Here is a 72,089-nt window from a genome sequence, read left to right as displayed (position 1 = left end):
CTAACTTATCTTTTTAGTGTGTTTCCCCCCCATAAATTTTACTTACTAGATTATCACTTATTACAATAACTTGCATTAGGTTACCCTGGCGCTGACCACTTTGGGTCCTGGACCCCTATGCAAGCCACTCCCAAGTCACGTACCTAGACAACCTCTCCTAAGCACAAAAATTCACAGTTGTGTCCCATACCACAACACTCATAAAGATCAAACTCGGTTCCTTAATAGGCAACCTGAAAACAAGATGGTTCTCCCACCCAAGTACACATAAATGCTCCACAAAGTAAACCTCATAAATATAATCTCAATTTGAATCACATAACACATCATGACAACTAGCCACATAATTGGTATAACAGAAATCCCACAAAACCTCTAGTGTACGTCCTAGACTGGTCAACACCTACTCGACACCAAAATGGACAGTATAAGCAAAACAGTATAGTTTCATAGTTTGCGTTTGATTTACAATAATACACAATAAGGTAAAAAGTAAAGTTTCAGTTTTGTGTTCAATGTATGTTTCAAGTGAATGAATTCTCAGTTTATTCCACCAACCAAATCTATAAAATTACCCCCATTTATTTGTCTGACTTAAATATGTAAAATTACCTTCATAATAAAAATCATTTTTCCTAAAAGACTAATCTGAGGATAATCGATTATTTATCTAAATTAAGAAAAAAAAAAAACAATTATTGAATTTAATAACCATCATGTCAATTTTATTAAATTCCACATAAATGATTATTTAACAATAGTAAATGAATTTACACATTGTTATATAATTGTTCTTAATTAAATTAAAAATAATAATTAGTTTAATTAATAATTGTTTTACTATAACTTATTCATTAATAATTTATTTAATTATTACTCATAATAATATAATCTTAAAATTTAATAATTGAAATTATATATATTTTAAATTTAATAATTTAAAAATTTAATACAATTAAAAATTTAATAAATAAATAAAAATTTAAAAAAAGCATATATCAAAACGTTTATAGCCCGCCGGCTTTTATAACATACTGGCCGCAACCCTTAGTAAAGTTGCGGCAGCTCTGCCGTAGACGGCTGCTAATGACAGAGGTACGGGGGGGTAGGGGTTGGGTAAAACCCGCCCCTCCCCAAATTTATTTTTAAATTATTTTTATACAATTTCTAAATTGTATCAAACGCCCCTCACACATCACTAACAATTATTATTATTATTTTTTTAAAATTGATATTAATTAAATTTAACTTATTAAATCTTTATTAATTATAAAATAAAATAAATTTCAAACATGTATAATTAAATATTTTATTTTAATTAATATATTTATTTTTAATTGTTTTCTTTTTTTTAAAAAATAAATTTTATAAATATAATCCGATAGTGAAGATATCATTAACCAAGTGAATTTTCAACTTAGAATTTTCTTCTCTTTCAAGTCCATTTCCGGATTAATTTCCGTACCTAAAATTTATTTTAAAAAAAAAAAAAACATTTATCTTTCAAATCTCAAGCCCGATTTCAATATCCAATAGATTCTTGCATTGTTTGATTTCTTATTCAATCTTATGCAATCCTCTAAAATAATTCAACGAAGTATCCATCTAAGCCATGTACAGATATTTCTCAAACAAGAACAATATTGCATACCCGAAAACAACACATGCAAAAGACACAGAGGAAACATAAACTTGAAGAGTGAAAAACTACTATACAATTAAACCACGAGATCCTACCTGGATCTGATGCTAAACAGTGGCAGCTAGATAAAGATTCCTACTGCAAGTGAAACCCTTCAAGCTACGAAAAACTTTCCTTCTTTTCCAAACCCTTTGATTTTCTTTTCAAACCTGTGTGTGTCCTGAAATCTGTGTGTCTGAAAAACTCTCTGAGACCTGTGTGTGCAATAATGACCCGAAACCTCTAATATAGAATCTAATTACCCTTTAGGGTTTATGTCACCACAACTTCTAAATTAGAATAATTTTATTTAATTAATTCATTCATGCACAATTAATTTTCTTTTTAAATAAAATATTCTTTTATTATTCCTTCATGCACTTTAAGTGAATTGTTAAATTACTTTATTTAACTTTCCACTTTACTTTACTTTAAATTAATTTGTTAACTTTAATCTCATGTGCACATTATTAAATTATCTTTATTCAAGTTCACATGTTTTTTTTATCTTTTAATTAATCTCTTATATTTTAAACTCATTCATGCGAACTTAAATCTTTTTCATAATTTAATATCTTTCTCCTTTTAATATATTTTTTAACGTTTAATTTGATAATATTTATTAACTTAAATAACAATAATATTTAGCATTTATTTAAAAATGAACTCTAAATATATTATTATTAAATTAAATACATATTATCACGTTCTAAATTTAATCTTAAAACTTTTATCTTCAATTTAATTTTTTATATTTAATTAATTTCTCAATTAATTAAATATTCAAAATATCATAATAATTTTCCATTAAATTAAATTATTAATTTAATCTATTAATTAGACTTAATTAATAGAAATTCATCGAAGACTCACAAAACAACATACACACAAAATACTCACGGGTTTAAAAAGGTTAGACAGTCTGTTATGAGTCCTCCTTGCAGGACAAGTATTTTAGGTTATGGCTAGGATTGGACCTGATCATTATCTTCCCATTCTCACCATTTGAGTATTTCTAATAGGGCATGCTCATCCTGGCAATTCAGGGAAGTCGATGCCCGGTACCTACATCCTGCATAAAAGACGAGCATGTACATGTATATAATATATCTAAACTAAACAGACAATGGCGGGGAGTGGTTCATCGTGTAGATCCCGACTAGCAGGTGACTACGACTCCCTCCCCTAACCACATCAAACACGTCAGACAGAAAGATAAAATAAACATGCGCACCATACACATGCAAGTATGGGGTAAGTATCGTAAAAATAACAAGTCTAATATCAAATGCGTACATATAATAATGCATCTCTATCAATACAACATAATCATCATTAAAGACATCATGTTAACATTTTTATGAAAGAAACCACATTTACTAACTAGGAATCATTAAAATATCATTAACAACACATGAATGAAATCAACTAAGCAATAATAACTGATACATTTGTAATCAAAGTCATGAAATAATATCATAATATTACAATTCTAGTATCTCTAAAGCTAATCGAAGCATAAAGTCAACCTAAAAGAATTTGATAATGATAACAGAAATGCGATCTAGGGGCAGGCACTACAGGTTAGAGAGAGGTTATTAGTTAGTGAAAGAATAAAAGTTTACGATTTGGGGGGGGGGGGGGGGGGAGAGAGAGAGAGAGAGAGAGAGGTTAAGAGAATGAGAGGTCAGGAGAGAGGGAGAGAATGAGAGTTTAGGGGTTCGTGAGAGAGAGGGTTAGAGAGAGAGAGAGAGAGAGAGTTTAGGGGTTAGTGAAAGAGAGGGGGGTTAGGGGCTAGTCAAAGAGAGATAGAGGTTAAAGGTAACATGTGTGTGTGTGTGTGTGTGTGTGTGTGTGTGTGAGAGAGAGAGAGAGAGAGAGAGAGAGAGAGAGAGATTAGGAATGGTGCAGGAGCACCTAGTCAAAGCTCCCTATTTTGACTTCTAGTTTTGATTTAAATGGCATGTACTGACTCTAGCCAAGTCAAGAGTGTGAATTTGGACCTTTTAAGGTCAAGGTTGAGTTGACTAGGTTCAATCCATTCTAGGAGGTTTTAGTTTGCTTGCTTAATGTTGCTTGTGTTAGGGGTTATGGGTCTTGGACCATAAAAGCATGAGGAAGGTATGGTTTTTAACCTATCCTATTCTCCAAGATGTTTTTACATTCCTTTGCATAGACTGGAGATCCTGCATACCATTTGGAGCAAAAGATGAGAAAGATGTCAATATTGACAGTTGTCACATAGGGAAAAGTGGTCAAAATCATGGGGATTGCTAAAGGATAAATCATGCCTAGACATCATAAATGGACCATGTTAGACCTACTTTGAAGGTTCCAAGTGATATATGTTTAAAATTGTAAAAGTTGTCAACAACTTTGAAAAGTTGTTTGACAACATTTGAGCAAGAAATGAACATGTCGTGGATTTAAGGTTGATAGTTGATATAATTGTCTGAAACCTACCATAAAATACACTCATTCCAAGGGTTGTGTACATTGCAAGAAGGAAGTTTTGTTATTGAAAGCCACAAATTTTGTTACAATTTTCTACAGTTTTTATGATTTTGGTTTTCATGATCACAATAATGGATTGAAGGTTGAATTTTGGCATTGGATTATTGAAGTTCATGCTTGTATAATACTTTTTGATTCAGCTTACTAGTTGGTACAAGTTCATTTGATTAACTTTTGAATTTTTTTTGTAATTAGATTGTGTTCCAATCTTGACTATTTTTACAAACATGGCTCCCCCATGAGTTCCTACCATGGATTCATCATGACCTTAAGGGAAATGGGAGTGGAGCCAATGTACATATTGTATATAGATGCTTGGGTCCTAGAAAGTTGCATAGCTATTTTTCATGTGAAGCCCTAGGCAAGTCACAATCACTGGGTTAGGCATTCATAGTACATACAAAAAGTTTTTGGAGGTTTGAATGTGATAGATACTTCAAAGCAAGAGGTGCAGAATGGAGAGGGGATAGTAGTGTTACTATTTGCAGCAAGAAGAAGTCTCAAATCAAGTTTTGCTAAGACTTTTATTAGACCCTAGTCAATATTGTCATTCATAATGTGAAACCCTTGATTATAGGCCTAAAAATTGCTTTCAAGTATATGGATAGCTTGGGGACCTAAGACCCACAAAATCTTCTAGTTTTTCCAAAAGGATACTTAAATCCATGATTGGATTTCCACCTTGTTAAGATAAATTTTGAGATATAGTCTAGAAACCCAAGTTGGAGGGCTAATTCAATCTTGTTTTGACAGTTTTTGGAGTAGATGTAAGGAACTTGAGGAGAACTTGTGGGACTTGTGTCCAGAAGCTTATGTGAAGTCTAATACCTCATGTATAAGTACCTCACTCCATGTAGTGGAAGAAATGCTCAAGAAAACCTAGGAAATGAAGTTGGCAAGTTGGGTTGAAGAGACATTTGGTGAACCCAAGAAGGAAAATCATTAGTGTATCTAGATAGTGGAGAGCTGGGGGATAGGAAAGAGATCCTCTAGATGTTAGGGCATCCATGTGGACCAAGTGCACTTGATTTCTTTTCTTCTTCTTTACTCTTAGTTTATGTTGTTTTGCCCTTGGCTTCTAAAGTTCTCCAAGAGTGTCCATTTGATTAGGAGTAAGATTGGAGAGATCCCAATATGGAATTATTATGTCTTCCGCTAGATCAACTTCTTCAATGGAAACTTCTGACTCTTTCCCTTTTTCCTTTGGAGGAGGTGAAGGAATGATTTCCTAACCTTTGCTCAAATCCCCAGTGCTCATTTGAGGCTTGACTTCAACTGTCATTGCACTTACTGTGGAATCACTTGCAACTAAAACAATATTGCTGATTGGAGAAACAACAAAAATAACAAAAATGCTTACATTTCCTTGTTGTGACTCGGTCTGAGTTGATGCTAAGAAGAGTGAAGCCTATTGCTCGGTAGATGGAGTAGTGGTAACACCACTCATCACTAAACTCAGTAAGATAACTCCAATAGCCAATTGAGTACTCATTTAAAAAATGTTCAACTTAATTGTCTATGACTTAGTTGCATTCTTCTTTGAGCTAGATGTCACTAAGGTTTTTCTTGGAGAGTTAGGGAGGGAGGCCATTACTTTTGCTGCAATCTTCTCAGGATCTAAATCTTGAATATCCTAAATCTCGGGTAGATCCTCACTGAGTGTTTGATCATCCTTGTCCTATTCATCATCCACTTGAACCACTTCCTCTGTGGCTTTTAAAACATGCAGTGCATAAATATTCTTCCATGCATTTGTATTTGATTGTACAATAGATTCAATATAATTTGACAAAATTAGGAATGCATTGAACTTGAGGGTTAATTTTTGTTCATGATTAATCAATGCTTCCTTTACTTATCTATTAGATAGATCTAGCATTACCTTCCTCAAGGTTTGTTCCCTGATATACTTGGAAACCATTACAACATTGTCCCAATGATGTGCAACTGCCTTAAGTAAAATATCTAGAACTTGACTACTTAACTCACTAGGAGGGTATTTCCATCTTGCCATTTTTGCTACTTAGGCTTCTTCTATCTAGTTTTTTTTTTTCTTTCTTATTTCTTGTTTCATATTTAAGTAACTTGAAATCTACCATACTTCCACCATCTTTAAGTCAACTCAGTCTTTCTTCAAAGGTTGGGGTAAAACTTTTGAAAGTTATCTACTACTCTTCTTCTTCATCTTTGTCTTAAAGTTTGAGCTTCTTCCTTGATTTGGTGGACCATATCCTAGTGAAAAAGGCAGGTGAGGACTTTGTAGCTTTCTTTATTATAGCTTTACCCTTCTTCTTTAGAGGTTCCCCTTCTGATTCTTCATCTTCAATATCATCAGCCTTACCTTTTGTGAGTAGAAGAGAGGAATCAGGTTCCACATACACCAATTTAATCTTTTCTACCTTCTTCACTTCCTCTTTTTATGGCTTGAGGAATCTTGATTTCAAGTAAAATCTTGGTTTTTCCCTCTTCATATGTTCCAAAATATGGTGCTTTAGGGTTTGCAAAATCATTGACAAGAGCCTTTATGATATCCTTAGTATCATCAATGTTTACCTCATAATCAAGAGGTCTTAACCATGCAACTCTAAACCTAACTACCTAAATGTACACATACCTTATCACAGTCCACAAGGAAACATATGTCTTATTCATATCCATCAACTAGTTGCTTTAGAGTTCTGAATTTGATTTGCATCCTTTCCTTGAATGTTTCAAAATATGCATCTATGATGCCCTCAAAATTGTCTCCCATTTCAGTTGTAAATTCATTGACCTAACATACACTGGGTTTGTCCTTCTTCCATACTACAGTGCCCTTGGAAGGAAAAAAATTCTGAACATAAAAGAATAAGCAAACTAAAGTGAACCAAACTTATACAGACTAGTCTTTGATGCCCAAATGCTTTCCATGTTCTTGCTCAATTGATTCATCTACAACTTGGTGAAGTTAAAAGAAAGATTGTTCTTCACTACCTTGAAGGCCAAGTCTACAACTTCACATGCAACACTATTTGGTCAGCTCGAATTGTATATCTTGTGTGTAATCACATGAATACCAAACTTTATTTCCATGTCCATGACATCATTCAGCTTCCTTCCTCTACCATCCCACTTGGTGAGAGTCTTCTTTACTAACTCAACCTGACCTAGGGTTTTGGTCATATTAGTTTTATCAAGCATGGGAAACCCAGTACCCCTATGAATCATCTTCTTTGTGATTTTGATGAGTTGATCAAGCCAGAATTGCATGTTGTGAATACAACTCATGATAAACATAATCCAACTAGTTTGAAAATTCCTCGGCATGTGCAATATATGGATCAAACCCTTCTCTTAGATAGGTGTTTGTGCTCAGGTTTTAGGTTTCCATCCATACATAAAGCTTCATATGCTTCATTCATCTCTAAAGTTCCCAAAGATCCGAATTGTACAATGATAAAACGATCTAATATCATGAATGAATAGTACTTTCACTAGAATCTACAAGTGTGCACTAATTGAGTCCAATTCTTCTGCAATCGCAAGATTGAGTTTGAATGTCAGAAATTCACGCTCAATGTTTCTCACCAACATCTCAAATCCCTTCTTAAATTTTTTTCTAAATGAGGTCGCCATAACACTTAGTGGTGGAAGGATAATCTTTGACAAATTTTCTCTAAATTGCTTAGGGGCTTAGGATTGCTCTGCTCTTTTTGCTCTGAAATTCACGATGAAAAATGAAAACCTTTGATTCTTCCTTTTAATCAAAATTTATCTTTAAGTCCTCATAAATACATCATATGATAGATAGATCGATGATAGCCTGTTTAATCGACAGGCATGAGATGCTTGGTTAGGTCTTCTACTCAACAAATGCCTTCTATCTTTAACTCGATAAGCACATGCTCGGTTAGGTCTCCGAACTCGGTAAGGTCATGCAACCCGACTTTTCTCAGTTCAAACTAACATTCAACTTGGTGATCCTAATGCATTTGAAATATTAATTTTGATATTTTTATTTGCTGCTTGGAACTAATATAAGATGTATTCTTTCAAATCATAGTTCCAATGATCTCCATGGATAATTGGTTTGAAATGGTTGAATCACCCAATTTATTGACTTGGGTGTCAACGCTCTCATAATTTTAACTTGCATTCTCTAGAGATTTCTTTACCCATTGCTGCTTCGTTTGACTTCTGATATTGTTAGCTTTTTCTTTCTTTTCATCTTCAATTGTAGCTCAATTCATATAGTTCTTTGCTAGATGACCAAGTTCTTTGCATACGAAACATCTCCTTGTAGGGTTCCTTTTCCTCATACGAGTTCTTATCTAATTTGGTCCAATATGACCATGCTCACCACATAAGTGACATCTGCACCATGCATTATAATCCCAACCAAAGATAGCTTTCAAAATTTGTTCTGTTGGGTTCCATTTCTTGGTTCTACATTTTGAAGATTTGTGCCCTTGTTTGTTGCAATTGAAACATTTTCCTACAAATTTGGTTTTCTCTATGCATTCACTTGCTCTATGACCTTGTTTATTACAACCGTAACACTTTTCACTGAATTTTGATTTATCATTGCTCCAACACTTGTTTGATGTATGTCCTGTCTTTCCATAATGACTACAAGTAGGTATTTTGTTCTTTTGAGCTCCTTGCTATGATGATTCACCTTCAACTGTATAGCCTAAGCTAGCTTTGCCTTTCTGTCTGAATTAAGTTCATGCTTTCTTGATATTTCATCATCCTTTCACTAGTTTTCCTTTATATGTTGAGATCACTCAACAAACTCGCATTTTCTATCCTCAAGTTGATAAGCTCTTGATTTGCACAATTAAATTGACTTGTCAAATCTGCTCGTTGAAGAGATAGGTGTTGGATTTCATTATTTTTTCTTCTATCCTTTCAGTTAGCAATCTTTTCTCTTCTTTTTCTTTGTCCTTTGGTTCTATGTCTTCATACATTCTAATTGACTAAATTTCTTGTTCTCTTTGATTAGCTTTCTAACTTCTTCATGTAGAGTGACATTATTTTCAAGTAAGTTTTTAATTGTTGCATAAACTTCATTTGAATTTTTGTCTTAGCAAATGTCTTCAATTCTTTCTTTAATGTAGAGATTGTCATTCATTTATATTGCTAGATCCTTCCTTCTTTTCAAAGATTAAGAGAGTTGCTCCTTCATTTTCTTTAATTGTTCCATGGCCATTTGTAGATCCAACTTTTCATTTTCAATGACTTTCTCTAGTCTATACACTTCCATTGCCTCTGATCTTTTCTCAAGATGCTAAACTTTTGATGTGAGAACCAAATGCTCTAATACCAATTGTTCGAAATGTATGGTGGGCTAGATGACTAAGGGGGGGCGGGGGGTGAATTAGGAACCAATAAAATTTTAACTTTAACACCAATCAATCCTTCATAAACTAATTTGATCTAATTGCATGCATGAAAAATGAAACCAACAAAACATTCATAACAATTGGCATAATATTTGGTCACCCAAAAACCTTCCAAATAGAAAGTAAAACAGGGGTGGGGATGATACCCACAAGCTTTATTACTACAGTATAAAGTTGGTATGTTAAGGCTTACAATTGACTATTTCTGGTGATCTTCCCTATTAGGAGCAATACAGACTGTTAGGTTCATCTTGTGAAAGGATTTATACAATATAATAAAGTATGTACTCGGTTATGAGATTCTGCATAAGACTATTAAGTCCACCTTGTTAGAGGATTTGATTGATGCACCTATTAGGATAAACCAATGGATGATCTCTTCTCTATAACTCGGTTTGCTGAATGAGATTAATTTGATGTATAAAGATCACCCTAATGTGATGGATGAGACTCTACTTTCCTTATACTGCTTGCAGCCTTCAAACTCTCATACTCTTCATATTTCATTCTCATTTGGATATGACAAGATACCTATCATATATATCCAAATAATTACCTTTTGGAGTCAGCTACAACATTAAATTAAACAATCTTCATTAAGTCAGCTCAATGTTGAAACTTAGGTTCAAAAGTCCACTCGGGTAATATTCAGATACTTGGCAACACAGTAAGCTCAACAAGCTTTGGCACTCAGTTGACACTGGTTCTTGGTCCACATTGATCACTCGAGAGTAGGCGCGAACTTGGTTAACATTGATGACTCAACAAACATTGTAGAGCTCAATTGATACTACAACTCGATCAATGCTACTTTCCCTCTGCTTGGTTAATACAACTAGCTTAGTTGACACTTTCTTTCTACTATACTTAGTTAATAGTTACTTTCTACTCTTTTGATACTGCGACAACTTGGTTTACATTGTGAAGCTCAATTTACACCATGAAGCTCGGTAATAATGTAACAACGCGATTTACATTGTGAAGCTCGGTAACAATGTAAGCAACCAAATGACTTAGTGTTTTGGCACTAATTGACAAATAGTTTGGCCATAAGATCAACAAGACTAACTTGAAACTACAATGTTGTCATCACAACATGATCCAAAAAAAAAAAAAATCATCACAATTTAAACAAAAAATGTTGATAAAAAAATCTCTAACACAGTCTATTTGAGAAACAATAAAAAAACAATTATCCAAAAAATTTCTCTTTCATGTTTTAGAATGTTTGTAGTTTTTGTATTTGATTGTGGAAGCATTTTTTCTTCAATATTTCTAGTGCATCATCCATCAAGTTTTAAGCCACACTAAATTATGCATTCATCAACATTTTAGATCATAATTTCAAATCACACTATGTGATTAGTAATGAAATAGAAAGTGTGATCGAAAATGATTAAATTAAAAGGGCTTGTTCCACCAAATCCTTTTAAAGCATATAAATATTTTTTATAATAACCAAAACAGTAATTATAACTCATTGAACAGGGTACCGACGATTTCAAGGAAAATTTTCCCTAACTCTATAGAGTAGAGAAGAGAAGATATTTTTACATTGAATATGTTTCCATATATGAGATGGAGGACCTAAATTTTGAAATCAATAGTTCTCAATTGATAAATGGTGTGAACAACCATTATAGATCTACTAGCCATAGGATGAAAAGGTTGTATTGAATAGTTAATAGCAATCACATTAGATGGTAAACAATTGATATGTCCCATTTTCCTTGCCACTTTACACATTTAGGTCAAGCTCATTCTTTCTAGAGACTATAAATGATGTGTAACAATGAGTTAGTTTTAATAGTCCATAAAACAACTTATCTGTCATTGGTCAATTCCTCTCCACGGCTTAATTTTTGATTGTTAACAAAAAGGGCCTCTTTGGTTGCGGGGATAGGAATTGACAATTAGGAATTGCTATTCTAGAATTGTTATTGTGGAATAGAAATTTGTTTTCTTTGTTTGGTTAGACAAAATAGAAATTGTAATTGAAAAACATCTGCAGAACAAAATTTGAATAGGAGATTATGCAAAATGATATGGTTGAATGAAAATTCAATAGTGGCTTTCTTGAGATTATCTACAAAGCAGCAGTAGTAGCTTCGCCTACACGTCCAACTTTAGAAGGATGCAAAAACGATGATCTATTAGTGAGTGAGAGCACATTTGCTATCAAAAGGACACAAAAATGACCAACTGAGGCAGTTGTTTGTCTAGCCAGAACAACAAGGGTCCACAATAGGCTATGATGGTACATTTTGCATCACATTCCCTATTGGAAAAATTGGCCTACTTGTGCATGTTTCAAAATTTTTACATATTTTCCCTCCAATTCAATACAAATATTGCACTCATTCATCCAACTCTCCTCCCCAACAATGCCCATGCAGTGGATGTTAGCGGAGACAATGCTCTAAAAATTACACAGAGCCAATAAATTGCTAGAACATAATAGTTATACATATGTGTGTGTGGGATCAAATATATACATAGTAAAGAATGAATTTCAGATTCAATGGTAAAAATAATGTGAGCATTTATGCATTGTATGTGAATGTATACTATGACTTCCAACTATATTTTTTCTCTCAGACAAGTTGGTTGAGCTGAGACGCTTGTAAAAATGTCTCTATTTTGAAAACATATAGACACCTTATTAGATGGTATGAATTTTTCATTATGCTATGTTATTACAGACCCAATGGTGGCAATGGCATTCACTGTTTTAACTTTCATGAGGATGAATTTGCTTCACCGAATTTCAAATTAGGATTAAGTAACCAAAAATCAAAATGTGAATAGGAATAGCTATTCTAATAACAGGGTTTTTTAAGGAATGGAGATATGCTCATTTTGAGGTCAAAATGGGAATACAGATTCCTATTCCCAATTCTGATTTGACACACCAAACAAAGAATACAAAACACATTCCTAATTTCCTATTCCTATTCTAGCAACCAAACGGGCCTAAAGGGGAATGAAGAAGTGATGATGAGAACTCGAAAAATACAAGTAACTAAAGATTAATTCAATTTAGATGAAGTAGTAGTTATGGTTATCCATTATACTTTGAGGGATGTCTATACCCTACTCCCCATCTCCATTTTTGCACGATGAGACCATGCTAGACAAGGTTGTAAATCTACCATTACACTTTCTATTTCATTTGCTTGAAGTTCTTAAAACATTTTCACCATATAGTTTTTTTTGTGCCAATGTTGAAATCACTCACTACATTATTTTTTTAAAGATATGCTCCTTTACTTTAGCCCCTTCCTCTGCTTAATATTCATAGAATATGAATTACATTTCATTTTAAAAGAAAATATGTGCTTAACTACTTGTTTTTATGCATTCCCTCGTAATTTATATAGGCTTCACAATTGATATTTTGTTTATTTTTTAAAGTATAATTTGGTTATACATTAAAAAATAAAAAATTTAAGTTAAGATTATTTTTATAAAATAGTTGAAACAAAAAATATTGTTTGAATTTTCCAATTTTTATTAAAACCTAAATATTTGATTTTTTTATATATCTTAATTATATTTGATAAAATTTAATAATTTAAAATTTGAATAATTAACAAGATTTTTTTAAAAATAAATCGTTGTTCATAATTTAATATAATTCAACTATGCAAATAATATTTAGTATTTTTAAATTTGAATACTTTGTTCCTTTTCACTCATTGCTTCCAATTTGAAAGAAATTCTTTAATTTGTTTATGTGTGCATGTCTTGGCCACAAAATTGAAATTGATAAATAGGGAAAGAAATATAGTAGTTTGTTCAATTCTTGGAATTTCTCCTTGAATACTCTCCACAATCTTTGTGACTCAGAAATTCCTTGAATTCTTTATTATTTCTCAAATTGTTGAATGCTCTTTTCACTTAGATTTAAGGAAGGATTGCCTATGATAGATTTACCAAACGTACAAACAAATTATATCTAATTTTTCAAATATTTTTGTTCAATAACCAAATAATTTTTCATACTTTCTTATCATTATCAATCCCCTTTCGTACAAAATAGACATTATTATAATCATAAGTTCTATTTAATTCTTATATTGTAACTTTACTTTTAGTTAAAGTCTAAATATATTTAAAAATTCTATAAACATATATAATTAAATTCACAAAGTTGTTAGAGATAGTTATTATAGTTATATCTATAATAGTTAAATTATAGATTAAATTTGTTCATGTCCTCAAATAATTTTTACAATAATTTCATATGAATAGATAATTATGTTCAAACCTTCTTTTAGCTCATTAGATTATCAAAATACATAGCTTATAGCTCTTCATATCTTCCTCTACATTTATCTCTTACCCTCACATTTTTAAAACCCTTCCTATCCCTTTCACATCTCTTCAATCTCTCTATTATTCTCTTCTATCTATGTTTTTTAAACCCTTCCGGTCCCTTTCACATCTCTTCAATCTCTCTATTATTCTCTTCTATCCATCTTTTTAAAATTTTGTCACTTTCTCATTCAAATTTCCTTTTCACAAGCAATATCCTCTGCTGGACCAGTGTCTCGAAATTCAAAAAGAATTTCTACATCTATTGGACTTACCTATTGCACACTAAAAATGCCAAGCATATAATACGCTACAGGACTGTCCCGATGGCCTTGTTTCGATGCTAGTGGACATGCAAATGCTTATCCATTGGCTACCTAAGAACTTTTTTCAGTGATTTGAAAGAGGAAATGGGCATGTTTGCGGAAGGACTGGTCTTCCGTACCTTCTCCTTTTCCAAGACTGATAATTCCCCGCCTTTTGCCAATAAATTTTGCTCAGGCTGCAAAAATTTCACACTTTTTCTTGGCTTGCTTGACAAGTCCACCCTCGGTCCGGCTATAGATAGAGCGTTCGTTTGGCATTCATTCAGACAATGAAGCTGAAGTTTTGGAAGGAAGGAGAGAGCCATTGTTTTTCAGTATTGTAGTGCTGATCCAATTTCTCAAGCTTTTCATGGCTTCTATGCTTGCAAGGTTAATAAATTTACAATCTTTTCATTTTATGTTTTTAAGATTAATAAAGTTTTCAGATCATAGATGTTTCAATTTTGGGTTTTGTCGTTTCGACTTCATTATCAAAGTTGTGTGAAATCCTGACCTGTAATGTTTTAGATCAGAAAACCCACTTGATAGATTCTTTTTGAGGGAGTTTCAAGTTTTCTTTTGTCTTAAACTAGTACTGGTTGGTCTTTTGTTCTCGTTTGTGCTGAATTTGTTCATGTGGGTTTTGATTGCAGTTTTGGACGACCGGAAACTTTCGAGAGGGCAAGTTATGCTGCTTACAGCAGTGATAATGGGTATGTTCTGCAAGACTCTGGAAACAACGTACTTTGCGTAGCCTTTTCTGGTGCTGTAGAGGCTAGTGCCTTCTGTCAAACAGACACCGAATTTGGCGTCTGCAAAATCAATGAGAATAATGACTATTTTGTGTCCGCGGTGGATGGGACCACAAGGAACGAAAGAGAGGCAGCCAGTGTATTTAAAGTGGTTCTAATCAAATTTCTGGCCATTTGGAAGGATCTCGAAGCCCAGGTTTGTAGATTATTTCTAAACTCGATCGATCAGATTTGACTAGGAAAAATGGGATTAAAATGTATCGACTTGTTTTGGGTCTGTGATTGAAAAGAATAAAGTCGGGTCTGTAAATGTAAAGACTAAACTCATTTTTAAGGAAAAATCTCAGCTTTTAGAAAACTGTCCAGGTCTAGAATCTGCTTGACATGTGTAAGTGAAAGGTTTTCAGAGCCGGGGAGTTTTATGCTTTTGGTTGGCACAAATACCACTCTTGTTTGGCTTAAATTTTCCCCTAGATACTTGGAAATCTAAGAGATAGTCCGCTTATTTGGTTACACCTGTGCAGATCTTATGAAGAGGCGTTAAAAACAGAGGACTGACACACTTCTTACGCAGGGCAGCAGTCAAAGGAATTTGCCTCTTCCCTACCCCCTCTTTTTTCGACAGCTTGCTTACTTTTTTAGTTTGGGAGACTGTTTGTGTTTATTGGGTTTGATTGAAATCTCTATCTATCCATCCATTCAAAAGTCTCACAGACATCAGGCCTGTTAACGTTGATTTAATTTTGCCTCTTTTCTTAAGCCAGATCCATCTGAGAGTGAATAGACTTGATTGGGTTAGTGTATCCAGTTCAGATCCATTCCTATCTGTTTGGAGTAAATTTACTCGATTTCCCACATGTCTCCAAGTAGTCTGGTCCATTTAGGAGAGCATGAAGATTACCATGCAGAACTTTACATTCTTCAAACAGAAAAGAAACTGGGAGCTGTATCGTTTCAATGGGGTCTCTTAAGAAGTCCAAAATCCAAAGTTTTGCCCAAAGAAACTGATAGGTCAACGTGGGCTTGGGTGGTTCTCTCAGGTGCCAGAGATAGCAGACTATACGGAGGAACAGCCGAACCCATTTCGTTTCAGATGCTGGAACCAGCTATACATATCTATTGAGCTAAACCCAAGAAGGGTAAATGAAAAATCGTGGAAGCACATAAACAAAAGTCCTTTCCCTTCAAAATTGTAACACTTTTCTTGTTGTAATATTGCTATTAGGATTTAACTATATAGTTTTAAAGTCAAATTCATTGATCCATATTTCATGACTAGCGGATAACACAAATCTATCTCTCATGAGAATGAATGGAACACTTAGCACTTACTGGATCTAGGTGATGTTCAATAGAGGTGGAGCCCCTGGACTTCCCCAGAGGTCACCCATCCCAGTACTGCTCCAGCTTGAACATGCTTAACTATTGCAGTTCCTCCATAGTTAAACCCACCCTATTTACAAAAGCTTCACCAAATGTTGTGCCTTTGTTTTTGAGTCAAATTCATTGACCCAGATTTCACAAGTAGTCATTCACACAAACCTATATCTAATATGTGAATGAACAGACTCAAAAACTACACAGTTGAATGCTGATAACAATATCGTTCCTTTATCTCCAAACCCATAGATCTATAAATCCAAGACTCCACCTTTGGTCATTGCTGAGCCCCCTCTTAAGACAAGGCTTCGAAGTACTCTGTAGGCAAGAAGCCATTTTTACTCTTGATAGTCATGCCATGGCTGAGTTTATCTTCTGACAACATCACTTTTGCTTTATGATTTATATTCAATTCTAAAGACTCTTATGATTTTGTACATGGAATTAATTAAACTTCATATTTTGTTCCTGCAGGTTGCAGAGGCACTTGCAACAGGAAAAACTGTTGTGTTCACAGGCCACAACATTGGAGGTGGGATTGCTACTTTTGCCACACTCGCAAGTTTGGAGAAATGGGGTAAGGGAGCCCCTGTTCTCGCCATCACATTTGGTTTTCCCCTCATTGGAGATGAAATTCTAGCAAGGGCAGTTAGAAGGCAGGGGTGGGACAATCATTTCTTCAATGTTGTTTCAAATAGTGATGTCTTTGCCAGTACTCTGCTGGCCCCATGCATGTCTGTCTCAGCCTTTCTGGAAGAGCTGTTGCCTTACTGGCAGAGGTCTGTTGAGCGGATGAACGGTGGAGATACAGACCTCCTTATGGAGCCTGCTGACGTGGACTTCAAAAGGTATGTGCTCACTGTCGTGCACCATGCTTCTGCAGTGGTTAACTTGACCACGGTTAACAATATGGAGCCTGGAAACAAACTGAATGCAAGTCTGAAGCCTGCAGTCAACTTGAGCCCTTATAGACCATTTGGGTATTATCTCTTCTGCTCAGAGAAAGGGGCCCATTTTGTTGAAAACTACGAGGCTGTTTTGCCCATTCTCTTTTATTCCTTGGCCGGTGCTCAGGACCAGGCTAATATTTCAGACCACACTGATTATGGTAGAGTTTTCCATGGAAACACAAGCATGGTCGATTTGGAAGGGCTTCAGAATCTTCCATTAGCACAAGGTGCAGCACTCGCTTCTCCCATGGAAATGCAACTTGATGCACTTGGACTCGGCATTCAGGTAAGCATCTCAACGTCCTTCACCTTGCTTCTAAAACTATATGTTGATAATTTTGTCCCAGGAAAAACTTTTAACCTAAGCTCATTTATCTGCTTTATTATTATTATTATTATTATATAGGAATTGACCGTGTGGTTACAATGTTTTTAATTTTTTTTTAATAAAGCTATATTTATTATTTTAGTTGTTCAATATTATAACCTTTTATTACATGACAAATTATAAAATATTTTATAATTTACAATTTTTAAATCAAGATTAAATAAACTTGCATAGAGCACCATACTCTTAAAGTTAATAATAATATAAGTAATTAATAGTAGTGATATTCATTATATGTTTAAGAAAAAAACAACTTGTACTTGCGGTTGCAGTTATAATTGATAAATAACTAATTATTTAGTTAGAAAATAAATAAATAATTACTTAGAAAATTATTGTATAAAATATTTGTAATGAATTTTAATATATTTACATTAAATTTTAATTTTAATTGATAGTTAGTAATTATGATAGAGTTATTAATTGAATCACTTACTTTTGGTGTGTATATGTCTAAAAATATTTAAACTTTTGATATGATGTTTAAAATTAAAATTTAAGATTTGTATTATAAGGCTATTAGTAACTAGTTATTAAAACTAAAATAGTTATTAGAGACATGGATATAAATTAAATTGTTACAAATTCTACCCTTACATTAATCCTTAATGTATTTTATATTAATCTTCACTTTATTTTATTGTTGGGATAATATCATACCAAAAATTATGTATTTCTTTGTTCTAATTGAAAAATTTCCCCCAAAACTTTTAATAATATCATATTAGAAAGAAAAGCTGAAAACATAGATATAGAGGATGTCCAAAAAAAAGACAATAATAAAATTTTGATTTTTAGATCTAACGTAGTGCAACCTGCTATGAGTTGACTTCACTTAATTTTGGGGCTCAAGTACAGGTGCAAACCCTATTAATTCTTTATAATAATATTACTAGTATTATTTAATAATTCTACATACATACATACATACATACATACATACATACATACACACACACACACACACACATATATATATATATATATATATATATATATATGTATGTATATATATGTATGTATATATATGTATATATGTATATATGTATGTATATATATGTATATATGTATATATGTATGTATATATATGTATATATGTATATATGTATGTATATATATGTATATATGTATATATGTACATATATATACACATACACACACACACACACACACACACACATATATATATATATATATATATATATATATATATATACGTAAACAGATCTTATTAGCAAATAGGCTATTATATGTGGGCATTTCATATAAACCTGTCCGACACCTTGAAACAACTAGTTGTTTTTTGAAGGCGGTTTGCACTTTTCAATCATGCAGAATCAAATCAGATTTACAATTGAATTAGATTTATACAATCAAATCAGATTTCACAATCAAATTAGATCTCACAATCAAATTAGACTCGAGCGATCATTTCTTATCCTATATTAGAGTTGACTGTAAGTTTGCTGCTGTAGGGGGTAGCTGTGATTACGGATATGAGAAGCTCTATATGCCATTTTTTGTGCCTCATTCAAGCATGTGTTTTTGCATAGATAGTCGACAGGAGAAATAAGCATATAAGCAATGGGAGCAGAAATTGGCGAGCTGGATATCCATGCTTAAGGGCTTTCCATGAAATACATAATTTGTGGGTAGTCTCTTTTCTATCAGATTACGAGCATTGTGACTTGATGTGCCAACTTTGTGGGTTGGAATACTTTAATTATACCTCATCTCATATCTTTCTGTTTCCTTCAAGATATATGGAAGGCCTTTTGACATATTTGCTTTTCCTCTACAATTCTGGCACATTGCATTACCTCTGGGCTTTTGTAGATAAAATTGATCTTTACCGCATGTTGTGCAGCGGTCATTATAATGTGTCACCAGCTTCGAAGGGGACGAGATGCGCACAATGACTACTGGCATGCTTTTGGAGTGTGTGCTATCGCATTGTTGGGGATCATTCAGAACATTTCCAGCGTCATTCTCTCCCAACGGTGAAGCTCTGTCCCATTAATCTCATCACAGGTTGGGGAGTAGGTTGTTTCCTTCGATGTCCACTTCAGGATAACCTTTTTCCAATGCAGAACGTTTTTTTCCATTGTTGCTAAGATTTGAGAATGGGATTGAGGTGAGTCAAGAGGTGTTTTTAATAAATATTGCACATGTGCCCACTGCCGTAGTCACTAACTATGATCACGGGTCAAAAGTGGACAGAGAAGCCCAATTGTCGACAGAGAAGAAGATTGAATAGGTTGTGGACAAGATAATTAGCTGGCTGGATAGCATTCAGTGTGCAATGGCGGACAAATTTGAAGACAAATTGATGGACGCAGAACACCATTACAGTGGGGGAAATTGGAAAAGATACTTCAACAATTTTGGGGAAGGATATTTGATCTGGCAATTTTATAGCTGGATATTGGAATCAGATAATGGTGATCTTTTAAATACACTATTATGTGTTGGAGAAAAGCATAGCTTAGTAATAGGAGATCATGTTGTGGATGGAGAAAAAATATGTATTAAATTTACAAAATTTAGTATTTTGAATTATGGGATGATGGGCAAGTTTGTGTCTGAGTCTTTCATAAGTGAAGATATCTTTGATTTTGATATAATTTGGAGAAGACTCATCGGGAGCATATTGGAACAGAGTTTGGCAATCTTGAGACCATCTCAAGACCTCGATGGCTATGTCAGTTGGACTCTAGGATATAAAGCCCAATAGTCATATAAATATTTATTCTCCCTCAACTCTTCGTATTCATCGGGAGTATATTGGAATAGAGTTTGGCAATCTTGAGATCATCTCAAGACCTCGATGGCTATGTCAGCTAGACTCTAGGATATAAAGCCCAATAGTCATATAACTATTTATTCTCCCTCAACTCTTCGTATTCAAAGAACTTTCTACATAATGGGTGTGTACAACTAGTGTAAGATTATATCTTTTAAGTCATAATAAAGTATTCCCTGTTGGAGTGTGGATGTAGGCAAGTTTTTCCAAACCATGATAAATCTTGTGTTCTTACATTTTGCCTTATGAGTTTTTGTTTTCATTAATTTCTCTGCCAGTTTATATTTACACTATTAATGCACCTTCCATAGATTAAGGGTATTGATAGGTGCATTCAGTATACAAATTCATGAGTAGAAATTGGGAAGCAAAGACAAGGACAAGTTTGTAGGAAGCAAAGTATTGAATTGAAGAAGAGGAGTGTAGATGGAGGAGAGGCAGAGGAAGGGTTACACAAGCTTGCTCAAAAGTTTAAAGGTCTCTCTAGGGATCGATTTTAGTTTAGGATGTTCAAGGACTAGCTGCTTCGGCATAAAAGTTTCAATAAGGGCACTACATAGCACATCAAATTATTTGGATTATTAGTAATTATTTCTTTACCTATATAAAACATATAAGAAGCCATAACTATTGTTGTAGATGTGGTTTTGGTTTTTCGAGTATACCCAATACTGTACAACCACTACTTTTGCAGTGGAGTCAGAAGTTTGCAAACCTTCAATTGTATATAAAACCTTTGGCTTTGTAATGAACACAAATTTCGATAAATATTGAAATCTATTTCAAATCATTGTTATCAAATAATACTCAGCTCAAGAACACAAATCACTGAAATCTACAATTCTTTCTTGTAATGGGGTAAAAATGCTTGAATCCCATAAAATACCCTCTGAAAATCTTTTGAGATACATTCTATATGTGCTTGAGGCATATGATATTCGATATAGTTATCCCATTTATGATATTCAAATTGAATTGAATTTTTGAATGAAAATTAACTCTTTAGGCTTTAATTGTTATTATGTTAATATTACTTGTTATATGTTAGGTTTATTTTTATGTATATATTTGGTTATTAATTAAACTTTAATAAATTAATTTAAAATATTTTTATTAAACAATTTATCAACTTTAGAAGTTTGATATTTATTATTGATTTTTTTAAATTATTATTTCTAATAACATGTGTATTTTGATATATTTTGACTTTGCATTATATTTGTTCTATTAAGGAGCAATAACTACGTGATCAGATTTTAATTCTTATCAAGAGGTTTGTAAGATTTATTCGATAGCTTGTTCTACAAAGACTAGAATAATGAATATTGTGGAGGTTGTGGGTGAACATTCAATAGTGTTTGTCACTTGTGCGATGTTTAATTTCTATAATTCCATGAACATTGTTCTACATGACTTTCTTTCTTATAGTCATAGAACTTTGCTAAGATATTTTCTTATTCAATATCTTATGCACTATATATATTCATGGTTATAAGAACAGATGCTATCACTAAGTCATTAATAATCTATCTTAATGGATAAAAATAGGAATGCTTACCCAACCAAGTGAAAGGAAAACTTGGAACTTTAAATTTTGATTGAGGTTGTCAGAAAAGTAGAGTTTTCTAAAGATTTTGGAGAATGCTTGGGTGATTCGAGAAATGTTTCTATTTAAAATTGAATTGCAATTAGTAAATATTTGTTAGTAAATTAATTTTTAATTTCTAAGTCAAAGATTAAAAAATATTTATATTACTTAAGTATGAGACATGATCTTTCTATTATGTCATATGTTTATAGGGTTTTGAATCTTTGGAGTGGTGTAATCAAAGAACATATAATTATCTTTAGAAATTATGTTCAATTAATTGAATTATTATTTTTGGTGTCTATTTCAATTAATTAGTTTTGGGTGTTTATTTCAATTTAGAATATCATAGTGTTTGTATGTATATGTTGTATCACAAAATTCTTCTTACAAGAAGAGATAGGTTGAGTTGAAGACTAGATGAAATCCAAATAATAATAATAATAAGAATAATATATTTGATTTTAATCTTGGCAAAATAAAAGTACATAATAACAATTATCAAATACCTTGAGAAATGTAGGTCAATATATAAGAAAATAGGGAAACCAAACATTACTATGAATAGAGAATAACTCATTAGCCAAAATAACATGAAAAACCTAAAAGTTTCAAAAAAAATCATGATATAGTAGAAGGTTATAAGTGATTTTGTCTAGAGAAAATTAAAACTTTCTATATTATTGAAGAGCAAGCTTTGGACCCATGAAACAAAAAACATTTGGGTCACTTGAATAGAATGATATCTTGCACAATAATCACATTATATGTTGCACTAGACCCGTGATGTATTAATAGGGACAAGGACATCGTTTTGAAGTTAGCACAAATGTTGGAGCGTATATGTACAAGGACAAGAACATCATTTTAAATACGAGTTGGGATAATAAAGAGAGTATGCAAAGACAATATTTGTTTGCTATAAACAAAATTGACCATGTGAAACACATAAGTGGCTCCAAAAAATGCTACTGCTGCCATTACAATATGCTATCTACACCTAATATTTTGCATTTTTCTATGGTTGGATATCGTTGAGGCTATATGTCATCCCAGTGTATGGCTTAGTTAGAATTTTGTAGAGGACAATGTTGTCATATATGAATAAGTTTCATTTTTTTTCTCAATGGATAAAACAACTAAGGTGAACCCATTTATGTGGTGGTAGGAGCCACTTCCCAGTCTAATAAATTTTTTGGACCTCTTAAACTTGGAAGTATCTTCAATATACATGTGTACATGTGTCATTTAACTCACCGAATTAATCCCAATGGTATTTTTCTTTGCTAAAGAAGCATGAGAGGTTAGGAGGTCAAATTAGGGATGCAAAAAAATCAACATGGACATATATTCTCACAAATGGTGGCACAGTGGCTGGAATAGTTGTCATGCGTGCGAGTGAATAGTTTGAAACCCTATTTGTGAACTCAATACACCAAGGTCAATCTAAAAGCAATATTCAAAGCCAAATAGGCAATAAGAAAGTTACAGAGCACAAGATAAGATGAAATGTGGAACAATCTACTAAGTTCAAATTATCTCTATTGATTCTCCACAACACAAAGTTATAGGAATAGACAAATAAATATTCACAAGCAACACAAATGGTTAAAGAAGCATACAATGGAGAAGATCTTTTATTACCACTATCACAACACACTTTCAACTAGAGAAGATATTTTCTGTATCTTTTTCAGTCATAGTTGTGATTGTAGTCCTGGGAATATCAAATAGAGGAATTTAAGATAGATTATTAATGACTTAGTGATAGCATCTGTTCTTATAACCATGAATATATATAGTGCATAAGATATTGAATAAAAAAATATCTTAGCAAAGTTCTATGACTATAAGAAAGAAAGTTATGTATAACAATGTTCATGGAATTATAGAAATTAAACATGCCACAAGTGAAAAATACTATTGAATGTTCACCCACAACCTCCACAATATTCATCCTTCATGTCTCTAGTGCATCCCACTTTTTTATAGTTCTCATATACTCAATCTCCGCTTTAAAATTAAAACTTTACCCCTTTATCAGAGATATTGGATTGATATAATTAACATATTAGTTGGAACTCTCATAAATGATATGTACAACATATGTTGGAATATAGATTGTTCTCTTTATAATACTCACAAAGATGCCAACATAAAATATTGTCTCATTGAATGTTATAATTGCAAGATGTATCCAAAATGGTAGTTGTGACCAGATTTTCTTTTTTTAAAGAGAAATGCAAGTAAAAATTAAGTTGTATGCAATACTTAGATACTGAGTATTCATTTGAACCATCTTGTACCCCAATGCAATACAAACTTTGCAATAGATTCTAAGCAATTCTATATTAGGACATACACATTGTCAACTATGTGAACATGTAAAGTACATGCAATAAACTATGCTACCTTGGGATGCATACCATTTTAATCTAATGTGCTACAATTTATACTATATGTTCTCACAAGAAAGGAAGGATTTGATTATTTATGTGTAATATTATAGACCTGGGAAAATAGCTTGAAAAATTAAAAAATCTAATCCAAATGGAAGAGATGTTCATAACATGAGTAAATCCAAAGTTCAAGTGACCAACACTCATGACGAACAGTACAAATATTGTAGATAGACAATTAGCTTCCCACAAGACATTAAAATAATAGAATATCTCTCGTGTAGAATTACAAATTTGGATGTCCTAATATTTGAAGACTCCATACACAATGAAAATTATTATGATTTCTATGCAAGTAGAAGTTGTATACCACATTAAAATATAAAATTACATATGACCCATTCTATAAGGATGTTTAAATAGATGTTTAATATCTACAACTACTTAATGATACAAGTATAGGCATTTCAAACATGCTTCACCCTAGAAAATTGTTATCAATTAATATTGATAATAACATGAGATGGATATTGTCAAAGAAACCTTGCAAATTATAGATGCAAATGAACCCCTTATTCATTTGTCAAAGCTTGAATAAATGAATATAATATTGAGGGACTTATCGACATGGATTTTCCCACACTCTTCTTGGATGGTATTGCATTGCCAATAAAAACTCACTATCGTCAAGTTAAAATGCATGAATATGTAATACACTTAATGAGATTCCATAATAGAAGATTTGAAAGCCACCCAAGGCTTTTCTATTTTGTATTGCATCTAATAATGAGACATTGCAAGCAAGGACTCTCTTCTATGTTTGTTAAGAAAAATCTAGATGATCACTCCATCCCAACCACCATTGAAAACCTTTGCATCCACAAACACAAATTTTCCAAAGCTCAATTATCTTAATGATTGATGTATTTCAGATCTTCCTTGTGGGGATCCCGAACGTATTGGAACAAATGTTGCACGGTGAGCTTTTAGATACGGTTACCCTATTAGGATATACTCTATTCTTCATATTTAGTGTCACAAATACTAAAGGACCAATGTTTTAATAATTATTTTCAAGTGGCATTCCATCTATCCTTCAAAGAAACAAATAACACGTGTAAAAAAAATTAATACTAACTTGCATTCGATTTTCTTGTTCTTGTACCAAATGTTCGTAATTTTCTACCTAGAGAAACTAATGGTATAGATAAGAATGACAAATGAATTTAAGTATAAATCATGTATGCTACCCAACTATTTATTATGTAACTATGATTATTTAATTTTTCTCTTTTACATTTTCTTTCATATTATATCAAAAAGAATATATGTAGGAAACCGTCTTATATAGGCATGCACCTTTGTCACTATCAGCGTACCCATGCTCCTCCAGATGCAAGTGCTAGTTATTAGTACTGTCAAATAATTTTTTGTCTTCGAATCCAACATCCTCTCTCTGCAATCTTGTCCAACGCCCCCTCTCTGCAATCTTAATTAAAAAGAAAACCATATTTAGAAGAAAAATATATAAAACTGAGGCGCACTTTATTATTCTAAATCGAGTCGATTGCATTTTCATCCCCTTTCTCTAATTAGCTTTACAATTTCTTTCCAACAAGTTATCATTGATTGAGCTTGACTACAAATATGGTAGAAAAATTGTATTAGTACATAAATTGCACTTAAATCACATCGAATCTGTTGCTGTCCAAACTGCAACGGAAGGAAGAGGAGTTGATTGCCATCTAAGACTTGTAACTGACTTTGCCCCCAATCTTTCCACTCTGTCCAAACTTCCATCCTCTCCCATACAGTCTGCATAGATGTTGTTCATCTCACTTAAATCTCCTTGGATGAAACCACACTTGATTGGCACATCAATGACACCGTGACTGACGAAGACATCTTGTTTGTGTTGTGAGTAATGGATGGGCCTGCGCAGCAACGGACCCATGAACAAACGTTCCACCACTGCCCTTGCAAGCCCATATCAAGCTCACATAATCCCGCTTCCAAAGAGTCAAAAACAGCACAAATGTTTCTCGTACATTGCTCTAAAATCTCTAGAAAGTTGAGATCATGGTAAGACTGAATGCCATGAGGTCCAATGCCCAATGTCAGAATTGTTGGATTCAGGTGGTGTGATGCAGATCAATAAATTCTGATAGTTTTCTCCTGCTGCGCTCCAACATGTCTGACAATCCTTATACATAGAATTCACTATCACTGTCTCATCCTTTCTGCAACTTATGCTGTTTTTCAGATTGCCCATTTGGGTTTCTTGGAAAGATAATGGTATCCCCAATGAGCTTGCGTTATCAGACAACCTTCTTCTCGTATGTTGAGAATAGCATGGACTGCTGCCATTACAGAAATCAACAGAGTGGTAGAGTAATTTTAAGTAAATTTAGGAGCTACTTGAGTATATCACAAATAGGATATACCAATAAGGTTTTATTGGTTCTATTTCTTGATGTGGGTCGCACATTCATCTGCCAATCTTTGTGGCTGGTTATTACTGGATCGAGTGTTGTTCAAGCCTTCAATAAGCAGTGCTAGAAATCGATGCTCTTAGTTAATTAAACTGAATTAAGATCTTAGAAGAGTGTCCATGTATTAAAGGAATTTTTGCAATGAAATATTTAGAGATTATTATGTCAGAGAAGTTATTCGGTGCTATTGCTGTATAGTGTATAGTACTACCTGGTGATGATACTAATTCAGTGCCTGTGTCATTGTGGTATTTTTAGGATAGGACCCCATATTTAGGGGGTCATCACTTTTCATCCCAGAGTGGTTCAATCCTGTAATTTATAGTGGTATTATGGTTGGAGTTGCAGATGCTTCACATGTCAGGGGGATTTCCATCAGTATTTTAGGGTTGTTAAAGAAAAACTTGATAGGGTAGCCACTTAGAATCACTATGATGGATTGTCTTGTGATGATAGTTAAATAATCATGTGGTATGATTTATATAATGCAGTTTAAAGATGGGACTTCAGACTCAAATAATGTTGCACCAAACCGGTTGGGGCTATCACTCTCAAATTAAATAAGATTAAAAATTAATTTTGTGTACTCTCCTGCAAACTATTTCAATAACTGTCTTATGATAATTATTGCACCAAACATAATCAGTGGGGGCTGTCACAGCCATCACAAACCTGTTTCTTGAGGAACCAGCGTTTCCCAGACCTTTTCTTTCCAGCAATAAAATTCTGGTCGAGTAATTAGAAGTAATTAAATAAAGTCCAAAACTAATTTTGACTACTTCCCAGCAAGCATTTAAAAATTTGTCTGTAATAATTTCTTCTATTGATTTTCCATCTATACTTCTTCATTTGAGAAAGGATGGTTGAAGTAAATATTGAAGTGAGCTTAGGATCATCGACTCTAACCAAGGCTATTCATATGACTATAATTGCTTCTATCGCTGACTGGATTACCGTATGGTTCAGAATGATGCTGATTGGACTATAGCAGCTTTTGATTAAACTCCTCCAAATATTGATGTGTAAATATCAATGTCTTCCCATCTTCCCTCTATGCACATCTCTATCTTGTCCTTGATGCCATTCTTGTTTTTTTTTTTTGCTGATTAGATGCCCTTATCTGTGAAATTGATGCTCTTGTACCCTTCTTTAAGTGTTCACTATTGATAACACAGTTCATATACATATTTCGAGGGCTATGTATGTGCAAAACAGGGTATCAGTTGTGATATTGCTATCAGAGTTTAACTGTGTGATTTTTGAGTCAAACTCATTGACCCATGTTTCATGAGTAGTGATTCAATATGAATTCATATCTCATGAAAATAAATGTTATTGATACAAAGAGATATATATATATCTTCAACTACTGATTATATCAACCGAGTTGTTATTTTGTCCCTGTTTCCAATTGTCTTGCTGCTGAATGTTCATTTCCCTGCACCGCTGCTAACTTGGATTCCGAGTGCATATTTAGCTCACTGGATTTCTTTTTTATCCTGTGCATTGTACTCCTTGTATTTGCAGATTAGTAGATATTCTATTGGACCTATAAAAAATTGTCACCGAGTACTCACTAAAGTACTTTCATCGGACTTAGGTTAAATGATTGAATATGCGTTTCTTTCGTTGGTCTGTAATTTTTCTTCTTCTTTTGTCATCCCGTTTGCAGATCATATTCTCTCTATGTATCTCCATTCATGTTTTCTGAATTATAATTTACAGTTCATTTTCTGTTTTTACTTTCCTATTAATTCTAACTTCCACGACCATTGTACAGGTTTCTTGTTCACACATAATGGCCTTTCCAGAATCTCAACCCGAGCAAATTACTTGTGCATCTCAACTCGAGCAAATTACTTGTGCATCTCCACCCTATCAGCAAAGGAGACATGTCAGTCCAGTAAGCTCACCTTCCTTTCTCAATTTTATCATATATACTAAATAGCAACAAAAATCTATTGAAAATGCTTTCTTCTGTGAGATTCATGTGTTCCTTTCCAATTAGGATTTACTTATGGATGGGTCATGTGTTTCTTTCCAATTAAGAGTTACAAATGGATGGGTCATGTATTTCTTTTCAATTATGATTGTTCTTATAATTCACTTGCTTGCATCATGACATTATTGGTGACCCTGTCTATGTATGTAAGGAACAAGGCCCAGACTTGGGTTCTCCATCGACATGCGTGCTTAAAATAAATGATGCCTTACAACTACCTTCCGAAAGAGTGATGCCTGGGATATCATCGTCTTTAAAGAATAAAGAAATCAACCCTACTATTACTCCAATTAGAAACTTGAATCCATATCAAACAAGGTGGCTTATAAGGGGGCGTGTTACAACGAAAAAAGAAATTCACCACTTCAAAACCCAACAAGGAGATGGAAAAGTCTTCTCTTTTGACATTATAGATTGTGAGAAAACTGAAGTACGTATCACATGCTTCAACAAAATTGTAGATCTTCATTACATGAATATCCAAGTAGGATCTATATATACAATAGAGGGTGGTATTGTGAAGACATCGAACAAGCTCTACAACAAACTTAATAGCCAGCTTGAAATATGTTTGGAAGACAACTCTAGGGTTTCACTCTTAGATGATGACCTATCAATTCCAAAACATCAGTTTTCCTTCATCCCCCTTGATGAGATTATCCACGTGGCCAATGATTGCCTTGTTGATGTTATTGGCATAGTTATTTGTGTGGATCCATGTACCACAATAAGGAGGTTTGATGAGACAGAAGTTCTTAGAAGAAGTATCCAATTAATAGATTTGTCTTCATCTACCATAAATGTAACTTTATGGGGACCAACCACTCAAAAAGAGGGTTCAGAACTTCAAGAAATGTACCATTTACACCAGGTTGTTGTTCTTGCAATTAAAACTGGAAAAGCCACTGAATACAATGGAAAGGTCATAAGCACTTTGGGCTGTACTCAACTCTTCATCAATCCAGACATAGAGGAGGCAACAAAATTGAGGATATGGTTTGATCATAATGGGAAGGATATTTTATCATCATCAACACACATTGTAGATGTGCCCCTACAAATTCCAAGGAAAACAATTGTGGAAATTGAGGAACAAACAATGAATGGCTCTCGAACTTTTCAGTACATTGTAAAGGCAACAATTCGATTCATAAAAACAAATTCAGCCTACTATCCATCTTGTCCCCTTCAATTGAATGGTAAACAATGTAAGAAAAAGGTTGTTAAAAATGCCGATGAAACGTGGACTTGTGCAAAGTGCAAAAGGACATTTGCAGATTGTATTTATAGGTACATACTTCAAATGAAGCTAGCAGATCATACAGGCACACTCTGGGCGGTTGCTTTTGATGAACCAGCCACCTACCTTTTGAGTATGTCAGCACAAGATTTATATATGCTCCAATTCAATCAAGAAGCAAAGATTGATGCAGATACAGTAATCAAACAAGGCTGTTTCAAACAGTATCTCTTCAGGATCTCAGTTCTATATGACTCAAGTGTTGGCCAAGGTCGTTTGAAGTCGACAGTCACGAAAGTGGACGCTTTCAATCTTGAAGAAGAAAATGCTTCTTGATCAGTAAAATCGATGATATGAAAGACAAGGGTGCTTAAATATACCTCTAATGCTTCTACTCTAATAATACAAGTACATAATTGTACTACGAACATTGATGCTATGTATAAACATATTAAAATTACAATATGTTTGGTAAATATCAATGTTTATTATTGTATTTATTTCTACCAACATTGATGCTACATACTAACACATGAAAATACCATGTATTTGGCAAATTTAATTGTTTATAATTGTATTTATTACTACCAACATTGATGCTACATACTAACATATGAAAATACCATTTATTTGGTGAATTTAATTGTTTATACTTGTATTTAGTTAAGTTCTATCTTTAGAGAATGAAAGTATTGGTTGTTGATTTTTAATTTTTATGATTGTTTTACTTCAACCGAAATAAGATCTTATTTAATTGTTTATAATTGTATTTTTTACTAGCAACATTATTGCTAAATACTAACATATGAAAATACCATGTATTTGGCAAAATTAATTGCTTATAATTGTAATTAGTAAACTTATATCTTTAGAGAACAAAACTATTGGTTGTCGCTTTTTAATTTTTATGATTGTATTTACTTTAGTCCAAATATGATTTTTACCAACAACTTTATCATTTATGATATACTCTTTTTGAATTAAAATATTGGTATTTGAATCTAGAATTGGTGTTTCTACTACCTTGTGTTGAATTATCAACTAGGTTGTTATTTGTTTCTATTTCACATTGATATTAATGGCATCTTATTTCACAATTTATTACGAATATACTATTGACCATGAAATATGATGATCTCTTTGCAGAGAATGAGCTCCTCCCCTCAAACTTGTGAGACAAAGCTCTCAAAAATTGAAAATAAACAAAACCAATGTCGAAAAAGAGATCGTGAATATTATGCTCAACACAAAGAAGAAATTAGTATTTGTTTTCATATGCAACGTGTCATGCCCAAAAATATGAGGGCAAAAATACACGCAATTTTTTTTTTAAAGTTAATAAATAAAAGTCACTAAGTTGATATGTTTACAAGTATAGGTTCACTACATTCACTCTAAAGTTTATAATCATGAGAATTAGGTTAAATAATAATAAAAATCTAAACTAACATGCTAACATAATTTAAACTATCTAAGATTTAAAAACTTTACATAAAATAAGATATACTAAAGCTAACATAAAAAAAACATTTAAATTAATAAAATGCATATCACTAATCACTTAAGAGACTTAAAACTAATATTAAATAAAAATCTAACATTTATTACATACTAACATTTAAAAAAATACTTAAAACAAAGTAACACACTAACTTAGTAGAACAATTATAAAAATACTAACATTAATTTAAAACCATTCTTAATACACTAAAAAAAACACAATTTAAAACAATATATTAATAACTAACTATATTCAACTAACAATTAAATAAAAAGAAATATAATATTAAAAATATTCTTACACACTTTACTAAAAACTAAATCCCAAATAAAGCATTACTAACTATAATTAAAAAAAAAAAATACTAACATATACTATATTTAAAGTTTAAAGTCAATTACATAACATGATTATCTAAAAATTTAAATCTATATTTAACATATTATTCTAAATCTCTACTAACATCAAATCTTTAAATAATACTAACCTAAACTTAAAAAAAAAAAAAAAACTCTATTTAAGTAAATCCTAACTAACTTACCAAAAGTAATCTAAGCTTACTTAAATTAACATGAAGTTAAATGACAACTAACTTAATTTAAAACTTTTAAAAATAAAATAAACAATCTAAACAAACTAACATTAATTCAAAAAAATCTAAACTAACCCACCCTACTTTAACTACCCCACCCCTGGTCACTTTACAAAACAAGGGGAAAATTATAAAATGGTTTGAAACTTTAACATTTCAAACCCATGCCGCCCAAGTGGTTCCTTCCTCCCACGTGCAGCCAAAAATCTCCAAGCAAGCGCTAAGAAGGGGGGTGGGATGAGTTTTCAACTATATTTATTGCATTGGCTTTAATGCCATTAAGTACATGCCATTATTACAATCTTTGACTTGTTCTCCCTTCTTCTTTTTTAAATGCAAATTTGCCTTTTTCAAAAGTGATGCCTAGGAAAGTGCAATTAGACAAGTGGGGTATAGTTATGGTAGAAAGGTAAGTAGTTAAGAATGGTTTGAGGATATTTTAGGATATGTATATATTTTTCTATGCATTAAAAAAAAATAAAAAAAATTTAAAATTGAAAAGAGTATCTACAGAGAATATTCTTTGTCACCAAAAGGAGATTATTTATTTTTCCGTACAAATCCAGGGACTTTTTTTTGGTCCTAGGATGCAATTTTCTACTTTTTTTTTGTCTTAGGATGCAACTTTCTCCCTAAGTGTTGAAAATTTCAAGAACAAAAGGCATAAAGATAAATATTTGTCTAAGTATGAATGCCAATTTAGTCCATTATTCAAAGGAGGGTATATATATATTTTTCTTGAATGCTATTGAATTTTGCTAAAATATAGTTAAGCCAAGAATTGTATAACTTCTTTAAACAACATTGCAAGATTTATTTTTGATTTCAATAATCACGAAAATGAATCTACGTTCACCACATATTTTCGTCTCATCATATATGAAACTTGAATTTTGCCTAATTGAACATAATCATGTCATCTTATTTTTGATATGCATCCATATAACCAAAAATTACAAAGAAAACTCACGAGAAGCAATAATATTCAAACACTATTTTATTGGCACCCTGATTCAAAGGCTCAATTGGGAAAGAACCAAGAAGACAACCCAGTGTCGTTGCGATTACAACAAAGTTATTAAATACAATTTTCATAGGATTCTAATCCCGAAATTTCAACAATCAGATAAATTTCTTTCATGATCCTTATCAAGGGATCCATATCATTTTTTGCAATACATTGCTAAGATCGTGGAGGGAATAGAATCTGACCAGGTGACAAACAAGCATAACAAAGAGACAAAATCAAACATTCATATCAATACTAGGTTTTCACAATAGGATTCAACATTGAATCAAAATTAGGGAAAGGTGGATTTTTCCAACAAGAGATGTCAGACACAACACCAAACCAGGTGCGCAATCATGGATATAACTCAAGAACTTTCGTTCTTTCATTCTTACATGCCAAAACTCATACGTGGTTTGTGCTGACAGGTAGGGGCCCATAACACCCTACCCTCTCTCCCTCTTCTCGTCCTGAGAAGAGACTCTACACTATTGGAGTCCAACTAAAAAGACCTTTCCCGAAATTGGCGACTTTTGCCCTCTCCAAGGGTGAGTAATGCCAAAACACCTATACAAGAAAACTTCAAAATTCAAACAGAAACATGAAAGAAAAGCATTCAAGAAAACATGGTTTCAATCCTTCCCAAGCATACCCAACATACTTACAAGCATACCAATAAACAATACAATAGCATAAGCATGAAACAAGCATGAAACATCATGGAAAAAATGAACAACATGAACAAGGAGATGAAGAACTCCTACCTTCACAAAGAGGTTATGGTAATATGAACAAATTGAGAGGAGCTTTTCCTTCATTGCCTTCAATCTTCCAAGACTTCTCTTTAAAAGTAGAGATTGGGTAACAACCAAAACTACTCCAAAAAGGGCCTCTAAATAAGATCCAAACTCAACTACCAAAAAAGGCAATAACTTCCCCCACTCACTTAAAAATTTAAAAGTTTCTAACTCAACCCAACCCAAGGTTAACTTCTAAGTGGAGTTGTGGTTATCCAACTCATGGTAACAACTTTCAATTTTCGCACAAAGGCAAAAATAGACTTTGAGTGATCTCAAAAGTCACCAAAGTGGCTTAGGGGGTGGAAAATGCCCCCAACCCATACTCGTACCCCTTGGGTATAAAGATTTCATGTTTTAAGGCCTTAGGAATTGATTTGGGACCCAACAAATGCTAGAAATAATTAGGACCATCTAACAACTCCAAAATGCAGATTAAACACTAATTCGGATTAGGGGTAACTAAACTTGATTAAGAAACAAAATAGCAAAAAGGTCACTAACTTAATCTGACTTAGGTCCAAAGGTTACACAGTTACCCCTAACTAGCATGCTGGAATGCATATGCAATTCACGAGTGTCAAGTGACACTAAAAGAACATAGTTACGCAACATTAACATTTACTGATCACGAAAAAATACATTCATACATCTCCCAATACAATAAGATACGAACAACATGGTTTCCACAAATGGCACATAGGGATCGGTTTCATTCCTTTGTTGGGTTTCTCGGCTAAAATATTCTGCACACTCATTGCACACATCAGTAGCCCCATAAAATCACATGCACATATGTATATACGTATCAGGAAGTCACATAAATTAAAACATACATCTTTCAAATCAATCAAGGTTTCTCTCGTCTTGCTCATATTCTTAATCATTACAATTTCATAATCAAAGTGTTTATTTTGCATTTACTTATTTCATCAACATGCATATTCATAAAAAAATTAAATGACAAACTCAAATATCTGAAAGTAAACATTACACAACATGAAATAATATAATATGTTCAAGTATCCAATAATGTCTTGACATCTCGAGTCGTGAGTATCAAAATAATAATAATGTATCGCTATGCTACAATGGGTCAGGGCTAGGCCTCACACAACGCAAAAAAAAAAAAAAAATGTGGCATTGATATTGGGACACCCTAGATGGATACATACTTTGTAGTAATCTCTAAGAATTTTTGTACCAGGATAGATGCATTGGAAAACATTCGAACATGCAAAGTATGCAATGAATGTTACCTTTGTATGCACACCTCTTCAACAGATTGTGTCCTAGTGTGCACAAGATGTGTTCATGAAAAACGACGACATCGATTTGCAACATCTAATAATATGAACCCAGGAAAACAACCAGATGTGTTAAAAAATCTAACCCAAGTTGAAGAAATGCTCATAGCACGAGTAAATCCAATAGTTCAAGTAACTCATGCTCGTGGTGGACAATATAAATATTATGGTCATACAATTAGCTTTCCACAAGACATTAAATTAATAGCGAAATACCTCCCACATAGGATTTCAGAATTGGATGTTTTAATAGTTCAACAACTCCACACCCATGGAACTTACTATGATTGCTATGTAAGTAGGGGTCATGTTTGGGTTGCATTACAATATAAGATAAAATATGACCCATACTATAAGGATGTTCTAATAGACGATGAATGTTTACAACAACTCCCAAATAGAAGTATAAACATTTCAAGCATGCTTCATACTATTGATGTAGACAATGAACATGAGCTCTCAATTGAATTTGAAGGTCCATATGGTGAGGATGAAAATGAAAATGACATATCATACTCATCATCATTTATGGCTAACTTACCAAATAGACAGTGTGAAATATATATCATCAAAGAAGCGATGCAAATTTTTGATGCCAAGGGTACTATTATTCATTGGCCTGAGCTTGATCCTTCTCCAATAAATGAATACAACATTGAAGGACTTTTGGATATGGCTTTTCCCACACTCCTCCCACACAGTATTGCATTACCAATGCAACCCCGCTACCGAGAAGTTAAGATGCACGAATATGTATTACACTTAGTGAGATACCATGATAGTAGATTTGGGAGCCATCCAAGGTTCCACTATTTTGTACTAAATCTAATGATGCAACATCAAACTCAAGGACTCTCTTCTATTTTTGTCATGAAAAATCTAGAGGACTGCATCCCACTCACCATTGAAAACCTTCACTTGAACATACAACAAATACTTGACACTCAATTGGTTGAAGAATTGATGCACTTTGGATCTTCCTTGAGGGGAACTTGTGCGTATTGGAATAAACATCGTGGTGAACTTTCAAATATGATCAACTAGTTAGGAACCCCTACTCTTTACTTCACCTTTAGTGCTGCAGATACTAAGTAGTTTGAATTACAATGATTATTTCCAAATGGCCTTCCATCAGTCCTACAAACAAATAAAGAACACACAGACAACATTATCAATAACCCACACACCACATCTTTATTCTTGCATGAAAGGTTCACAATATTTCATGAAGAAGTATTAGAAAAATTCTTTTGCAGTGTGTCAGATTATTGGTATAGATATGAATGGCAACATCAAGGATCAAGACATATACATGGGTTCATTTGGATTCTAGGTGCACCTGACATAGATGGACTCGATTGGCATAATCAGGATGAGGTAGAATGAGCGAGGACATTCTTTGACAAATATGTCAAAGCATGGAATCCCCGCACACAATCTTGTAGAAACAACACTCAACATCGATCTTTGCAAGAAGATCCTTGTTTGTTGGATACAACTACTATCCTCTCTAGAGATATTCGTGTGGACTATGAGGAACTGATCAACTGTGTCCAATGGCACACACACTATAGTGAAGCAACATGCTTATGCAAATAAGGTAGTATTCTAGAGTGTCGCTACAAAGCCCCATGGTTAGAAAGTGTTAGTTCATCTTTGGCTTGTGATGAGTTTGGGAAAAAAAAGTATATGCCAACACAAAATGATGACAGGATGAACATACACAACCCAACTATGATTTCGATATGGAGAGCCAATATGGATTGCCAACTAGTTGTATCAAAGATACTTTTACTCAAATATATAGCAAAATATACATCAAAGGCAAAAATAAAATCAGAGAGTTGTATTGATATGCTAACATGCATATGCAAACAATAAGTGGGTGAAGACCACACACTATCAACATATCATAGATTTATGTATGAGATTATTGCAGATCATGATATTGGTGCACAGGAGACATGTCATATGCTACAAAAGTTACCACTTGTGGTTAGTAGTCACTTTTTTATAACACTAAATGTCAGACATAAAGTTTTCCATTGGATTAACAAAAATCCAGGTGATAATACATTACTAGTGAGTTATTTGCACTTCTACATACAACGACCCGCTAAGTTGGAACTAATGTCATTAATTGACACTACTAGAGCATTCTAATTTTTGGCTGCTCGCAAAGGGTGCAAGTGGAAAGTTAGAAAATAAAAGGCAATTGTCAGTGTTTTTCCTCGTTTTTATAGTATCCCTGATGAGGAGTCTGAACAATTCAAGACGTTTTGTTGGAGTGAGCTACTCTTGTACAAGCATTATCATAACATCTCTATAGATATTGGTCTCACTAAAGATGACATTGTTGCAAATTGGAAACAAATAAAATTAAATAACTACCATGTCTGGCATGTAGACTGCCTGATAGCTACAGAGGTTGATCGTGAACAAGATTTAGATGATACAATTCAGGTGGATCCAAGAAGTACAAGTGAAATGAATGAATGGGAGTTTCTATCACATATGAGAGTTGTTGGTGGTGAGAACTTGAACACACTTGAAATGCTCGGTCGATGTGACTTTGATAAAATAAACAATTGGGATGAATGTTCTATACCTTCTCATTTGCACAACACTGTAGAGCATTTCATAAGTATGAACAAGACATCCCAGAGAGATGATCACTCCATATTACAAGAACATGCTCCACTATATTCATTATCTCCCAAACAAAAACAAGCACTTGCTACTATTAAAGAGCATTACAATGAAATTTCCTCCAACCAAGGTCCCCTTTACATGATCATACAAGGAACAACAGGCACAGGGAAATTGTGTTTGATACATTGCATCAGATGTGCACTTTGGGTTTTGGCATCTCAAAATAATAATCCACTCCTTACAGTTGCTCCTATAGGAATTGTGGCATTCAACATACATGCCTCACTGATACATGCTACCCTTAGAATACCAATAAGAGAAATGTACCTACTATGTGGACAATCACTACTAGTCTTTCAAGAAGAGATGAGACATGTGAAATACCTCCTTATTGATGAATTTAGCTTCGTTGGGCCAAAACTTCTTCTGAAAATAGATAGTAGATTGCGTGAGGTTTTCCCCCATCAAAAAAAAAAGTGCTTTGGTGGTGCTTCTATAATTCTTGTGGGTGACTTGGTGCAACAACCCCCTGTCATGGATAAACCTATTTATGCATCACACCCAAATGCGAAATACCTTTGGGATAAATTTACAAAAGTTATCACATTGACAACCATATTTCTCCAACAAGGTGACACTTAGACTCATATCAACTTTTGTCACATGTAAAACTTGCGAAATGCATAACCCACTGAACAAGATTGGGAATTACTTATGCATAGTACAAACGAAAAATTATGTTCTTCCGAAAAAAGTATGTTTGAGTAGTCCATGCACCTTTATTCTACAAACAATTCAGTTGGGCTACACAAACAAAATATGCTTAAATTACTCAATCTTCCTATTGCACTTAGTATTGCAAAAAAAACTCACTTACAACCAAACCTCATTAGTGATGTCAATCACCTTCCAAAAGAAATATTGCTCTCTAAGGGCCAACGAACAATATTAACGACAAACATTTGGATTCAAATGGGCCTTGTAAATGGATCACTTGGGGAGGTGGTAGATATTGTGTACACACTTGGTTACATAAACCCCCAGAACTACCTCTATATGTGGTTGTACGATTTGATAATTACAATGGCCTGCCTTGGAACCAAATCAACCCAAAAAGTTTACCTATAGCACCTGTCACCTTGGGAAGTTATAAACAAATACCACTATCCATGTCATGGGCACTCACCATACATAAATCCCAGGGGTTGAAGCTTCAAAAAACAACAATTGATATTGGTACAACAGAACGATAAGGTTTGACTTTTATAGCTATATCAAGAGTTAAATCACTGGACAACCTTCGTTTAGAGCCACCATTCTCCTTTGAGCAATATTCAAGAATTAAGGATAATCCATATACCATTATCAGAAAACAAGAAGAATCACGACTACAACAGCTTTCCCTCTAGAGTGGTTAGGTATTAAATAACATCCTTTCCCTTAATTTATAGAACTTTGTTTGTCTCAACTTCATTAGTTTTAGAATTGGATGCATTTATTCATTTCAATATCAACTTTCCCTAATGTTTAAAGTTGTGATATAGGCATGTTGAAAAGATACCCCGTGTTGTTATTTGGCGGCTTGCATTTGAATGTTCTCTTGTTTGACTGGTGTGCATGGAGAGACCCTCTGTATTCACATCGATATATGTCGAGGGGAGGGAGCAGGTTTCCCTTTTGGGATTGATTGCATCAAAGTGTTTTAGTTGAATAAGCTCCTCAATTCAAAAAGGAGATTACATTTCAAAGTTCCAAACTTTATGGCAACTAAACATCTTTACTACAAATTATTCATTATTGGAAATGACCTTGAATTATAATTTTATCTTAAGATGTACAGATTTGCATGTGGTCATGTTTAAGAACACATTTTAAAAATTCTTTTGAGATGTGTTATTCTCTCAAATGTCATACAATATTGTCTATGGTAACATACAAAAGAAAAATTTGATCCTCATAATCTTGTGTCATATGATAAAAACATGCGAGCATGTATCTTACACATATTACCGCATTTTTGCACTATCGACATACCCCTTGCTCCTTCGGGTGCAAGTGCTAGTTTAACTTCCATTACCATTGTACATGTTACTTGTACTTGTTCATATATAATATAATCAGAATCTCAACCCAGGAAAATTATGTTACTTGTACTTGTTCACTCTATCAACAAAAGCCATATGTCAGTCCTGTAAGTTCACCATCCTTTCAAAACTTGAACAATTATTCTTCATCAAGCAAAATTAAAATGACTTCATAAAAATTAATACAAACCATTATTGATCACCTCTTTTAATACCTGCTCAATATTTCAAATTTTTCGTTAACAATACTTGCCTTGCCAATGTGTAGGCTGCTCCTCCAAACATTATGACTTGTCCAGAAACTCAACAAGTGAAAAGTAGTAACACAGTTCCACCATATCATCAAGAGGATAATGCCGCTCATGTAAGTTCATCTTCCTTTATCATGCTTCATTGTGTTTGTACATTACTATACAAAATCTTTTGTATGATACTATGTCAAACAAAATCAACTCTATTATTGATGAGTAAATTCCCATTCTCACTATTATAAACAATTTTCTTACATCTCTATATAGGTATAACCATGTCAATTTATAGAAAAACCAGTTAGTTTATCTTATGTTAGTGTAATTACATATTTCATTCATACAGTTTAAATTCATAAATACATAAATGACCTTACTGTAAACAACTTAACTACATTTTCTTTCTATGCCATTGAAGTCAAAGCACTGTTGACTGCCAATGCCATACACTCCATCAATATTTGAGAATATGTTACTGAACCTGTTCTTTAGATCTTATCTTTCAAGAGGTTAACTACCTTTGAAGATCAAACAAACCGATATAAGGTTGTCTTGTCTGATGGCAATTACATGCAAATAGGGATACTACCAGAGAAATGCAATGAACTTTTCTTCTTAGAACAACTAAAAATCAAATCTATAATATCATTGACACAGTATGTTTGTTAGCTAACTACAGATTCCAGGTAGGCATAGATATTTCTCATCTTCAATGACATTGTAACTTCTGTAATTTACATTTAATATGTATGACTAATTCTTTTTATTTCTATCAATCAATAATAGGACCATAATCATCTTCAACCTCAACATCATTCACCAAGACTACCAAATTATTGGGAGGCCCAAGTACCTATACAAATCTCACGAGGAAGAAATGCAAGAAGAGAAAAAAGTTGTTTCACCTATCAAAACCACTAAGTATGGTTTCCACATACCTCGAAAGGAACTACCATTACCTCAAAGTATAAGCCCAATAAAGGATCCGAATCCTTACCAAAGTAGGTGGACAATCAAAGGGAGGGTTACAACAAAAAAAGAAATGAGACAATTAAATAACCAGCAAGGTACTGGACAAGTTTTCAGCTTTGACAATGGACAATGAAGGTACAAAGACTAGGATTGTTTGCTATAATGAGGTAGCTGAATTGCACTATGATAGAGTTCGTACATGTAACGCCCCGCTCGGGAACCCAAGAGAAATAAACTTAACATGTTACAATGTTTACTGAACTATTTTTTTTTAAAGTTTAAACAACATCTAGATAACATTAATGCGGAAGCAATAAGAACATACATATCAAATACACATTTGCAATTACAGATACAGTTTTAATTCCTCAAGAGTTCCTTTACGTTGAGTCACATTTAATAATTTTAAATTAATTAGTTTAAGTTCCAAGTACAATGTCTCATGATCATAAAGAAATAACAGATACATAATCGCATAAGCAAAGCATAAGTATATCTAATACAATGAAAGTACATCCAATCAATAACATCCACTGCACATGTCGCAGGGTATGTGAAAATAGATACTGTACAACAGAATACATGATAACATATATACATCATCTGAAAAGAAGTCTGTAAGATAAGAAATAAGAATGATAAAAGTACATCTCCTGTAATGAACATCCAACAGCTGGCAATGTGAAGGGAAACCCAAATGGTAAGAAGGCACTACCTCCCGACCGCGTGGTTACCTAGTCAGGCTTCCACTCCCACCGTGCAGGGAAGATAATGAACGATCCACATACGGCTAATCAAACATAAAACATTCCTAGGCAAGGTACCCCTAATAGTTCACTGACAACAATAATAATTGTTTTATTTTCTATAATATAAATTCATTTTGCTTTATCATTTTTTACATTATTAGACATAGTTTCTTTTGTTATTGTTTTATTTTTACTATTTATCAAATATCTCTCTTTTGTTCTAATCCATATTAACTAAAACATAAGTTACATTGCATTTTATGAAGAATACATGTGCTTATAGTTCAGTTATTGACCTACTAACCTATTAATTTCTTCTTTCCTTTAAATTAATGATCTTTTCACTCATTTGTTTTACAATATGTATAGATGCAGGCTTCAACCACACAAGAAAAGATACTTTAGAAGAGACAACAAAATCAAGCATATTACAATCGATACACGGAAGAAATTTCTACGAGATGATGTATCCAAATATTAACTCAGCGCTTGTTTGTTCATAGTCAAACACAACATCCAACAATACATACCACAATACCACAAAATCATAAAAGAGGGTTTAGACAGAGTCAACCAATTATACAAGATAATACCACTGACTCTGCAATAGGAAGACTTAGTGTTAAAAATTTAAAAAAGAAAAACAAAATGGACAACCAATGTGCTCAACATATACAAATTGTAGCCAAACTTTCATCACTTCTGAAGAACAAATAGTACAAAATTTTACACCAAATACTATTTCACAACACACTTCTTAGAATCAATGAAAAAGTTTTGAGAATGCATTGATGCATTATCAAAAGTAAAGACATGCGTCATTTGTAATGAAAGCTACATAGGTATGTCAATATGAAAGAATAGTGTCAAAACCATATGTTGTAGATGTTTTGCAGAAAAAAAGGGGTTCCTCGATTCTCTGTGGCAAATAACTTAGATATTGGAAAACAACCAGATGCCCTAAAAAAACTTACCCAACTTGAAGAAATGCTTATTGCAAGGGTAACCCCTATCTTAAAAGTCACCCATGCAAGAGGAGCACAATATAAATATAATGTCCACACTAGTTTTTTACAAGATATTTCAAACATTGCTCGTCTTCTGCCTAGAAGATTAGTGAATATTGAACTCCTTATTATATGCAAGGCAAACTTACAAGGATAAAATTATGATTTCTACGTGAATAAATACACTGCTCTTGATGCATCACACTACAAAATGAAATATGACCCATACTACAAGGATGTTGATATTAATGTTGATGCACTAAATTAGTTGCCTAATACAACAACTGATATATCAAAATTGCTCCACAACTTAACAATAACTTGTCAAGATACAACACCAACTAACAAAGCTAAAGCCACTATCGATGATGACATAGAATATTACAATACATCATCATTCATTCCAAAATTGCCTAATAAACAACATGAACTACAAACAATTAAGACAATGTTAGGCATCCAAGCTAGTGATCCACACATTATTCCTTGGCTAGAAAGCTATAACTCACCAATAAATGATTACAACACTGAGGGTCTCCTAAGCATGGCTTTCCCAACCCTATTCCCAAATTGAAGCTCCCTAGCACTACAAAAAAGAAGCAAACAGGTCCACATGCATGAATATGCATTACATTTATTGAGATATTATGACAATAGATTTGGAAAACATATATGATTCTGATATTTCATTTACAACTTAATAATGAGACATCACAGGCAACAAACAACACTAATTTCATTTAAAACAACCTTACATAAAAATGTACCAAAAACTATCCACCACTTCTACAAAAATATAAAAAATATGCCAGACAATAAAAAAGTAATAGAATTATCAACCATGATACACCAACTAGGGACACCTACATTGTTCTTCACTTTGAGCTCAACAAACACAAAGTGGGCAGATTCACATGCATTGTTCCCACACAATAAAAACTCAACAATACAATTCTCAAGAAAACAATTGATACAAAATATTGTTACCAAGCCACACATTACATCCTTATACATTCACCAAAGTTTCACTATATTTTGTGAAGAAGTCATAGAAAAATTATTGGAGGCAAAAGATTTCTTGTATAGGTATGAATGGAAACATCAAGATTCAATGCATATACATGGTTTCATATGGCTACAAAATACACCAAATATTGGCAAAATTAACTGGAATAACTGACACAAATTGAATGATACAAGAAAATTCTTTGACAACTATGTTTTTGCATGAAATCCTCGTTGTGAATTTGACAGACAAAATAAATTACATTATAGCCTTAATGATGATCCTTGCTTACTAAACACTTGATAAATATTGTCATTAAACCCATTGGTTGATTACGAAAAAATAGTCAATACTGTACAAAGACAAAATGTGTAGATTAAATATGTTTGCAAAAAAAATGAAATGTAATGCAATGTCGATACAAAGCTCCTTGGACACAACAACAAACATCAACCTTAACATGTGACATAGACAATAAAAAAACTTATAATGCAACACGAAATGATGACCGACTCAATATCCACAACCCACAAATGCTAGCCATTTGGAGGGCTAATGTAGATTGTATACCGGTCACTTCAAGGAAAGTGGTGATCAACTACATATCAAAATATGCCTCAAAACTAGAGAAAAAATTAGAGACATATGGTACCATTTAAAAAAAATACAAACGAATTAGATGATAATGCTTTAATTGCATATCAATAATTCATGATGAGATTCATTGCAAAATGTGATATTGGTGCACAAGAGATATGTCATATGCTACTAAAATTTCCCCTTGTAATTTACAGTCAAACCTTCATCTTCATATGCTACTAAAATTTCCCCTTGTAATTTACAGTCAAACCTTCATCTTCATATGCTACTAAAATTTCCCCTTGTAATTTACAGTCAAACCTTCATCTCTTTAAATACAAGCAAAAATATCCTACATCGAATCAACAATTTAGAAAATGAAGAAGAATTGAGCACCACTTATACCCACTCCTATATTGAATGCCCCCTTGACCTAGATTCTTTATCACTCATTGAAACAGTCCAAATGTACTCCTGCTCATCAAAATGTAGGAAAAATCAATGGAAACAAAGGAAGACAAAAGCATTGTCAATGTCTACCCACTTTTCAAAAATTTCAAAAACATTCTAGGCGAAAATAGTGAGACATTTTAAACATTTTTTTGGACTGAACTCTTATCATATAGACCATTTTGACATATCATAATAGAAATTGGCATTGTAAAAGAATAAATTGTGAGTAATTGGAAATCACTACAATCAACCAATTACAAACTATGGCACATTAATAGAGTTCAAAACAACCCACAACATATCCATGAGATGATAGTGACATGATGATATCCACATTCGATAAGGCTCATAGCTATATGAAGGGGAGTTATTGTCCCAAATAGGTGCCTCTAGTAACTTCGACATCGATGACCTTGACATGCTAGGAAAAATAAACATGGACATTAATTACTCATGGAATACCAACAACATTTTCCAAGAACTAGATGAATTGGCTACTGCATTCATCTCAATAGGAAAATTACAAACAAATATCATAATATCACCTGCATAAACAACACATCCAAAATTCTAGTTCGGCCAAAAACAACAACTCACATTAGATAGCATCATTAAACATCATACAAACAAATTCAAAAAGAGATATTTGCACATGATTATCCAAGGAATACCTGATATAGGTAAATCGTATTTAATTCATTGCATTAGACAAAGCATTAATATGAGAATGCAAAAAAAAAAAAGACTTTGCTAGCACTAGTGCCTATAGGAGTTGGTGCATATAATGTCTAAGAAACAAAAATCCACACATGCTTGTCATGCCCAAAATCTAGGGCAAAACACATACAATTTTTTTTTTAAAGAACTATGATTAAAAATACTCTAAGTTTGATATGTTTGTGTTCAAAGTTAAAGTATATGTTCTCTACATTATATCTTAAGTTTATGACCTTGAAGAGAAATAAATCGTTAAACATAACTCTCACTATAAGTTGATATTGACATTTGCTTCGTTATTACATATTTATACTTAATTTAAATTGATTTAATTTAAAATCTAATTTTAACAATTACTAACAAACTTCTCTATTAATGCTAACTAAAAAAAACATGGTCATAGCTAACACTAAGTACACTAAAACTTTTAAATATATTAATTAAATTTACTATTTAGTTTAAAACTAATCTCTAAATTTACCTTGCAATCTAAACACTTATAATGAATACTATTGAATAAATCAACTATCTTAAATTTAAAACTTTGCACAAATAAAACACACTAACACTAATATATTAACAATTTTTTTTTTTTCTAAATTAACTACATCCTTAATACTAATAAAACATAACTAAACTAAACTAACTATACTTACTAAAACTAAATACATTTAATATTTTAGACTTATTCTAAAATAACAATAACATTAATAATATAACTAAAATTGAATGAATGAAACCTAGACTAAATCATACTAAGATAATTTATATTTAAAAAGTTTATACTAACCAAACTTATACTTAACATTACTTAAGAATCTAATAGTCATTGATACTAAATTTTATATCACTGACCAACTTTTATAATCAAATCCTAAACTAAATTTGATTTAAACCCTAAAAAAAATTATTATCTTAATTAATATCCCAAGGAAAATATAAAATTAGATGCTATAAACTTTATCTAAAAGAATACATTTCCACATCACTAAACAATCAAACATACTGAGACAAAATTTAATTAAAATAAAGAATTAGTAAACAAATTCTAACCATTATTTAATAGTATTCAAAGAATCTAATACTAAAACTAAACTAACTTTAACATAAATTTACTAACCTTAAACTACTACTAACTTATATTTAACAATATACATATTTAACCCAAAAGACTACCACAACCTTATAGCTTCTAGCTTAAAATGACCCTAGAACTTCACTAACAGTTTAACCAACCCCTCAACCTAATCTAAGCCTATCCTAAACTTACCTAGACATAGACTAATCCCTATGCCATGTGACACATGTCACATCACCTCCCCAATGCTAGGCGCCATCCAAGACACCATACTCGCTGCCCAAGGCAAAAAGGAGCACAGGCTAATGGAAGATTGTGCCCCAAGTCTGCAGGGGCTCATAAATTGGAGAGAACTATTGGCTAGCCACTCAAAAACTTTTTCAAACCAATCTTACTCCATTTCCAAGTGCTGATAGTACTTGTAGTGACAGTCTGTACATGGGGCGCATGATCCCAAGTTGTTTGGTGGAAGAATCTTGCATGGGCACGGGCAAGTTTACTTTTGGAACCAAGGCAAGCTACTACATCCATTAATTGCTAATTGCCTTGGTAACCCAAACATAAGTTTGAAAAAAACAAAGAGCAAGGATATACCAAACTGTCCCCAATAAGCATGTGCAGGTACTGACACAAGGATTTGAATGTGAGGGGCTTGATTTGCTGAAGCATGAAGGGAGCCTTGACCACGCCAGGGTAGGGTGAGTGGTTGGAGTTAAGAACCAAGTGGGAGGGTAAAGTAATAATGGATTAAAGTTTATTAGGTGAGCTCAAGGAGCAAGGGGGGGGGGGGGGGGTATTATTAAACTTACAAGTAATGCATTAGAATAAACAACTTTATTCATTCATATTAATGAGGCATTTGGTGAAGGCCTTTTTTTAAAAAAATTAGTTTATTTATTAGCAAGAATCAAAGGGAATATGCTCTGTTGCTTAGGGAATTAAATCTCCCCTCCATACAAATTCCAGAGAGCATTTTGCTCCTGGAAGTGTATTTTTTTTTGAAGCCAATTTTTGTCTAAGTGTTGACATGTTTTTCTTTGCTAATTTTTTTTTTTTTTACAAGGAGTGATTTCTAATCCTAGTAACAACATTAATCCCTTTTAGCAAGCATACTAATACAAGGAAGTATATAAGGTTATTCTTTTCTTTTCTCCTACAATTATGTTTAATCAATCATCATATAACAAGGTGTATATTCCATTTATTCAGAATTCAAGGAGATGCATAACTCTTAACCAAATTTGATTTTTTCCATTATGAAATTTAACAAGGAGCGAGATAACTTCGTTGTCCACAATGTAAGATCTTCATTTCCACTAAATACTTAAACAAATTGAATTGGAAACTTCAACATATCAAATTACATTTCCTTAACATAATTGAAAACTTGAGAATTCATAATTCAAAGACATTATCTATTGAGCTATTTTCCCACATACATATGCATAATTTGAATCACATAAGAGCAATACAAGGAGGTTTTTATAATCTTTTTCTTTCTCTATTATTCATCCTGATTCAAGGCTCCATCCGAAAAGAATCCATAAGAAAACCCGATCTCTTTGCCAAATACATCAAAATTTAAAATACATTTTTTTTTACTACAAATATTACAATTCAATTGAATTCTCTTCAAGGGCTTTCACAAGAGATCTTTTCCAATATCTTCAATGCATCAAGGGAACCATGGGAAAGACAAGAACCAACATGGAGGTAAAACAACATACTAAGATGAACAATTCAAGCATGCACCCCAATCCAATTTTTCACAATAGGTCCAAGCATAGAACTTGACTAGGGGGGAGGTGGATTTTTCCAATGGGAGACGTCAATCACCATACCAAAACATAGCCCCTTCGAGGCTAAATCTTCAAGAACTTCTGTTCTTCTACAAGGCCCTTTCAAGGCTATTACCACAAGGATTTTCATTCCTTCCCATATCAAGAATTCACAATATCAAACAAGGTATGTGACGACAAGTAGGGCCCCATACACCCTACCCTCTTTCCCTCCTCTCACCATGAGAGGAGACTCTACATCATTGAGGTCCAACTAAGGCCCTTCCCCCATACATGGCCACTTCTTCCCTATCCAAGGGTGAGTAATGCCAAAAAAATTCCTATGAAATCCCCTCAAAACAAAACATCAAGACAAGCCTAAGAGTAACATCAAGAACAAGTTAAAATCCCTCCAAATCAATCCCAACACACAAGCAAGCAAAACAAGCAACAACACAATGCCTTATGCATGATTCAAGCATGAACAACATGAAAAAAAAATTCAAAAGAGTGAAGAACTCCTAACTTCACAAAAATTTATGGTAAAATGGTAAGTTGAGAAGAGCTTATCCTTTATTTCCTTCAATCTTCAACTTCTCTCTAAAAACTAGAGATTGGGTAACCACCCTAAAACTACTACAAAATGCTTCTAAGTATGATCCTTAACTCAACTAGACTTCAAGTAACTTCAAGATGAAGTTTGAGTCACCAACTCAAGTAGGAGACAATCAATTTTCGCAATCAATCAAAAATAGGGTTTTTGAGTGACCCTAAAAGTCAAACAAAGAGGCCAAGGGGGTGGAAAGTACTCCCCACCCATACCCTTACCCCTAGGGCACTTAAATTTAATGTTTTTAAGCCTTAAAGAAATAGGAAACAAACAAAGGCTAAGGGGATAGTAAGACCAATTAACAACCTTCAAAGAAAGACAATGCAAGGATATCACAAATTAACAAGGGGTTTAGTTTCGTCTTTCCATTAGGTTTCTCGGCTAAATATCCTGCACACTCATTGCACACATCAGTAGGTTCAAGAAATCACATGCATTATTTAATTTACATATCAAAAAAATCATATAAATGAAAACATCCATTTTTCTAATAATTAATTGTTTATCTAATTCTACTCATATTTTCGACTATTAAAATTGCATAATCAAAGTGTTAGTTCTGCATTCATTCACTTCATCATCATACATGTTCATAAAACATTAAATGACAAAATCAAATATTTGAAAGTAAAGCATCACACATCATAAATAGCATAATAATGTTCAGTGCATCAAATAATGTTTTGGCATATCGAGTCATGAGTATCAAAATAATAATGTATCATTGATGCTAGGATGGGTTGGGGCGAGGCCTCACAATGCCTTTGGATTCCAATTAAATATATGCATCCCTTACAAGGCCAATCATTGACAACTCTCCAAGAAGATTTAAAATATTTTAGATACATTCTAATTGACAAAATGAGCTTCTTAGGACCAAAAATACTATTGAAAATTGACAATTGTCTATGTGAGGCTTTTCCTCAAAATCAACATGAACCATTTGGTGGAATATCGATCATTCTTGTCAGTAACTTAGGTAAGCTTCCACTAGTTATGGATAGGCCAATTTATGCCTCACACTCAACAACCCTAATGTTGTGGAACACATTCAATATATTAATCACACTATATACATTGTTTTACCAACAAGGACAAAGTGAATCACAAATCAAATTTAAAAAAAATCTACAAAATATAAGAAATGCTATACCATTAAAAGATGATTGAGACACACTCATAATTTAAAAAAAAAAATCAGCAAAAAATAAAATTTGGACTTGACAAATCCACCCGTTTATTTGCAACCAATGACTTGGCGAAAATGCATAATAATAAAAATGGTAAAACAATTGAACCTCCCAATTGCTCGTAGCACTGCTATAGTTGTTGCACACAAATCAAATGAACAAATTGAAGACAATTAACTTCAACATGAGGTGCTCTTATACACAGGACAAGAAGTCATGCTAACAACAAACTTATGGATACGAATAGGACTTGTAAATGGATCACTTGGACAAGTTAAATCCATTATTTATGATGCTAATTCATCTCCTCCAAATCTACCAAAATATGTAATTGTCAATTTTGACAATTATAGTGGACCACCTTGGGATGCACAAAATAATAATTATGTTCCCATCATTCCAATAAGCAAAGGCAGTTGAACACAAATTCCACTATCAATGTCTTGGGCTATTACAATACACAAATCTCAAGGACTCATAGTAAATAAAGCGACAATTGACATCATAAGACGAGAAAGCAAGGATTGACATTACAATAATCTCAAGAGTCAAAAATTGAATGACCTTTGAATTGACCCACCTTTTCCTTTTGAAAGGTACTACAAGATGAAAAATGATTCTTACTGAATTGTTAGAAAAAAAGTACGTGTACAACTACTATCACCAAACTCACTACCTATAGAACCAATATTAAAGCCACAAAGGTAACCATAAAATCTGCCCTCTCATTTTTCACTACATATAAATTCTCTTCTACATTTAAATAAACAATCTAAACACACTTTCTATTCAATATTACATACTAAGTTTATAAACAAATTGCAGCAACTAATACAACATGATTCCTCACCTCACCACGGCTAAATGATGTTTGTCAACAACACATGTAAATCTTCATGGGTAAGTACTTACAACTTCACAATCCAACCATTTCAAGATGTTTTACAAAAATTAATGTGCTAAATTCAACATTAGTTTTTATGTAACTTAATTAGTAATTTTCTATAAATAGAATTACAAACGCTACTTCATTTTGCCTATTACTAAAAAAAAACATACATATTAACAATTTTACCATTTTATTTGTAGGAACTCAAATCAGCTAAAATTAATTCAGCATGTTCTCATCTACACAAAATCATTGCACTTAATTTCCCATTGATCAAAATCATTTCAATGATGCTCCATGTACAATGCATTATTATCCTTTACAATTAATATATACATTTTTATTTCTTTTTAGATATTGTTTAATCTTTACACACAATTCTGAAACATCTGAAACATTTACCATGTCTATCAATTCCTTGATATTTTATTTGACATTATCAAATTGAAACACATTGATATTAGTATTTTTAGATTTGTCTATTCAAGTTAATGTGGTACGGGTTAGTTATTTTCACGATAATAATACATTTTAAAAAAAATTTGTAAAAGGCTGAAGCCAAGATTCACTATTATTATGTGATGTGATTAATTATTATTTATTAAGCTTGTGTAGAGTCAAACCCAAGACCTCTTCAATAAGAGGCTCACAATTTACCATTGTGTTGTAGTCTCTTGCCTGAAAATAATAATACAAACTGTGAAACAATACTTTGACATTAAATATTGATCGTCTTACTACATGAATGGAGTAACATTACTTTACGACCACTTTATGTGGTTTATTCTTATATTTTCTCTTGTACTTATTCTAATTTTGGAAAAAGTTATAATCTTCAAGAAAATGAAAAGTTGTATGTAATCACAATGTGAGACTAATTGATTAACTTCAACAGAAAAATGATGTGCTTCTATTACATTCAACCTATTACTTTTAATCTATGCAAATATCCTTGATGTTAATGTATTATTGTCATGTGACGACTTTTGCACTCCATGGTAAGGTCATTCTTTACATACCTAATAATATTTTTAACAATGTTGTACTCTTCCATACAAAACCATATCACAACTATCGTGTTCTCGTTGCACATATAAAAATGCGCAACTGCTAGCTTATGATAGTTTTCACTTCTTCACAAGTTCTATTATATCCAATGTGTTATATTGTATACAATTAACAATTGCTACCTAGACCATTTTTATATATTACTTAATCAAATATATTCTAATCAATATTATTTTTTTTACCATAATTTTAGGTTATATAAAAGTATTCTTTTAACCAAACTTTATACTAAAATATAATAATACTACTAATTTCTAAAGAAAAATACATTAAATTAGGAGATATATTTCTAAGTGGTTTTTCCAATAATTAATTTTTTTAACATCATAACAATTAAATATTTTAGAAAGAACACATAATAGAAAAAGCAATGACAAATTAACATACACTGGAATCTACTCTTTTATATTTGTTGGCAGAATATGAGAGCCAGGCTTAATGCATTGAGAGCTGCAAGAGAGGGGAAGTGGAATTTGATTGACAACTGCAACAAAGTCAAGGAGGAATTGGCGAAGCTGGTTGAAGGAGCATGGGGGAAGGAATCATAACACATATAAAAACTCAAAGAGTACAAATCCAAATGTTTCACCCAAAGAAACATTGGATATTATGACATTTTCAGAGCACATAAGGAGAAGGTAGATTTTTAAGCCAACCCTAACCGCCTCAACCTTGTTGCCTTTTTTGGAAAACTCAAAGAGATGGTGGAAACACACCAAGTGCCTCGAAACTTCTAGTTCATTGAAGAACTAATAAAAGAAGGAACGTAGTACAGGCTTCTTGTAGAGCCTCTTCACATGGCTAATTATTACAAGCTAGGCAAGCATGATGATTTTGGGGATTATATTAGAAATGCAAGGCCCCATCACTATATGAAAAGTGGTTTGCAAATATCAAACCAAAGGAAAAGAAGATGGCTGTGATTAGTGGTCTACAACATATAATGAATGGTTTATTCTTTTGGGCTCATATATAAGACGTTTCATGGATTATGAGCAATCCAAAGGAAAATGACGAGGTTAAGAGGACCAAGTGCAGTGAGTTCCAAAACTATGTGAAGAAACTATTGGAGAGGAATGAACTATGCCTGCAAGAAGTTAAGGTGGGGGATTCCACTTTTGTCAAGTGGTAGAATAATTTGAGCCAACAAGAAAAGCAAGCCTCCCCAATCATGTATATCTTTTGAGGAAGAAGCTAGTTGAGCCATTACTTTAGTGGATTTTGGATTGCTTGGCGCCCTTAAGAAATTGAGCTTATACTGTAGTTGAAGTGGAGAAATTTCTTGTTTTTGATAAGAAAAGCAGGTTTTGAAGGGAGCCTAAAACCCTTTACAAATCAATAATTGTTTAAAGAAGCACAATCCAAAAAATACTACAATCCTAAGGTGAAACTGGTCACCCAACAATACACAGTGACCAGAGTGGCATTGCAGATAACATAGTACTCATCAACCACACACCCTAAAAAAGTTTTGGAGGGTACCTGAAACCCAATACAAAACATCCATTGAAGGTGAAATGATTCACCAAACAAAAGGTGACCAAGGTGGCAACACAAAATAAAACAGAACACTACAACCACAAAAACAAGTTTTGACTAGGTTCTTAGAACCCCATGATGAGGCACACAACATAACTAAAGGCCAAAAGACAGTGCAGAGACCAACATGTCAAAAGCCAGGAGAGCCAAAGAAACAACCACATCATAGTTTTCCTTTAGAACCCTTCTTATTAGACCGTATTGCCATATCAAAAGCAGGATTGGATGGCTTGACCTTTTTTCCTTTTACTGTAGTCCATCCATCCTCCACCAAACTAGCAACCTTTTGCCACTTAAAATTAGCACCATCACAGCCAGTTCCAGAAACCTCTAGGGAAAAGGCCGTAGAAGAAAAAGAAGTGACAACAGAAGCTAGAAATAGAACAACATCACCAAGAACCAAAGGAGGAATTGCCTTAGAAACACCAGTAACTAGAACATCATAATCAAATGCAAATCCACTAGAAAGATGCCAGGAGTGGACGGACAAATAGAGGCACTAGCAAAGTCCATACCAGAAATTGGTACAAAAAAATCTAGAGATGGACCAACTGCCACCATAGAAGGAGCCAAAGGAGGGACAGACAAGAAGAGACAACAACAAAATCCACACCAAAAATTGGGACAGTAGACTCCAAAGACAGACCAGTTGCCACCATAGAAGGGACCAAAGAAAAGTCCTTCTTCAAGATGCCAGGAGAAGATGGATTATGAGAAACAGTAGTAGAATCTCCACTCCTTGAAAAAGGGACCTTATGGAATGTGTAGTGGTCATCCGAGACCCTCTTCCACCAAGAAGGGAACATTTTCCTTCTATATTTATTGAAAGAGCACCTAGTGGCCAGGTGACTAGTCAAGTGGCAATTCCTACAGCGGAAGGGGATGCCCTCATATTCAAGAATAATATTCCAAGAACCCAAAGGAGAGTCCAAGGAAATCATTTTTGGGAGTCCCTTAGAAATATCGATCTCAACCAACATACAAGCATACATCATTTGATACACCTTGGAAGCAGTCGTATCAATCATCACAAAGTTCCAAGGGTATTCCCCACCTCCTTTAGGATAGAGCATCACCAAAGGTGAAGGGGGATGTTCAACAACCTTACCCATAGAGGGATCTTATTAAAAGATTTCGTCAATGGTTGAAATCCTTGTGCCAAGGTTTAGCCATCAAGGTATACTTCTCCCCCAAGTGAAGACATGGTTGAAAATAGTATTTGTTTCTTCCACAGTATCAAATTGCACAAAAAAAAAAACTCCTAGCCAAAGGGTAAATCTAGGTAGTCTTTGAGATGAAGGGCTCCCAAACATGGGAAATCCATGCATGCAAACCCAAAAGAGAAGGCCAGAAACCCTTAAAGTGAAAGATAGTGATAGTGTGCAAGAAATCTTCCATATTGGTAGTGATCTTATCAACTAAATTAGAATTTAATACAAGCCTTTTTGGATTACATACCTCAATCAACATAGTGTCATGGAGTCCTGAATGCACAGAATCACAAAACCTTAGATGAACAATTTGACCACCAATTACCGGCCTCATAGGTAGCCACATCAACATAAGAAATGACCGAACCACCCATACACCTAGAGAACAAGTATTCCCTCCAGGATCAAGAGAAGCCCTAGCCCGACAAGTAGAAGCTGAAGTAGTTGCCATAAAGCCAAACACAGGAGTAGAAGCCAAAATGACCATCAAAAGATGGACAAAAAAACCTAAATCCAAATGTGGGAGATAGATTTGAACCTAGGAGCCAAAGTTGAAGCCAGTTGTAGAAGCCGAATCCGAAGCCGAAGCCAGGCATAAGAAGCTCGGTGGGAAAAAAATTAGAGAGAATTTCTTCTTAATATGCTTAAATGCACGTAAACTTTGGTTGTGTTTCATTAATAATCATTCTGAATGAAGAATGCTGCATAAACTTAATATCTTTTACTGTTGTACTATTTTTATGTTTACTTGGTCTTTCATATGTAGATAGCTTTTGATTTATTCTCTTTTGTAATGCAACACAATAATATATTTTCTCTGGTTATATCTCAGGATGCTAATGTAAATTCTCTCTTTTGTGAGTTCAATGGTTGGTGAAAATCAAATCTATAGGACTTTTCGATTTTAAGGTTTAGTGCATTATTACTGATGATTTGAGGCTTGTGTTGTTATTGGTGAATAGATTATTTTCCCTCTAAAAGTTAAATAACTTAATCTATGCCCAAGGCAAGAAATTAATGATACTCACAACAATTGGGTAAACATTCTATTAACCATTTTCCTCTGAATTTTAAAAGGTATAGCTCCCTTTTGATAGATTATCAATGAATTTAACTTAACAACATATGCACTTTTACTGGAAAGTGTTTAAGGATCTCTCATGTACTCTTGGGTATGGAGGTGCAATACACGATTTTAAAAATAGAAGAAAACTAAAAAGCACAAGGTCTTCTCAAATCGAGCAGAACTTAAAGAAAAACTAAGATTCGTCAACAACATGAAATAAAATAAAACTAAAAGATCAGGTGTGGCAATTTAAGATAGCAATCAATGTCATCAATAATCAACATAATAGTTCTCAAAGTAACTATAAGCAACTAAGTTCAAACTCGAAGTCTTGAACCATAACAAGTATTGATAGATATACAAATGTAAACTTTTAAGCACAAAGTCTTAAAAGAAACAACATTTACATATTATCCTTAATTTCTATCAATCACTATTCAAAAAGCCTCCAAAATAATACTACCATTAAGATTATTTATGTGTCTAAATAAAAGCTAACCCTTTATCAGTTTTTTGCGCTAGCAAATATAGTTTTAAAAATTTGATAGGCCTCCATCAAAATCCATCCATCTCGGTTACAAATGATAATCAAGCATAAACAGTTAAAAATAGTTTTGAAAAAAAGAAAACTAAAGAGAATTTGTTTGCAACTAAAATCCCTCACCAAGCTTATCATCATCCACCATGGCTTGCTTTACCAATTTATAGATCCAAAAAGTGCTTGTGAATTCCTGTACTATGTGAGAGTGCGAATTCTTTAGGTTGAGCAGCTTTGACCTATAAGCCTGTTTCGGCTATCTCAATTCTTTGATCCTTCTGCTTTGCCTAGGCATTAGCTCCCTGTTTAGATACAACATTGATTCTATGTTAGCCATGATAGTAAAATATTGAGTAGGATTATTGTTGTCTCTAATCTTAAACATGGTGTCATGAAAGCTCTTCATTAAGGTCTCTGAATCTATGATATAAAATACCAGTAGGATTTATTATTTTCATATCTTTTAGTATCTCGTTATGTATCTTAGTGATCTCACACTCACTTACATGAATCTTTTCTATGGCAACCTTAAAAAGAGAGTCTTTCCAACTTATATTAATCTTCAAAATGAAGAGCATGTTAGATTTTATGGATCTTTGATAGATAAAACTATTACAATAAATATGGGAATAATAGAAACTCTTACTTGTATCACAGTAGTGCAGAGTTTCCCTTCAAATATTGATGATCTCTGAATTTGTATGCATAATCTACTTCTTTGAATATTGCAGATAATGTGAGATGTATACTGTATGTGACAATGACCCTACAGATTAGATCATAAAGGAAAAGTACTAAAGGTTATTTGTAATGCAGATCACTGGTTCCAAGATGCCGTAGATTGATTTCTTTCCCATTGATTTGCATTTGATATATATACATGTGCAATAATTATGACCAATAGAGTCATGAATCTATGTGGCCTTTGGCCTTTGGCCACGTAGGGTCATGCCTGTACGAAGGCATAACCAAAGATTAGTTAAGAGTAAATTAATACTATTTAATGAAAGCATTCAGTAATGCCATCACAATGTTAATACAAAGCAGTCTTTGATTACCTAATTTGTCGAAAATAATATCAATTGCAAATTCATACTAATCATTAACAACTCACATATGTGTGTGTGTGTGTGTGTGTGTGTGAGAGAGAGAGAGAGAGAGAGAGAGAGAGAGAGAGAGAGAGAGAGAGAGAGAGAGAGAGAGAGTAACAGTAATGATTATCAGATATGATACATTTTTTGCTCATGACAGATTACTTCTATAGATGCTATACATCAACACTCCCTCTTAGCAAGAGAGAAGTAATACAAAGTAATACACTTAAGATTTCAAAATCAAATATCTAATTACTTTATCTGATCTTAACACTCTGAAGCAGTGACTAGTCAGATAATAAAAATCACCAAGCTATGAATACTATCATAACATACATCATGATCTCTAATTGTCCAAAATAATATCTAGAGTAATTATAATAAAACATATTATCTATGATCTCTAATTGTGTGAAGCAATATCTAGAGATATGCATGATAATAAATGAGTTCGTTATCCTATGATCTCTAATTGCACAAAGAGATGTCCATGATAACATGCCTAACATTTGCAAGATCATCACCTTGCAAATATGATGCAAGAGCATGTTGGGTTTGCTTGCAATCCTGCATGTTTGAGAGGGAGTTTGGTTAAGGGTTATGGAGCTTGCTAAATACTGGTGCTTGGCATGGTCTGCTGACTACTGGTACTCGGCATGGTTTGCTAAATACTAGTGCTTGGCATACACTAGGAGCTCGGCATGGTTTATGGTTGCTCAGCATGGTCTGGGAGCTCGGAAAGGTCCTTGGTTGCTCAGTATGGTCTATGGTTGCTTGGCATGGTCTTGGGACTCGACATGGTCTTTGGTCACTCGGCATGGTCTTTGGTTACTCGACATGGTCTGGGAGGAGCTTGGCTTTGCTTAGGAATTTGGTGCATGTTGTAGGACATGTATATAATTTTCTACAATGAGTTAGAGGATGAAAATTTTAGGGATGAAAGAGGGCCTAGATTTATAACTATAATTCGAAGCTCAAGTTCTATTTCATTCAGAGGTAGGAGATATCACAGTTTTACTAAGACATCAATTTTGAGAATTTAATTGTTGTAGGAGGCCGACTTTGGCATTTAATTTATGTATTTGTATTTAATTTGTGTTCTGGGCCGACCTGTGGCTTAGATTGGTATAAGTAGGGGTTGTGGGGAAGTCTTTATTATGACCATCCATCAAGGAGAAGTAGAGGAGCTTGAAAGAGCGAATTTTGAGAAGGGCTAGTAGCTAGGGTTTGGGATTGGATCTTGAGGGATCTTGCAGAACTATTACTTGTATTTGGCCCTAACCAGGAAGGCCTTACAGCTCGGCACATTGCATGTAATCAGTTATATTTTATGAATATATTATTATGATTTGGTATCAGATCTGGCATTATTGCTCCTTGTCCTTGTGTTTTTTCTTCTTGTTGTTGTGTTTCCGCTGCGTTGTTCTATAGCACTGCATCAAAATAATTACTTTGTAAATAAATATGTCCATGAAAGATCATCACCTTTCTTTACACATTTGATGTGACTAAACAACAATAGAAGCACAAACTCACATATATTGAAAATTTTAATTCAATATTCAATATTACAAATTAATCATACCAAGTTTTTCTCTAAAATATTTCAACTTCACTTTAGCAAGAGGCTTGGTAAAGATATCAACTGTTTTCTCATTAGTACAGATGTACTCTAGTGGAATGATTCCTCGATTCACCATATCTCGAATGTAGTGGTAAGGAATTTCAATATGTTTGGAGTGATTTTGGAAAACTGAACTGGTTGAAAGGTTGATGAAACTTTGATTATCACAATGAATCATAGTGGGCTTCAAAGGTCTTTTGAACAAATCTGCTAACAATTTCTGTAGCCATATCGCTTCTCTAGCACCCAAAAAAGATGCAATGTATTTTGCTTCAATGGAACTTAATGCAACTAAAGTCTATTTTTTGTTGGACCAAGAAACCATACCAGATCCTAGATTGAAGCAATATTCAGAAGTACTCTTATGTTTAGTAGGACTTCTTGCCCAATCAGAATTAGAATATCCATGAAGTTCAATGTTAACTTTATCAGATTTGATTCCCATTCCAATAGTACCTTTTAGATATCTCAAAATGTATTTAGCTGCATGTAGATGTATCTTCTTTGGTGCACACATAAACTAACTCAAGGTGTTAGTAGCATAGCATATGTTAGGATGAGTATTCACCAAATACATTAAAGATCCAATAATCTGCTTGTAGTAAGTAGAATCTGTAGTTTATGATTTGATCATATCATCATTCAACTTATGTAGGTTTACTTCCATAGGAGTAGCCACTGGTTTACATTCCATCATTCCAAATTTTGTTAGAATGTCGACTATATATTTTTGTTGATTTAGAATAATGAAGTTATCCTATTGCCAAAATTCTAATCCAAGAAAGTAGTGAAGTTGACCTAAGTCTTTCATTTTAAACTCTGCTGTGAGTTCTTGTTTGCATTTCTTTATGAGATGTTCATCACATGTTATTAGAAAATCATGAACATATAACACAAGAATAATCATATCATCACCATCTATTTTGAAGTATAAGTTGGGATCAACTTCATTTTTAAAATATCCTAGCTTCATTAGATAGTTGTCTATCCTTTAATACCATGCTCTGGGAGCCTTTTTGTGACCATAAAGTGTTTTCTTTAATTTACAAACATGAGTTTTGCTGTAATGTGTGGTGAATCCTTCTGGTTGCTCGATATAGACTTATTCTTCAATCTTTCCATTAAGGAATGTTGTTTTGACATCCATTTAATGAACCTTCCATCCCTTGGATGTTGCAATAGCTAAGATGGTTCTGACTGAAGTATATCTAGCAACTAGTGCAAATGTTTCTACATAATCAATGCCTCCTTTCTATCAGTAACCCTAAGCTACAAACCTGGCTTTGTACTTTTCATGTTGCCACCAAATGCATGTTTAATTTTAAATACCCATTTGGAAGTGTTGTGGTGTCCACAACGCACGCCCCATTCCTCACTAGGAATGGAGACCCCCTACCTTTTTTTTTTCCCAAATCTCGACCTCATAGTTTGAGAGTCGGGAGAAAATTGTTTGAGTTAAAGTCTTAGAGTCATTAGAAAATTAGAAAAACACAAAAACATTAGAAAATTTGAAAAACACAAAAACATTAGAAAAATTGAAAAAAAAAGATTAAAAAAATGATAAAATTTCAAAAAAAGAAAAAAAAAGAAAAAAAAAGAAAGTGTCCAAATGGAGGAGTTTTTTTTAAAAAAATGTTTATTTTAATTCATAGTTTTTACATTTTATCCTTGGACTAATAACATTTTTTTTCATTTTTCTCACAATGTGCAGGTGATTAAATGATGTCCACATCTGGAGTACCACCCAAGCTAATAGTTTGCAAATTCCAAGGCGTACCTTCAAAGTCAAGATTTCACGATGATTATGCCAAGATCTGAGATACAGACCTGGGACACACAGACTTAGGAGAGTTCCTGAGAATTTGCAACAAACCAACAGAGAGGTCAACCATGATGTCCACATTGATCAATTCCAGATTGGTGAACACAGCGTCACATCCTATATCGGTACAATTAGCTAAGCTAATCATGGCTCTGTCACAACATTTTGTTCTTGATGAAAGAGTGGTCAAGAGTGTAATCAGAAAAGTGGTGTTGGATCTATGACTTGACAACATTGAGAGGGTCTTTCATCTTCCTAGAGCAAACCAATTCATCCGAATTTCCTATGAAAAAACTGAGAGATGGTACAAGGAGCATCAACAATTGGCCATAGACATCATACAATCTTCTTATCTCATTGAGAAGCCTTCAAGGGGAAAGATAACAGGCAAAGTGGATATGACTTAGGGATACATGAAGGAAGACATTGGATACTCTATCATTCTCCTAAGAAAATTCATGGGCTTACCCACAGTAGGTCACTTCAACACCTTCATGGTCAACTTCATTGAGACCATTAGATAAGCCAAGATACCACTGGACTGGGCCACCACACTAAGTGAAAACTTGTGTGAGCAACTAAGGATGGTGAAAGATAAGAAGAAGTTTTATATGACTTCTTACATGGTATATTTTCTTGCAACAAAGGAAACAAACTATCCCAGTTTGTACAGGAGAGGTAGTATGCAAGACCCCAATGCCTGGCCATACATAGTATACCCTCAATTGGTGAAGAAGAATCTCTCAGTATAGAGCAAGGAGTACAAAATTATGAATGATGCATTTATCTTTGCAAACATTTGATTCATTGAGGGAGATTGTGGAAAGAGGTAATCTGATGAAGCCATAGCACAAGTCACAGCTCTCAGAGCCTACTACATCCAATTCAAAACATTCACCTATCTACAAGTAGCTGGTGCATCCATCAATCTTAAGAAGGTCTCGAGATACCCAAGTGACAAACTGGTACTGTTGGAGATATCTTGGCAAATTGAGTCAGCCTATGAGAAGATAAAGAGGGAATGGAGACCTTGCTAGGGATGGCCATTGGTCATTGGGCCATATCAAGTGAAGTAGAAGCAAGACATTCTATCTTTTGAATGGGAGTGGGAGAATTATCCCCTTGAAGAATATAACTCTCCCCGACCATACTTTGATAATGTCAAGAAAGTGGAGAGTCTGGTAGGAAGAGACTTCCATCATGAGGACGTTGTTGAAGATCACTAGATGAATGCCACAAATGATTATGATGTCCACATTAGGGACTATTGTAGGATGACTTTGTATCTAGCAGAGAATTCTCTCCATTTGAACATCCTCGAGGAGATAAAGCAACATGATTCTAAGGAGTTATTGGACCCCCTATTCAATGTAGATAAAATTGGCAAAAGACCCATTACGAATGTCGAGGTTGACAAGGAGGAGCTCGATGATATTAATCATAGAGCAAGGCATGTTATCAGAATGACAAAGGATTGGATCAAGAAACTTTTGCCACTTGATACAATTCCTGATATTGTAATCTTCCATGCAAATGCTCGAGCAAAAAGAGGTAGAAGAAGGAAAGTAACAATTCCTACCTTAGCAGCTCAGTCTCCTATCAGGCCTGAAATAGTGTACCATCTTGATCGCTCAGCTGGATATTATCACCCTCTAGAAAGGAAGGGAAAGAATTAAAGAAAGAGGACCTCTCCTCAGAGGATTGAAGCAGAACAGGCGCTTCCCCAGCAGGAATGGAGTCCACAAGGGTCTCAAGATATTGGAGCTACCCAAGTCTAGGATGAACTTTAGTTGCCTTCCATTGTGTCTAGCCAACCAGAAGAGGGAGAGATTCCACAAGTCTCCATTCCTCCTGCATAAGATGAACTAGCTTCTCCTTCTACCTCCAAGAAATAGAAGAAAAGAATTAAGATTTTGATGAAGAAAAGGAAAAGGATCAGTAGAAGATTAGTGCCTAATCCATCTATTCCTGAAAGCATTCCAGAGGGAGATGAAGAAGAAGAAGAAACAAAATTAGAAGAGGAAGAGGAAGAATGAGTGCCCCTATAGGGAAGAACTTGGCTAACTAGAGCTATAGAGTTGCAAAGGAGAAAGAGTGCCATGGGTAACCCACCATCCACTCAAGTAGAACCATTAGAAATTTCTTCTTCATAAGATGAAGTAAAACAATGGGTGGATGAGTAGAGTGAAGAGATTGATGATGTTTTCTCAATGTCAAATTTTGATTTCATGCTCGTAGGTACAGAGTTGATCAGGGATAAGATTAGGGGCACCCCTTTAGGTGAACCTCAATAGGAAGATTGGACACAAATGTCCCCAGCTACATAGGGTCCTGATCTTACTCCTCCATCTCCACCATGAGTTATAGTGGTAGAAAAGGGCTCAATGACCTCTCCACCATAGAGTTTGGAGGAAGAGAATATTCAGAACAAACCATTATTAGAAGAGAGATAAAAAAAAATGGTGACTAGTGAAGTGTCAAAAGGACAAATGGTGGAATATTCTCAACCACTTTCCCATGACACTGAGGTTCAGGCTATAGGGTCTACTGAGACTAAGGCTATAGAAAAAGAGCCCTCCCAATAGGATGCAATTCCCAATAGGAGCGACAAAGGGAAGGAAGTTGTAGAACACACTCCTTCATCATCAAGGGCCAGATCCTCAATGGGACACATCCCTAGATGGATTCAAAAGGAAATAATGAGGAGTACTAAGCCTCAATTCCATGCTTCAGAGGAAGACATTTGTGATATCACAGAGATTTTGAACAAACTCGAGTCTCCATCACATGAAGCAACGCCATTGGCATTTGTCACCAACATATGAAACCAAGATTTATTTGCACAAGTTTGTCTCCCTCCTAAAGGCATAGATGTGGAAGGCCTTGACCTCAAAGATTATGAATTAAAGGATGTTATGTTGGGAAGGCCTACATAGGATTTAGCCTGACAAATGATGACTATGGGAGTTAAAGAGGTTCTCAAGTACATGAAACAAGAGGAGATTGAACTCCAAGCACTTTGAAGGCAATTTGAGATCCTAAAAGGATATCTAGCCAAAGTCGTTGGTCCTCTTGATCCTGAATACCCAAAGCATACTTTGAACATTGTACTTAGAGAAGGGGGAGGTGTACACTTAGACTCATTTTTGAAAGCTTGTCAAGAGAAGCGAGCAAGTTTTGAGGAGAAAGGTATTCAGATGATCATAGGAAATTTGAAGTTACTACATGCTACGCAGGAGAACGTGAATAAGATCATAGCAATTTTGAAGCAGGACTTTAGTATCATGGATGAGGTACATGCTTAGAGTAAGGATTTGTAGACTCTACAAGCCATAAAGGGCCAAAGATATCGGGTTCTAATTGATGTATATACTATAGAAGAATTGGATTTGATTGATGATTAGATAGAAAAAATAGTGGATAGCAATAAATTAATGGAGACATTACACAAGGAGATCCATCGGGTCAAGAACCAAGCCTAAGAGTGAATTTTGGAAGCAGAAAGACAATACAATGATGCATGCTTGGATATTTTTGAAGATGAGAAATGAGAGAAATTATTACCTATAGAGATAGCAGTGGAAAATTTTAGAAAGATATTTGTGGAGGTTGCTGATGATGAGGACATCTGACAAGCCTTCAAGATAGAAGAAGCCCTGTTAGAGTTGGATACCAAACTCATAGATTTTGCAGAGACTTGGATTGAGGTAGAAAACTACAAATAGAAGGTCAAGGATAAATATGAGGCTTTAGATCTTTTAGATGTGGCTAATATAACTGAGATGATAGAAAAATTCAAGGGAAAACATCCAAACATAGCTTTGGGATGAAGAAGAACAAAACCTAGATGCTAGAATTTCAATTTTGACACTTAGTAAAATTTTGAGATTTTGACCCTGTCGAGGTTTGCAGCTCTGCAGGTGTGTAGGTCTATAGGTACGTAGGTCCATAGCTCTGCAATTCAGAGGTGCATTGATAGTTAACTGCTTGTTCTAAAAATAGTGCTTTCCATGCAATGGAAACACATTTTGACAACAATTTAACTTTGACACACACCTAGTAAAGGACTAGCTTCTATTTTTGGAACCTCCAAATGCCCCTACTTCGACTGAAGGCTTCCTCCTACTTTCTCTCACATATTTTATCTATTTTTGACATGTAAAGGGCTCATGCATCCAGTTAATGAATAAAATATGGGTGGAGTCCCTCTAAGCACTAGATTAATTGTTAGTCTATATATATATAGTTTGTTTTAATGTTTTAAAAGCATTTTATTAGATGAAGATATCTCTCACTCTCAACACAAATTGAGGAGATGATTTCTTATGAATACCCCATTGTAAAATGTAACAAGAGCCGTCATTATTATGCAATAAAATTATGCTTTTGGTGCTCGCATTTGGAGTGTAGTGATTCTTCCCTGAATGTGTCATTATTTTGTGAATTTTGTTCATGAGATTGTGATTGAGCCAAATGTTTATTGCATTGTTTCTGGTTGTGCAATCTTTTAGTTAACAAGCTTGAGAAGAGATCATGAAATTGTGCCTGTATAGCCTTTTGTATCGCATGATGGCACTTTCCATGGCCTTGCAATTTGACAAAAGGTGAAATATCATACAATTATTAAAGTTTCTCACCGAGGATTGCATCAGTGGATTCTAGGAAGCGCTGCTCTTGGTTCATTGGTTTCCTACTGATTTATTCGAAAGCTTAACTCACAACATGTGATTTTCTATAGCTTATGTCTGCTAGGATTTCAATTTCATGTTATTTGCTTTTAGTTTCATTATTTGCTTTACTAACCCCTTGTTAGAATAGGAACTCATTTTAGTTGCATTGTTAGAATTGAGTTCACTGAAAAACCAAAAATTACAAAAATATTATTCTTTTGTGTGTGATTTTGAGACAACAAATAGATTTAATTCATTCCAAGATTATAATCAGAACTAGCAAAGGCCTCCTCATGAACAATCACATTTATCTTCAACTGAACAGATTTTGGTATGTTGCAAGACAAATACTGAACCTTGGAGTGGATCCCAAAAGATTAGCTTTTCAAGAGAGGAATTGCACAATGGATTCTTGCAGTTGACCTCGTGCATAATGACCACCCAATAGAAGTGGTGCTAGAAGGAGGGCCACCTTTAGACTCCTAAAAAGGAAGAAAACTTGTCCAAGTTTCAGATTTTTGCACTTCTACAATAATCTGTCCTTGATAAAAGTTTTGAAAATTTCCTAAGTTTTTTGACAAATTTAGGTCAATAGCTTTGCAGCTTTGCAAGTACATAGGTCCATAGATCCATAACTTCACAAGTGTGCAAAACAATTTGGTGCACAAAATTCAGAGAGTTGAGAAAGTGTACTTTTGTAAAGGTGCGCTTTCTCCAGAATTGATGCAAGCTAGAGGATATTGATCCAAAATCCCCATTTCAGCGACCATTAAGGTCTACGCCAAGTGCACACAAGTTTCTTGAGCTCACCCATTTCCCCAAAACACGTAGTGACAAGGGAACATCTTGAGTTCAACCACTTCCATTCGATCTTTCATCATCTTCTTCAACTCCACCTCCATTCCAACTGCCTGGTGGACCACCACATATTCCAATAGCTACTTCGAAACAACCACCATTAGGTCTGCCAAAACCTCCAATGGCCTTTTTTGTAAATGCTATAGATTCACCAATAAACTTAAGACGTGCACTCCATGACCTCCCTAAGAATCCTGAGAAGTTTTGCCCCAGATTCATCTATGGTGAGACTTGAACTACTGAAGATCATGTCAACGTATTCAAGGAAATTTGAAATCGTAGGAAAATTTCTAATGAGGACGTGGTTCTTCATTTATTTCCCTACTCTTTGGGGGAAATTTCCTTCAATTGGTATGTTAATTTTCCACCCGGATGCATTGGAGATTGGGATACATTTGAAAAATTATTCTTAGAACAATTCAAAACATTCATCAGTCTAGCTATGATACATCAACAATTCATATCAATCAAAAGGGACCCAGGTGAGATAGTTTCTCACTTCAATCATCGCTTTCATATGGCTTACTGCAAGTTGGAAACACCATACACTATAATGGATCATCTTACCACAATTTTTTTGAGAAGACTTCCTATAGAAAATATTGACACATTGAACAAAGTCTTCGTAGAGGCAATCACATTTATGAAGCAAGCCAATCCTAATGGAGGAGGAATGATGCTTCCAACACAAGAAGTCACTACAATACCAACATACCCAGTGGGAACACCGACGGTGCCTAGCTAGTTCATACCTATGAATCCAATTCCATTAGAGTAGGTACCCACTCCACAAAATCAAGCAATAACATATCTAGGGTATGAGCCTCCAAAAATAGCTTTCTTTGAATAGAAGGCCACAGTTCCTATGGAAACAGACAATAACATTATTTCAAAAGTTGGTCAAATGAAGAAGACTATGTCACAAATGAACAATAAACTAACATGTCTTAGATTGTCACAAGGAAAAAATAACAACTTCCAAAGAAACAACACTGCCCCCTACAACAATAATAATTTTGGTCAGAATTACAGCAGGAACTTTAACAGGAACAATAACAACAATAATGCAGGAAACAACAATGGAGGAAACAACTTCAATCCTCTTGATCACAACAATGGCTTCCAAAGGTAGAACTGACAATGGAACACCTGTCCAGACAATGGAAGCATTCTTATTGATAACAACAACAACAATGTTCAATATGTTGATATCAATCAGTATGATGATAACCAAAATGCCCTCAATAATGATGGTTCATACTATAGTAGCAATAAGGAGATGAATCAAAATTCATAGGTAAATGAAAATCTTCCTCCTGTATAATTCAATGCTATGCTATTGGAATCCTACAATTCTGCACAGAATGTACAAGTGGAACAACTAGCAAACAAGGAATTCTAATTCCCATTTAGTCAAGAACTTCATATTCAACATGATGAGATGTTTTCTTTTCGCAATGACAATTGGAATACATACAATCTTAGAAATAGAAAGGAACTTTTGACGGATGGAATTCCTCTAGGTTTACAACCAGCTCCACCCAATCCAAGAGTAAGTAACAATCCGCCACTGTTAAGACCAATGTATGGAGGAAAACCAAATTAGAATCAAGTGAATGCACCAACAATACTAAAGAACCTTGCTTGGTCCACTAAAAATTATAATGCGGTAGAGGATTTGAAAAGGACTAAGGCCAATATGTCCATGTTTGACATGTTACAAAATTGTCCACAACAATAAGAATATCTTATGAAGACATTGGATCATACAAAGGCTTCCCACAATGCAAATACTATTCCTCAAAAGACAGTGCCTCAACAAGTGAATGCTATAGAAGTGATGCCCACTATGTTCAAAGATAAAGTTGAGGTACCCCCATTTTTGCTTAGCATTAGGATATATGGGAAGAATCTCCATAATTGCCTCATTGATTTAGGAGCTTCATGTAACGTAATGCCATTATCAATAGCTCAAAGATTGGGAGTTATTCCTCAACCCTCTAATCAAGTGGTGATACAGTTGGATAAAACAAAGGTAAAAGTCATTGGTGTATTGAAAGATGTGTAGATACAGTTGATAGTTGACCCTCACATTCAAGATGTTATTGACATACATGTGGTTGATATCCTAGAAACATATGGGTTGCTTCTAAGCAGAGAATGGATGAAATATCTGAGAGGATGGTTTTCTACAGACTTCACTCAATTATGGTTTCTATGGAAAGGATTGAACAATCAAATCAAGATAGATGCTAAGCCTAAATTGAAAATGATGATTAGAGATTACAATGCTCTGAATGAGATAGCATTCCTACAATCGGATTTGGGTTCATACAAAGTAATAGTGTTGGACATGGTTCTAGCCAATTCATCTCAAGATCAGAATGAAGAACTTAAGGTGCTAGTACCCAAAAGGGAAACCATGACATAGTTCATAGAAAGTATGGTGACTAATTTACAATGTTTAGGAGAGGAAGCTAATCCTAGCATCCTCCTCATTCTAGGATTTTGTTAGTTACACAAAGTTAGTCACTCTGAGTTTGAATGCTCATCATGCCAAGAAGTAGTAGCAAAGGTACTAACACACATAATGGAAAACAAGGATAAAAACACCTCAAGAAATGAATTCATAGAAAGCTAAAATTCGGTGAACTCATCCAATCTTGTTGAAAAGATCAAAGAGGAAAGTGAAGATCTAAATGTGTCATACAGTGATACCTCTTTAGATGGTGGAGGTTTGTCTTATCCACCTCCTGGGATGATTAATGTCCAAAGAAGAAGATGATATGTGAAAGGTAAATGATGAACTTTAGTAGTCATTCATCTTAGACCTAAAGTTGAAGAAATCAAAGAGCTGATAGGGGAAATTCAAGAAAAACAAGAAAAACATGCACTTCCTCTATCTACAGATTACGAAGGGGACTCATCAAGTCCTACACAAGGACAGGTGCAATGGGTTCCTAAGAAAAAATCATTCAAGGCTCAAGTAAAAGAGAAGTTAAGGATGAATAAGCATAAAATAAGAAAACCCAAGAAAAATGCAATTTGGACACTCCACTTCAATGGTTCCAAGTGCAAGATGGGTGTTGGTGTAGGTATCAAATTGGTCAACCCAAAAGGTAGGTCTTTCTATGCTACATATCAATTACAGTTTAGGTGTACTAACAATTCTATAGAATACAAGGCATTAATTCGAGGACTTCTCTTTGCACTGGAGAAAGGAGTCATAGCTCTCATAATCGAAGGGGACTCTCAATTGGTTATACGAAAAGTAAAATCCATATACTCTTGCAACAATAAAAGATTACTTGCTTACAAAAAAAGGGTATGGGATATATTGGATGACTTTGAAGCTTTAAACATCAAATCTATTCCAAGAAGAAAGAACATGGTAGGAGATGCTCTAGCCATTTCAGCAAGTGCTTTATAGCTAGTCGAAAGAAGCAAGTTGAAAATAATTATAGTGGAATTGGTTGCTATTCTGTCCATTCCTAAAAATATCACAAACTTTCAGGTCTTTCAAGATGATCAACATATTCTTGAGTTTATCATGTGTAGTCGCCATTTTGAGGGACAATAAATTGATGATACACCAGATGACAGACTTGAAGATGAAGATAGGATTCTTAACCTAAAGACCAACACTATTCTAAAATGAATGGTTGAACTAGAACACATATTTGATCATGATGAATCAACACTCAATAGAAGGATAACCCAAGAGAAGGGAATCGAAGAATGTGACTCCTACAATTTGGGTACTAATGAAGAACCAAGAATGGTATAGATAGGAAAAGCATGCAACTCATAGGAAAGGGAAGACATGCTCAAATTTCTCATTGAGTATAAGGATGTCATTGCTTGGAGCTATGAAAAATTAAAGACTTATGATCCTAAGATTATCACACATGACATCCTGTTGAAGCCCGATGCCAAGCCATTCTGACAAAGACAAAGACCGGTAAATCCTCTCATTGAACCACTGATCATGAAAGAAGTAAAGAAGTTACTGGATGCTAAGATCATATTTCCTATTTTTTGTTCCACATGGGTGGAAAACTTGGTTCCTGTGAAAAAGAAGACTGGGGAGATTCGCCTTTGTGTTGACTTTCGTAACTTGAATCTAGATCTCAGAAAGACAATTATCCTCTACCCTCACTTGATGAGGTTTTGCAAATTTTAAATGGTTCAAAAATGATGTCATTCCTAGATAGTTACTCCTGGTATAATCAGGTGATGGTTGATGAAGAAGATAGATTAAGGATGGCTTTCACAACAAAGTGGGGAACTTTTTCCTACAGAAGGATGCCCTTTGGACTAATTAACATAGGAGCTACATTTCAACGAGAAATGGATGAGGCTTTCAAAGGATTGATTAACAGATGTATAGTCATCTACATAGATGACTTGACTATCTTTTCGAAAGATCGAAGTACCCACAATGCTGATTTAAGACAAGCATTCAATAGATGTCGTAAATACGACATATCTCTCAATCCCAAGAAACGTTCATTTGGTGTTACGAAAGGAATGCTCCTGCGACATGTGATTTTTGAAGCCAAAATCTCCATTGGTCTAGATAGAGTTGAATCCATTCCGAAGTTAGCACCTCCACACAATTGGAAGGAATTGAAGTCTTTCTTTGGAAAGATAAACTTTGTGCAAAAATAAGTGGATTTGCAGAGATATTTCGTCCCCTTAATGATTTACTCAAAAAGGGGGCTAAAATAGAATGGGTTCTAGAGATAAAGAAGTCATTTGAAGATATCAAGGTGGCCATTTCTACGGCCATGGTCTCTGTGAGTCCTAATTACAAGTTACCTTTCAAGATCTATTCCTTTGCTTTCAAACAATCGTGTGCAGGGATCTTGACATAGAAAAGGGAAAAGGAAGATGAGAGACCAATTGATTTTATGAGTTGTCCCTTGAAGAATGTAGAGTTGAATTATTCAAACCTTGATAAAAAATCCTTTGCATTAATCAAGGAAGTAAATAAGTTCCATCACTACATATTGAGAAGTCAGGTGTATGCAATTGTACCTAATCTAGTAGTAAAAATGCTTTTGATGTAGAATGAACTCGATGAAAGGAGAGGAAAGTGGATGGCCATACTTTAGGAATTCGATATCAAAATTCAATCTATGAGATTAGTTAGAGGTCAAGGCTTGTCAAAGATGATAGTTGAT

At 33.9% G+C, this 72,089-nt stretch overlaps 1 protein-coding gene across 8 annotated transcripts; it reads left to right on the top strand.

The window, feature by feature from the left end:
* The first annotated feature begins 14,124 nt into the window (after positions 1-14,124).
* On the top strand, positions 14,125-41,621 carry LOC149540685 (replication protein A 70 kDa DNA-binding subunit A-like). Of its 8 annotated transcripts, XM_089801780.1 has the most exons (6): positions 14,125-14,591; positions 14,855-15,149; positions 16,808-17,569; positions 28,734-28,856; positions 40,406-40,501; positions 41,172-41,621. In XM_089801780.1, the coding sequence occupies exons 1-6, from the start codon at positions 14,572-14,574 to the stop codon at positions 41,304-41,306; spliced, it is 1,431 nt and encodes a 476-aa protein (XP_089657906.1). In that variant the 5' UTR covers positions 14,125-14,571; the 3' UTR covers positions 41,307-41,621. The 8 variants fall into 8 exon arrangements, with proteins under 8 accessions (XP_089657906.1, XP_089657908.1, XP_089657910.1 ...); XM_089801782.1 differs by lacking the exon at positions 40,406-40,501; XM_089801784.1 differs by lacking the exons at positions 40,406-40,501; positions 41,172-41,621 and adding an exon at positions 39,598-39,884.
* Positions 41,622-72,089: the final 30,468 nt, after the last annotated feature.

Source organism: Cupressus sempervirens, chromosome 9 (assembly GCF_028749045.1).
Source record: "Cupressus sempervirens isolate cs-2001-9-10 chromosome 9, ASM2874904v1, whole genome shotgun sequence".
In the NCBI taxonomy this organism is placed as follows: domain Eukaryota; kingdom Viridiplantae; phylum Streptophyta; class Pinopsida; order Cupressales; family Cupressaceae; genus Cupressus; species Cupressus sempervirens.
This window is presented reverse-complemented; position numbering and strand designations above follow the sequence as displayed.

What these genes read in the sequence shown, in the direction of transcription:
- LOC149540685 (XM_089801778.1), top strand. Translation starts at nt 14,572, where the DNA reads ATGGCTTCTATGCTTGCAAG. An exon ending in GGAAGGATCTCGAAGCCCAG is followed by an intron (nt 15,150 to 16,807) that starts GTTTGTAGATTA and finishes TTGTTCCTGCAG; the next exon opens with GTTGCAGAGGCACTTGCAAC. An exon ending in CACTTGGACTCGGCATTCAG is followed by an intron (nt 17,570 to 28,733) that starts GTAAGCATCTCA and finishes ACCATTGTACAG; the next exon opens with GTTTCTTGTTCACACATAAT.